The sequence below is a fragment of the Vigna umbellata genome, chromosome 1 (genome assembly GCF_029865625.1).
Source record: "Vigna umbellata cultivar VRB3 chromosome 1, Vumbellata_1.0, whole genome shotgun sequence".
Taxonomy (NCBI): domain Eukaryota; kingdom Viridiplantae; phylum Streptophyta; class Magnoliopsida; order Fabales; family Fabaceae; genus Vigna; species Vigna umbellata.
The window spans coordinates 56,520,015-56,592,103 of record NC_142165.1 but is presented as its reverse complement, the minus strand read 5'-3'; the positions used below and the strand labels follow the sequence as shown (position 1 = coordinate 56,592,103).

Here is a 72,089-nt window from a genome sequence, read left to right as displayed (position 1 = left end):
TGTAACGCTGAATTCCTTTCCAGTTATCAACATCATAGGCTGTATAATGTTTGCAACAAGCAGCAACCTTGAGCCTGTTGGGGTCCCCACCATCAGTTTGTTGAAGACCTTTGACATACCCTGCTGCATATTTGCTTGTGAGCACAGGGTCTTCCCCTGGTGTTTCCAGGCCTCTTCCCCATCTTGGATCTCTGAATATGTTTATGTTTGGTGACCAATATGTCAAACCAGCCAACCCTACATTGTTCATTGCTCTGGCTTCGGTTGAAACCACCTGCAATCAAATAGCCATTTACTTCATACTTGAGAGACTTTTTTGTACTACAGTGCTTCATATTTTCAAACATCATCAACTCTACGTTTTTAGTTCAACTTTAAAGTACCATCTGAAATTGAGTGCGTGTTTCATTTTAAAACTTTGTCACCGATAATCACTTTAAATAAAGAACTCTCTTTTATATAAATTCGTTTCAGAACCTCATAATTCTGCAGATTCCCTCTAAGAACTCATCTGCATTTTCGTTTGATTTTGTTATTATTCAGTCACAAAAACTTGTATCCTAAGTATTTCCAGCCAGAAGCATTAAACAACAACGCCCTCAACTATCCCACCTGCTGTTCTTAGCCAAAAATCAATAGTTTCAACCTCATTGTGTAAGAGAATAAAAGGGCTACTACAAGGCTAATTTTGTTTTTTCTGTTTAGAGAAAGATGTAATTCTTTAAAGTGCTTTTGGTAAAATCCAATTCAATAGGAGAATACGACAAAAAATTTAATGAAAATCACATGACTTTTGTCCGTATTTGTTTTCTAAAATGATTTAGGACATTGAAAATGCTGTTTGACACTTAGTGAAAAAGATAAAAATAAGTAAACATGGTAAGTGATACGATGTAATCAGAAAACAGAGATAAAGAGAAGTGAAGGTTGTGCTAATTAAGTGTTTGAAAACATTGGATGTTACTTTTCTATTGTGCCTTCATTGAATCAATATCAAACTGCATTGTGAATGCAATGGCGAAATATTCAAATAGAATCAACAAGCATCGATGTACACGTTTACTAGAATCATCAAACCTGTAATATAAAAATTCCAACCAAACACTCTGAGAGAGAAAGAAAGAACTACTGACTCAAACCTCAAACAAACAGCATTTGCCAAACAGTGAAGAAGGGAAAGCTACAAGAGAAAAAAGTAGCAAGAGAAGCCTCACCCTTCCAATGGTTTCAAACAAGGAAGTGTTGAAAGAAGCTGCTGTGAGAATAGGCATGGGAAAACTGGTTGCACCAGGAATCACGTTGGAGAAGCGCGTCCCTGGACCAACGTTGGACACTCCATGAAGTGCTTCTGACCACCATTCATACTTGGGAATCCCAAGCCTACTCACATCCACTGCAGCATTCACCAGGTTCCCTATTTTCTCTTGCAATGTCAACCTCCCCACAAGGTCTGCCACCCTCTCTTTCACCCCCAAAGACTTGTCACAGAACGCATACCCCCCCAAAGCAGGGTTCTTCTCAACATCACAAGCAAAGATAGCAGATGTCTGCCCCCAAACACCACCGCAACTCAACAACAACAACAACGTTGTCACAAAGAAACACAGCAAAACAAATACTTTGTTTCCAGCACAGGCCATTGTTGTGGTCTTGAAGAAAGAGTGTGTCTTACTTTAACAATCTTTGTTGCTATAAATGAATGTGGTTGGATATAGTATTGTGTTGTGTCTAGTATACTACCATATCATATACATGAATCATTCATGCATGCTATTATAAAAATGTTGTTGTATTTTAGTGGCCCGTGATGTGGAAGAAGGAGTGACCTATTAAATGGGGTTGCTTTTTGGCAGAGACAAAAACAATGAACCAAGGAATCTCCTCAGCAAGACATGGAGCTGAAACTAGTCCGTGAAAAACCTTTTTCTACCTTTCAGAGGTAGCGGGTGTTCTTTGTTTGGAAGCTCCACTTGCATCCTACATATAACATGGGAAATCCCACCGAATCTCCACACAGTATTCCTCAGTTTAATCTTAACAAAACCTTACACAGATAAGGGATTAGAGCAAATAACTCTTTGTAAAAGTTAAGGATGAAAAGTTAACACACTTTTTGTGGCAAGAAACTGTCATTTATTTATGGCTGTCCATCTTCTTTGAATATACAAAATTATTATGAACAATAAATTTCTCCATTTCATTGTTTAATGTAACAGACTACTTTATAGTTCAAATGAAAATGATTGGTTAAATTAAATCACTGATCTGGAGTGATATTATACCAGTTGATCCTGATGGAGATAGTAGTACCTTACTTTAGAGTATGTTAGGATAAAAAAGGAATTTTGAGAGTTTTTGAATTGATTAAAGAACTCTATACTCTTGTATCTCTATCACTTGATGGCTGTCATTCATGTAATTGATACAAACAAGTATAATAATAATAATAAATAACTTGTATTTTAGACTTTAGAATATTAAAATTATGTTTTCATTTCATATTTATATTTTAAGTGGCACTCATATAGGGCTTGTTTGCTTCAAGTTGAGGTAATCAGGTCAACTTTTTTATTACTTATCATAATGTTTTAATATAATTAATTATTTTTATATAATTATTATATATATTATTAACATTTTATTAATATTTATATTTCTATTGCAATACAATAAATAAGTAAAAAGAAATAAAGAAAAGTAACTAATTTAAATTTTCTATAGCGGGATTACTTATTTTAATTTATTTGATTCTGCATATTAAATTATTTTAGTTTGCCATTCTCAAATATACTCTTTTTCTACTAAATTTTATAATACTTTTTATTGCAAATTGAAATTCATTTTTGCTCTTTTTAAAAATTATCTTCTTATACCAAATTATTTTACAAAATTATAAAACTAACGGAAATCAAATAATGGTCAAAATTACTTCAGCACAGACTTATACTTACTGGAACTATATTGTTTAATGAAAAACTGGTAACATGTATTTTAATATTTTGAAAAATGAATTATATTTTATGTTTAATATAAGCTTATTTACTATTGTTTTAAATATACTAATTTTAAAAAAAAATTATTTAATCCTCAAAACATAAACCTTAATTTTGAAGAAGAAGAAAAAAACATCAAAGGAAAAAAGATCATATCTTCACATGTTGATGTTTTGTGGGAATGTAATTTGCTTTCCTTTTATCGAAACTTGGAACAGTACGTGAGCAGTGTTACAGTTGAAATGGTGTTTCACGTGAGGAACTATGACGGCTAATAAAATAATGTTATGATTTAAATTTGATCTCAGCAACATTAACATATTTCTTTTTTGAAAATCTGTATATAATTAGTCAAAATCTCTATTATATTCTCTCAGAAACTCAATCTGTGACATAATACATGAAAGGCTGAGCCAAGTTGGCAAAAGTGTCTATTGGAAACAGCTTCTCTCTGTGTCACCCAACTGTGATGAAAAAAAATGAATCTTGTGATTTTCTGCAGCTCATGAGCTATCACACATCCCAATTCCAACCACCCATAATTCTTTACCTTTTTATTCAAATTACAGGATTTAAGGTTGTCATTCTCGACTATTCAAATTGCACAAAATAGAAAAAAAAAACTATAATAATAAGTCAAAATGATATCATTTTTAATATGAAAAATAATTATTAAAATTATGATGAAATATAGGAGTTTTATTTTATTTTATATTTTCTTTGTGGTGGGGAATGGAAGATTGATAACTATCTCTCTCCAAGACAAAGGAACATTGATAGATACACTGAAATTATAAGTTTTATTTATTTTTCTCTCTTACAAATGATTTTAGAACAAACAACACTTCCTATGCATTGATGATTATAACTTAACTTTTTATTAGTACATGACTTTCCTTACTATTCTTTTCTCACTTTATGCTGTGTGTCACTAATGGATCTATTACATAAAAAAAATATAGAGGAAAATATGAAGCAATATCATAAATAACATTATCTCAAGGGACAATGGACAAACCTCAAAAAGCATATATATAAAGTACTTGTATTATATGACCTATAATGTATGAGCATAAATAAACTTCACACGTGACACTTTTGTTTTTTTCCTTTTATTTCTTTGGTAACAGGCTGTCTTCAATTTTTTGTTCAACAATGTCTGCTTCTCAAAGTGTACATTAATCTCATTTTGATTTGGATTCAACTCTAAAACATCTTCAACTTCAAAAGAGTTATTGAATTAAGAGTGACTAAAGTGTTTCTTTTTAATTTAGTTCTTCTTCGGCTATACTTCACAGTATTATAATTAAAAGTACTCACTATGATTGAAAAAAAGACAACCCTTTTGACAAGGTTACAAAATTGTTCACACGTGGATTAATTTCCATTTGAATGTGAACTTCAAAAAGAGACACATTTCATCCTAATTTTATTTACATTTTTTTGGTTTCTAAACTTTGATTTATGTCATTCTAGTTTTACTTTTTTTTTAAATTTTAATTACTAATAGTGTTTATAACTTTTAATCATTCAAATTTAGAGTTTTCCTACAAAAATTTCATATTAGGTATGATAAGTTGAATTATACAAACCAACAAATGACATGTATACAATATAAAATATTCAAATACAAATTGTAAAATGTAACACTTTATTTTATTTTATTTTTATATTTTTCTTTATAGGAAGAAATTATATATAAATATGGGGAGTAAAGACCAAATATAAATAATTAAATTAGAACTTAAATTGTCCATAAATTAGAGTAGGTATAGTAGACACTCAATTAAACATTATCTATTTAGTGGTGTGAGCATATTGAATAATCCCGCTATTGTCTCAAATTGGTTCTTTTTTTCACAAAACATAAGACTAATCATTTGATATTTTATTTTAGAAAATGAAAAATAAGAAAAATGAGAAGAGGAATAGAGTGAAAAGGTAGTTGTTTGGAATATGACATAAATTGAAGGAGAGAAATAAATAAAAAAAATATTAGAGAAAATAAAAAATTATATGTAACTTTTTAATTCAATGAAAAAAAATATCTTTAGTTTTTACATGGTCTAGTACACCTTTTAAAAACTCTTCAAATTTTTTTAACAAAAACTTCTTATTCTTCAAATCAAGATATTCAAGAACCACGTCTTTTCAAGATTAAGAGGAGATGTGCTTATAAAAGACACTCTCACAAGTTACTCGAGTGTGTCAGATATCAGTTAATAGTGTAATAATGAACTTAAACTACTATTTAGAGAGTAATTATGTGTTCGTGGGCCTTGACCTATATGGGCATGGGTGAGCCCAGTGGCTCATTTACCACGCCATTTGTTTAATCCATATTCTGTTAAGTTACAAAGTAATATGTCATTAGCTTTGCTAGTCCAAAAGGTAGTCAAATAGAGTGACTTATGGCTGGGTAGTGGTGGTCATATAGGCCAACTTATGGCTGAGTAGAAGTAGTCAAACATTGTCTTTACAGGGCTAGCTTGTGATCGGGTAGAAGCAGCCAAACAAACCGACTTGTGACTGGGTAGAAGAAGTTAGACATTGTTCTTATAGGGTTGGCTTCTGGTCGGGTAGAAATAGTTAAACAAGTCGGCTTATAGCCGAGTAGAAGCAGTTATACATTATTCTTTCAAGGTCGGCTTGTGTCCAAGTAGATAACCATTAGCTTCGACAAGCGGCACATGATACTAGTATGAGGCACGCAGTCCTTGACAACCGACACCTAGTTATTAGTAGACAACATTCAGTCTTGGTTGGCAACACATTGCCTTAACAAGTAAAACATGACACTCTTAACAAGTAGACCAACTTGTGGCTGGGTAGAAGAAGTCAGACATTGTTATTATAAGGTTGGCTTATGATCGGGTAGAAGCAGTTAGACAAGTCAGCTTGTAGCCGAATAGAAGCAGACATACATTGTTCTTTCAAGGTCGGCTTGTGCTCAGGCAGATCACCATTAGTTTCGACAAAGACACATGATACTAGTAGGAGTCATGTAGTCCTCAACAATTGACACCTAGCTATCAATAGAAGATATTCAGTCTTGGTTGTCAACACATTGTCCTTAGCAAGTAGAACATGACACTCAATGGGCAACACATAACCTTTGGCAGGTAGTACTTGGTCTTCGACATGCGACACTTGACCCTTAGTAGGCAACACTTAACCTTTGACAGGTAACACTCGACCCTCAGTAGGCAATCCTTAATATCGACAAGTAGCACTTGATCCTCGACATGCGACACATAAGATATGCTTTGCGTTAAGTTATCTTAAAAAGAGATCAATGTTGATAAGATCGAAGGATACCGACACCTTTACAATATATTTTTTATAATATTTTATATTTAATTTTTGTGAAACTAATGTTCTTACGTAAATAAGTGTATAATCGATTATATATATCATAATTGATTATTCTTATGGAAAACAAAAAGTGAAAGAATATATAAATAAAAATGACATATTTGAGAAATCATCTTCTCTGGTAAATTTTCTCACCATTTTTCTGTTTAAGTGAAAAGGATAATTTAAAGGGTTGAATTTTTCACAAATTTTTCTTTTGTCGTAGGAGAGACAATGTACCCTTCCCTTTCTTAACAATTTAGTGGAAATATAAAATTATTTTTCTTCCTCTCCAAAGTGATCAAACGAGGAAAGTTAAACAATTATTTAGATTTATATTGTTTGATGACTTTAATTTTTATACATGGAAAACATCAATTATTACACTACCAATCAAATTAATCATAAATTAATGACATAATTTTTTAAAGATAAATTTTTTCAAAATAAACTTTTCATCATTGTTAATTTTAATTAACTAAAAATATAAAAAAAAAATTTTGATCATATTTTAACATAGAGAAAAACTTAGGTATTAGAGAGTTATATATATATATATATATATATATATATATATATATATATATATATATATAGGTTTGCTAACTTTTAATTGATATGTTTTAGCAATGTGTACAGTTTTAGTAGACAAAAATACCCTCCTATATTATGGATTCTAAGTTTTAAGGTCAAGGGTATTTGAATAATTTTCATTCTCAAAACTAAAAAAAAGAAACAAACAAGAAACCCACAAACCCTTACTGACTTCTGTCATTCCTCTCAACCCTCTCTTTCATCTCTCTCACTGTAACATTTTCTCTGTCATCCCTATTGTAGCTCCAACTGAAAAAAATAAGAAACATTGGCCTAATCTTAATCCACCTTCCTCACTTATTCAATTTGTTTCTCTCTCAACTCCATACTCTCTCTCACCCACAAAATTCCAATTGAAGTGAAATCTTTCGGATAAATCAATGCAATTAGGAGGATTCGATGAAAGGACATCAATTCAAATCCTGGATTTTCGAATTAAGAGAGATATTGAGAGAAATCAAGAATTATCGCTATTTCTTAGATTCATGAATAAGTTTGGGCAACAATATCATAAAAAATACTTAAAAAAAACTAAAATAGTAGCAATTTGAAACGAAATATAGTTCCAGATCGATGTATTCTTTTTGTACTATCTTTTCTGTAATGTATTCCATTAAATAGGAACGAAATCTTTCATCATTTTTTGAATTCTTCTTTTTTTACCTTAGTTGTTTTTATCTTTTTCTTAGATTCGAATCCGAAAAAGGTTATAAGTTAATTAAAAGCAACTCACGCTACCATAATTTGTTGTTCTTGATATATTCGTTCATTTGTTTTCCACTTTAATAATAAAATAATTTTGATTATTTTGTTATTAAAGTGGAAACAAATGAACAAACATAGTAAAAGTAAAAAATTGCGGTGTTGCGAGTTGTTGTGTGTGGGTAAGAGAGAGTATGGAGATGAGAAAGAAACAAATTGGATAAGTGAGGAAGGTGAATTAGGGTTAGACAAATGTTTATGATTTTTTTTAGTTTTGGCTATAGGGATAACAGAGAAAAGGTTGGAGTGAGAGAGATGAAAGAAAAAAGATTGAGAGGAATGAGGGAGGTGAGTAAGGATGTGAGGGTTTCTTTTTTCTTTTTTTTTTAGTTTTGAGAATGAAAATTATTCAAATACCCTTGACCTTAAAACTTAGAATCGATAATATATAAAGATATTTTTGTGTACTAAAACCTGATACACATTACTAAAATATACTAACTAAAAAAACATACGCAAGTTAACAAATCCCATATATAAATATATATATTATTTTCCTTTAATTAAGCTAATTAGAAATTATTTTTTTATGATTAAGCTAATTATTTTTCTAGAATTAGGTAATTGAGTTTCTAATTTCTTGTGTAATGATGTTGTGCATAATTAGATACTTATTTTAGGTCATATGGTTTGTGTATTTATATATTTTTAATGAATAAGAAGATGTACATTCAAACTATTATATGTTTTTACGGATGACAAATAAATCTGTTTTGGTGGGTAGTGCAAGAACCTGTCTTTGTTTTCGATAGAGAATCAATCTATTGACTAAGTACAAGTATGAGTATATGAGGATGAGATGTGTATATACATATCTGTCTTGTTCATGTCCCTATACTTTTATATATATATATATATATATATATATATATATATATATATATATATATATATATATATATATATATATATAAAAGTATAACATAGTTTCTATTTTTTTCTTGTTATTGTTTAGTTTGTCATGAAATTCATTCATATCTCCAAGATACTTTTCTTCTTAAGACAATCTTTATGTAATTATGTTCAAATACTGCATGTATATTAAATATTTTTTCTATTTCATATTTGAATATTTCTACTTTTTTAAATACTTTTTTATTGTGTATTTTTTTCACATATGAGAATGTTTAACTCTCAATTTAAGTGTTCAAGAGAATAAAATTTTCATTTACAAAGTAATATAAAAAACTTATTTTCTTATTATTAATTTTTGTTTCATTAGAAGAACTTTTTGTTTAGGTAAAACAACTTTTTTATCTCTTAAGGACTAGGTTGATATTTGAAAAGTTTTATTAGATCTCTAATGTATTTTTTATCTTACCATATCATTAATTATTGGTTTGTTTTTCTTTATGCGATTTTCTTGAATGGTCTATCAAATTGTTTCTAAGACACATTTGATATTTTTATTTGTTGTTTAATTTTATGATGTAAAATACTATTTTGATATTTTTTATATAATTATTTTTATTTTCTAACTCGTTATGTAATTTTATCACTATAATTATATAAATAAATTTTATTAATATAATATAATAATTTAATGTAATTGTCATAACTCGTTTTTATCACTATTCAAAACATATTGAAGTTTGAAGTATCTATGTTAGAATTCAATAATTATTATTTTAATTTTTTTTGTGCAGTTTTGATTAAGTAATGTATTATAATTTTTAGTGCATAAGAAAATATATTTCATAAGAATTTAAAATTAAAGTAAAGAGACATTTAAAATGTTTTTTAATTTGAATATTTGTTTACGTTTTATATTTTTAAAAGATATTTTTAAATTATATCAGCTAGGTTTCATTTACGTTTTCAAATTTAATAAACATTTTTATTCTTATAAAATTTTATTTGGTACTCTAATTTGAAATTATACCAGTATAATTGTTTTCTAAACCTTTGATATTAAAGAAACATGAATACTTTATTTTTTATATTAAATATTTGATAATATTACTTTTCATTTGCCGTTTTTTATTATTTTATAAAAATTAATTAATTGATATTGAAATAGTAAGAAAACATATATGAGTACGAGTACGAGTATATACCCATTATCCGGTGTGATAGGGATGGCACAAAAATTTGATACTTCTTGGGTTTGAGTATGGGGAATTGGATAATATTTTTCTTTAGGAATGAGTGTGAGATAGTGAAACTCGTCTCATCTTGTATTCTTCCCTATGTGTTCTTACATGGCATCAAGAGTCTCTATTTGATCCATACCTCACATCTTTGCGTTTGATGTCATATTCTTCCTCCCAATCATCATCGTGCCTTTCATCTCTACCAACAACCTACTTTTGCATCCCCACTTCCCTTTCTTCTTCAACTTGCATGTTGCCCTTCCTTTTTTAATAATTGTGAGTCACTGTTGACGTTGTCCCTTTGTTCCAACATGCACCTATGCCCCATCATTGAAGCCATGAATTAAACCAACTCTAACCTTGACTCCTCACTAGTCACCATGGTTCATCCTCCAAAATCCTCCAAAGGTAAACCTAAATTTTACCCAACATTCATGGTCACTAATATACAAAATAACGTCTCTTTTATGTTGGACATGGAGAAGGACCAATATGCTATATGGGCTGAACTTTTTGAAACTCATGCTCGGGTTACCAGAGTTCTTCATCATCCCTTAACTTGGGAAGGAATGTCCAACTCCAATCAATGCTGATTGATAGCCCTTTGGCAAGTGTACCAAAATCGTCTCAAGTAATAAAGTGAATAAGTAAAAGTATCGTCTTCCAAGAAAATTTGAGTCACGTTATCTAATCAGATTTGTTTATCAAGATCAATTTAGTGATAACAATTGATTTGATATGTGGAAAATTACATGAAAATAACGAACGTAAAATTTAAGATTGTAAATTTAAATGAAAGTTTAATTGGAATTTGGATTCATAACTCACATTACAGTAACAATCTGAACCATATATATATATATATATATATATATATATATATATATATATATATATATATATATATATATATATTCTATATTCAAGCATTCACATCAATGTATCTTGATTTAATTTCTTAAATCAACAAGTTCTAAAGATATCTATTAAATAATTAATTCCTTAAGTAATTCAACATATACTTTGCATTAAAATCTAATGTTAAGAATGACCATAAGATCATAAACTATTCCTAGCATCGTTACTTTTGGTTGCTTTTCTTACATCAAGTTCAAATATACTTCCCAGTACAAAAGAACGTTTAAATCAAATCATACTTCAGTATAACCATGAGTAAGTCAAGAAAAGCACATAAATACAGATATATATTGAACATGAGAATTACATTAATGAAGAGTCATTACAACAAATTCCAATGACTAAGAAATCTAGTCACTCCTAGTCATCTAGAACATACTCTCTTGCGTAAAATGATGTCTGGAAGCCTTGAAGTCGTCTCCTAATGTTTCTTCAGTATTTTTTTGTGTTGTGTTCTATTAGAAGATGACTCTTTCTTTCTGTCTCGACTTTAAACACCAACTTCATTTAATTCATTCGCTCAGCGCATAGTGATGGTGCGCTGAGCGAGAAGTCTTCTTTTGGCTGAGCGATTGATGACACGCGCTTAGCGAAATAGGACTGACAACACTCCAAATAATGGAGATTTTCCTGTACAATTGTTTACACAACTTTCTACTTCCTATTACAACTTTTCAATGAGGAAGCACATGAATAATTACAACTTTGAGCTCATTTATAAGTATGAAAACAAATATTTTTCACACTTATCACTAATCACGAAAATGGATGACTCTTGATTCCATTATCCTTTTATGAATCTACTTTACCCTTTCTTTTGATCTCTTTGCCACTGTCATGGAGAAAATCTCCATGATTATGGATACCTGGAATTGTTTAACTGCCATTGTTTAGGACAACCAAAATTCTCATGTTGTTAATCTTAAGCAAGATTTTCCTTTCACTCACATGGATGGCTTTTCGAATGTTTTTGCATACCGTTAACGAGTCAAACAAACATCTTATCTGTTGGCGAATGTTGGTGCTTCTTTCAATAGGCATCATTTGGTACTACAACTAGTCTAGTTTTTCTGAGCTAGGAATTGCAAAAAGGGCCAAGTCCAACGGTTTAGCGCACCAACCTAGCCACAAAAGGCATACTAAGACAACATTTTCAATCTGGGAGTCCAAACCAACCCAACTTGCCAAGCTTGACAGGGCAATCTCGCGAGTCAAGGGCAATCCCACTAACCTGGCTTCATTAAAAAAAATGAATCAACGCCACTACACTTTATATTAACACAATTTGACAACCTGACTATGGGCTGATATAGCTCGACCAAGGTTTGATGCAGCTTGACCAAGGTCTGATGTAGCTTAACCAAGGTTTGATACAACTCGCCTAAGGTCTAATATAGTTCGATCAAGATTTGAGACTGCTTGAACGACAAACCTTTTTAACCCATAATTAGCCCAACAACACGTTATAGCCTGTTTCATGTAGACAACAACAAATATCTATATGTTTTCATATGATATTAGACTTTTGATGACAGAATAAAAAACAAGTGGTGTAGCCCACCAAACCTATATCTTACTACATTGATTAAACTTATTTTTTCTTATTTTTTTAATCTTGAGTTAGTTAATTTTATTTTATTGTGGTCTGCTTTAGGATCATGAAACTTTTAGAACTCCGTAATCCTAATCGAGGTTTTAACCCCTTTCATATTTCTTCTTAAACAACAAAACATATTTAAAATGCTCAAACGTTTCAGGAAAAAAAAATATAGCTTTATCTTCATTTTCAAGTTTTATTTTAACATTCTGAATATCATTTGAAATTGAATAAAGTGTCTTAGTTTCTCCATCATCATTCTTGAATTTGGAAGATTGGAGAAAATATAGAATCCGTTTGTAAGATAATGATAGTGCATTGTGTTTTGTAGTATACATTAAAGGAAATAGTTGATCACGGGCGCAATTCATGTGTATAATTGTGAAGGCTTGTGAATATGGTGTCAGTCATAGTTGGCATTCAACAATAGAAAGGTTTCTTGAGTTCATTCAATTTCAAGTTTCTTCCTCTTTCTTCACTTCAATCATTAATTGCTTCTTCCTTTTTACTCAAAATCACTTATTTACAATTTATTACAATATTTGATCTGATGTGAACGTTCTCATTCTTACTCGTTGTCCTCCTTACTTATATCTACATTATTTTTAAATATTACTATAACTATCAAATAACTTTTTTTAAAAGTGTAATTTTTAATCATGTATATGAAAAATATGTTATTATACATGATACAATTTATGTTAATGATTTCCACGTCTAACATAACTTTTTCTTTTGTGTTTACTAAATTTGCCAATAGCTCAATTTCTGATCATATGTGAATATTTGATGGGAAATTTCACCGTTTCTCAAACTTCCGTTGCGTTCGCAAGTTATCGTTGCCCCACATCGATTATGAAGCTGGCTGGTACCGTGCAAATGTCAAAAAGCGAAAATCATTTCCCTTTTTCTTTTTTGGCTATATAAGACAAGGAGGTATGGAAAATAAACAAGAAATTTTGCTATGTGGTGAAGATACATTCCAAATAAAAAGATAGACAAGATAGGTAATTAATCGTAATAATAACTTAATTTTTTATAAAATAAATGAATAAAAATCACTGGATCCATACCTAAGTAAATTTTAAGTTAAGTTGGTGCAAAATCAAATTTAGTTGAAAATAGCAAAGTCCACACACATTATGGTTAAACAAACGAACCCATTGGATTTCAAGAGTCCTATTTTTATGTCATTTGCTTCCTGCACCCCATAATTACTACATGCATCTTAATGTTAATAACGTTAATAGCTAAAAGGACTTATATACTCTCTTTTGTTGCACCACGTCATGTTGCTATTATAGCTAAAGGAGATTAATCAGCAATGACAAATAATGATATTTCAATTAAGCCCCTTGAGAAAAAGTGAGGAAAAATGTAAAAGAGGATGCACTATAAAAAGTTAAAGTTGTTGGGTTACAATTGATGAAGACAGCTAAGTCCCACCATCATTTCATTAATCAAAAACCAATATTTCCTATGATTTTTGGGATGTTAATGCTACATAACCCAATCAATCAAATAATTGAAAGAGATAAAGTAGGCTGGTAGGCCAAAATCAAAATAAAGTGAATAACTTTTGTAAAATAAATGAATTAAAAGAAAAATGATTTTATTTATTTATTGATTTTTTTTTGTTTTTAATATAATTTTTTAATTATTTCTTCTTCTTCTTCTTCTTATAATAATAAAATAAAAATGTTCCATAATGAATTATAATCACAAAAAGAAAATTTTAATAGTTTTATTTTAGTGATATATAGATTATAAAACTTTTATAATTAATCCTAGGATTGTTTCCAAATACTTTCATTTTATTAAAGAATTAAAATAATTGATTGTGTTAATAGTCGACCATTCTCCCACATTTCTTCTTTGTTTTGCAACCAAGTTTTCTACATTTTCGTTTTCCTTTCATATTAAAATTCTTTAATTTTTCACATTTTCTTCCCTTTCATACTAAACAACCCTTCCAAACGGACCCTAAAAGCAAGTAATAACAACAAATGACTTGCTTTCTAAAGATTCAAATCATTGTAGTTAATCTTCCTATGCATCATGTTTCACGCAATATTTGGAATGAAAGCACATAAAATGAGAAGTTCAAAGAGGAATTATGTAGGTTTAGGGTGAATACATAAAATTGTAATAAATCACAATAGGGACGGAAAATAAAATAAGCTATGCCTCCTAAAACCATTTATAGTTCTACTTGCCTCAATAAAATTCTTCGAAAATATTTAAAAAAGAAAAATAAATAGTCTTTTTTTAAATTAGTATACTTGCAAATAAAAAAATTAATATAAAACAATTTCTTAATATTAGTTAATTTTAATTAATAAGAAACTGTTTTTATTATTTATGAATGTTTATTAAAAAAAAAGGCTATTTGAGATGTAAGTTTAAAGATAACAAAAATTAAGATAAGGAAATAGATTTTATAGTACTTCAATCTTTATTTAAGTAGTAAAAACTATCCCTAACTTAACTATAATTGTCATCTTCTATTTATTTAGTTAAGTGTGAAAGAGTAATATTAATAATTTGACTTGTTCTTTTGGAAAAGGAGAATGAGTTGTAAATATCCATGAAATGATGAATAACCAAGGGATAACAATAACATGTAACTCCTTGAGAGCAAGGCTCTAAAGCATACCAAATTTCTAGGACTGGTGACATATTTCATCAAAGAGTTGTCAATCTTTTCAAAGGATTGATCAATAGTATGTAGCTCAAAGCGCTTAAGAGACCATGCTTCTTACTCCAAAATGCATTCTATAAGTTCCTCAATGTAGCTAGGCTAGGATGTATTTTCCTTGTTATCATAAACAGATTTTAGTAGAAGAGAAAAAAGTTCTATTTCTGAAGAGTTCTACGTTGAACATAGTCTAATAAATTGAATGGAAATTACTGATTTAAATTTAGATCCATTTTAATTATTACGCAAACCTTTGTTTTTAAATCTATCAAATCTTATCATTGCAAACTCAAATAGGTCACCAGTCACTTGTTTATCCAACCAAATTCTTGTAAATACGACGATCTTGTTGTATTACCATTAAACCAATGCACTTCTTGAAAAGGTTAGATCCGTACTGGATTGTGGACATATGTGTACGAATCCGAACATACTCTAAATTTGGGTATATCAGAGGAGGGTAGGTAAAATTTCTTCCTCTCTCTATTTTTTTTTTTTAAATTTTGTTACTGTTAATGTAGTTAGCAAACTTATATTATGGAACAATCCCGAAAAGTGATCCCCAAACAAGAAGAAATAAGGAAAATAAAACAACATAATTAGTCAAGAGATTAAACAATTATTAAGCCAAAGAAAAGCAAAAAGCTAAACTTGGAAAAATGAAAAAGCAAGACTTGGGGCTGAGTACGTGTATGAATGATAAGAAGTTAAAGTATGCAGATGGTGGTGGGGACAATCGTCGGTTAATTATTATTGTTTCTATGTTGTGATAGGTACTGCTCTAAGTTGACTGGTAATGCAATGAAGATCTTATGGTCAATGAGATCTATCTGCTTATGAACTTGAAGAGGAATATTCATATTCATGCGCATGTGCATGTGCATGTACATGATTGAAGAGGATGAGTAACAAGGAGCGAGTTCCATCTTTAATATGCTTCTATATTCTGTTTTGGACATTTTTGGTTCATCACATGGTGCTCAGGGTTTCTGGAAATGCAGAAGGTGACGTTTTGTACTTACTTGGTGCTTCAATTGATTGTTTTTGTTTGTTTTCTTGTTTCTGTTCTTTTATGAGTTGTTGACTTTTCAGCTCTGTTGGTTTGGCTCATATGTTTGAATGAGTTAAAACTAGACATGGAGTTAGTATTAGGCTTTTGTTCATTACTCGGCATAACAGAGTATGCAATATAATAACACAAACTATGAAATTAAATAGAACTCAAAATTTAGAGGATAAATTGAAACCTACTTAGAGGACAAAAAATACTGACTTTTTCCTTTTAAATTTTGCCATGGTGTGTTGGTGCATAGCTCGGGCTTTTTGAAGGTTGTAAACTGAAAATGTTTCGGTGTTATGCTTGGGGAGTTATTGATGAACATGGGCTTCATTTTTTTACTTTCTGTATTTCGCACAATTTCATTGAAAGCAGCACAATACCTGTTTGATTTTTTACTCCTGTCAATTTAATATATTCAGTACATTTGTAATGGCACTCAAATATTACTTCTATGACAGGTGATGCCCTTACAGTATTCAAGAACAAAGTGATAGATCCTACTGGTGCTCTTAGTAATTGGAATCCTAATATTTTAACTCCTTGCACATGGTTTCATGTTGTTTGCAACGGTGAAAATAGCGTAATCCGTTTGTAAGATATCTGCTATTTTTACTTGTGCCTTTATGAAAGATTTTGCATAAAGTGAAAAATGTTGTTTGGCCAGGGATCTTGGAAATGCAGAACTTTCCGGTCAACTTGTTCCAGAGCTTGGCCAGCTCCCAAATTTGGCATATCTGTAAGTTATGCCTCCTTTGCTGAACAGATTTTGCATGACACTACTTTTTTTATTGACATTTCATCAGCTATTTCTTGTAATTCTTGAATGTTGGTTGAAACTAGTATTATTAGGCAAGGTTATTCTAAAAGTAAATGCTGTAACTGTCTCTCAGAAAACTACCTGTAGTGCCATTTTCTGTTATTCACTGAACTCGTTACTCTGCCAAAATCTAATATTTTCCTTTTACATGACAGGGAACTTCATAACAATAATATAACTGGGGAGATCCCAAATGTGCTTGGAAATTTGACAAACTTGCTGAGTTTGGATCTTTACTCGAACAACATTACTGGCCAAATTCCAGAAGAATTAGGCAATCTTAAAAAACTACAATCCCTGTATGACCTGTTTTCCTTTTCTCATATCTTAATCAGCAAAACTTATTCAATTGAATTTCATTTTTGTTTCTTCTTTTTTAGCATTCATAAAATGGTGGCACATTATGCATCCACAATACCATTTCAGTTCCACATATCTTGTATTATGCTTTGAGCTATTGCCCCAAGAGAAGTATCATCCTACTTAATCACATGAAATACATGCTTGTATAACATTATGGCACACGCCCACTGCACTTGCTACTTAATCATTGTTTTTGTTCAATAGTTTATTATCTGCTAACCAAATGGCTCTACTCCCTGAACTAGGCGCCTCAACAAAAACAGCTTGTCAGGAAAGATTCCTATGGGTTTGACCAATATTAGTACACTGATGGTTCTGTGAGTTTAACTATATGTCTGGATACATTGCTATGTTAGTGTTGTGTTATTTTGTCTAAAACCTGACACCATGATCATTGTTGAATCTAGTGACTTATCGTACAACAACTTAACAGGGACTGTCCCAGCCAATGGTTCATTTTCACGTTTTACTCCCATCAGGTTGGTACAAATAAGAATTTTGTTCTGATGAGCTCATTGGGAGAACCAAGCACCAACACTTGCCAATAGCCATATGTTATAAAATCAGAAAAACATAAAAGGTTGTAAAACTAGAGAGAAAAAACAAAAAACAGAAAAGAGAGTTTTTCTTGTGATGATATAGTATGGAAGAAGGTAGACAGAGAGTCTTCTACAATATTTTGAGTGTAATAGCTTATATGTTACAAAAGGTTCTCTCTAATTAATAAGAGAAATGTTAATCTGCATAAAATTAAATATTACCACTCATTCTTACCTAACCACTAATTATACAATCAGCTTTCCCACAAAACAATATTTATAAGTAATATCAACCTGTGAGATAAGTTAACAAACAGGAAAAAATAAGATGTTAGAGTATCTAGGAAAGTATCATTTTCTTCGTCATAATACTGTTCGAGTGGCATTATAAATCTTACATCACAATTTATTAACCCGTCAGTCCGTTTTTACAGTTTTAGCAATAATACTTACTTGGTGCAAGCCATTCCAATTTCACCACCCGCCACACAGAAACAAAATCCTTCAGGTTTGTTATTATTTACTTTATTGTTGGTAATGAATTTAAATTTTCAAAGAATATAGCTCTTAAAGTACTAGGCTTTAGATTATTGTCTTACAAGTAAAAAGTTAAAAGCAAATAAACTTTGCTTTAAAATTGTAATACTGGAGCAGCAATCAAACTCTACACGACTTGGCCAACTAGAATTTGGTCCATGTAATTTAAACCACTAATATAATCAAAAACTCATAAAAGGTGTCATCCAACTGCAAATTAATTCTGTCTGAAAGGTTCAGTTTTGGCGGCATTTACATTTGTTTCTTTTACAAGCTGGATTCACTCCGTTATATATTCCATATACTAGCAACATTTCCTTCGCCCTTAGAAATGGAGGTATTGATAATAATGGATGGGTTGCACGGTTTTTTTCCAAATGCTTGTTATGCAATTTTGCATGATTTCCGTGACTGAACTTTTTTATACAAATTTTAAATTTACAGAAAAGGACAGGTTGATTGCTATGAACAATGATCTTTGGCGATGTGGATACCTAAATAAGAACATCTTCTGCATGCTTAAATGTATAGTTTCTTAAGGTGAATGTGTGACCTAATTCTGAGTCAACAAGGGAGAAGACTACAGTTTTTAGGGACGTATATCCTAGAAAAAAGAAAAGAGGGGGAAGGGGAATAGTTTCTTTGACTTGGTGATGCATGTTGTTAGCATTCTGTTGGGAGAAAAGGGAAATACTTAGTGATAGAGGAGGGTGGAATGAGAGGAGAGGATGAGAGAGGAGTTTCCAATTTTGTACTTAGTTCCTTTTGTTTGAAGAACACCACTATATTTTTCAGTCATTTGGGATTCTACTTATGCTTTTCTGTCTGGTATCTTAACATTATGTGACCCTTTGTCAAATACAAGGGAGTAAATAATAATGTAAAGCTTTTTTTTTTTTTTTTTTCTATTCCATTAATGCAAAGCAAAGTTTTGGAATTGAAATAAAGTTTTCCGTTTAATTCTGTTAATCCTTGTAGGTAATAGTTTCAGATCTATTGGAGTCATTGCTGGAGGAGTTGCTGTAGGCGCTGCACTGTTGTTTGCAGCTCCAGTAATTGCATTTGTTTACTGCAAAAGAAGGAAGCCACCAGATTATTTCTTTGACGTTGCAGGTTGGTGGATTAGCACGAAAAGATGGTATACACACTGATTTATTTATGATAATCACATCTAATTTTTGTGTCTTCCACCGGCAGCTGAGGAGGACCCTGAAGTTAACTTTGGTCAACTTAAAAGGTTTTCACTGCATGAACTGCTAGTTGCAACAGATGGTTTTAATAACAAAAACATTATTGGTAAAGGTGGATTTGGCAAGGTTTATAAAGGACGCTTAACAAGTGGTGATCTAGTTGCAGTAAAAAGACTTAACCAAGAACGTATCCGGAGTGAGGAGAAACAATTTCAAACAGAAGTGGAAATGATCAGCTTGGCTGTGCATCGAAATTTGCTTCGCCTGATTGGTTTTTGTATGACAACTACTGAAAGATTGCTTGTGTATCCTTTCATGGTTAATGGAAGTGTAGATTCATGTTTACGAGGTACCTCTATTAGGCTACTCTGTCGAGGAAGATTAATGTGATATGCTGCTTTTATTGCTAATTTACCTCAACTTGTTTCTCTAGTAAAACACCTTTCATCTTACATGTCCTTTTCGGGTAGTTATGCAAGCCTTAATTTGTTTCTGTTACTTTTTGTAAAATAAAAATTGTGTATGTCAGACATGTGTTATATCTAGCAGGAGCACATTCACACAACAGTTTAGATGAGTTTTTTAAATTTGATCCTTTGTCAGTACCTTTTTTTCTTTTCACAAAATTATCCAATTTTGTTTGACCACATCATTTGATGCGGTTGAAAGAGAATACAAATAAACTCTGCAGCTAAATAGTGCAAAAGCAATTGAAATTTCTTGTAGTTAAATTTCAGTAGGCTTTTTTTTTTCCTTCAAATAGTAATGTTTTATGTATGTTGATTTTATTTTGTAGATCGACCAGAATCACAACCACCACTTCAATGGCCAGTTCGGAAGCGTATTGCTCTGGGAGCAGCTAAGGGGCTTGCATATCTGCATGATCATTGTGACCCGAAGATTATTCATCGTGATATCAAAGCTGCTAATATATTATTGGATGAGGACTTTGAAGCGGTTGTTGGAGATTTTGGTTTAGCAAAGCTTATGGATTACAGAAATACTCATGTTACTACTGCTGTACGTGGGACACTTGGCCATATACCACCAGAGTATCTTTCAACTGGAAAGTCTTCAGAGAAGACTGATGTTTTTGGATATGGCGTGATGCTTCTTGAGATAATAACTGGACAGAGGGCTTTCAATTTAGCCCGACTTGCCATTAGTGATGAGGTTATGTTGCTCGAATGGGTAGGTATTATTATGTTCACTTAAGACATGCTATTAGTACTAGATCAATTAGCAGCCACATGTATTTTTCTAAGTGTTGAAGATTTCACATCCATCAGATAAGACAGATATATAATATAGAAGTGCAAACTTACAAACCGATTTCGTAAGATTTAGTTAACCTTAAAAGTCATATTGTTGAAGGAAATATTTTGGCACTAAACAGTTAATTCCTAGTTGTTGTTTTAATTGTTGCCATACATTTCTACTTGAAGTTTAGAAACCTCTTTTGTTCCCTATTCTATTTTTGTGTTTTCATATAACTAACTACCCTTTGGAAATACCATACAAAATTGAGTTGGTTGTTATTTCTGTCCTAGATTCTAGAATCTCATCTTTCTGGTTATTGTGTAGTTTATTGTTGTTGCATGAAGTATGTGCTGATGTTAGCACCAATGACCAATGGATTCTATTGGCAAATACATGACATTATTTTAATCCCAGGTGAAAGCACTTCTGAAGGAGCAGAAGTTAGAGACACTGGTGGATAAAGATTTACAGGGAGATTATGATGAGGGGGAACTAGAGAAGTTAATTCAAATAGCTTTGCTGTGCACACAAAGTTCCCCTTTGGATAGACCAAAGATGTCTGAGGTGGTGAGAATGCTAGAAGGGCAAGGTTTGGAAGAAAAGTGGGACCAATGGGGGAAGAAAGAGGATATGATCCAAAAAAATTACAACCCCTTCAATCTCTACGATGGTTACGACTCAATTTCAAATATTCCACCAGATGAACTGTCTGGTCCTAGATGATCTTTGAAGAAACAAATAGTTACTCAAAGCTCCAAAATGCTGGCTTAGTGCACCGTATATAATTATTGTGCAATGCAGTGGTGAATTGTAGTTCGTGTCTAAATATTCCTTAGCTTTGATCATTGTTACTTCACTGCATGTTCACTGAGCGTTCCTCCTACATTTTGAAAAGGTTCTTCACCTGACATTAGTCATTGTGGGTTGTAGAATATAGTCATGCTTGTTGTTTACTCCGAGCAAGTTAGTGCAAATAGTTTGTTTGTAAGTATTGTGGAGGGAGAATAATCACTATAGAAGAAGGAAGACAAAGAGTCTACTACAATATTCTAAGTACAGTAGCTTAAATGTTATAAAAGGTTTCTTTCTAATAATATGAGATGTAAACTTACATAAAGTTAAATGCTACCACTAATTCTCATCTAATCACTAATCATACACCTAACTTTCCCCCAAAACAATATTTATAATTTATCATACAGCTAACATTCGTAGATAACATCCTATTACCCTTACTACAAATAGAGTTACCAGATAAAATCCTTCAAAAATCACTCCTACTTAATGGTGCCAACATTTCCTATAAATATAATTCCTAGGTAATTAATTTTTTCTACCGTACTATCCACTTACATACAAATATACATTTGTAGTTAATATTTGTACATAAAATTGATTTTCCCTATACATTTTAATCGTACGTAATTAAATCAACATTAGCAGTCTCTTTTAGTTACATTATTGTTACTTATATTTTTTAAAATCATTAATTATTATTTAATATTTAAAATTTAATTACTAAATATTATTTAAAAATTTAAAGTTGACTAATATTTTTTTTTAAATTTAATTTTAGAATTCTATCCATTCAAATAAATAATTTTAAATAAAATTTTGCATTACATTATTTAAACAAGAAATTCAAATTTAAGATACTTCAATTACTCTATACAAATATGTTATTAAAAAATAAAAAAAATAATTATAAGTAATTCAAATATACCTATTTCAAATTTTTAGAATTATTGAATTAGGGAGAGTGTCTTCTAATTTAAAATTAAAATTCATCAAAAAATATATTTTTACTCTCCACTCTTGGGCCATATAGGTTGCATTGAAAGGATAATTTCACCTCATCAACCTAAAAAGTAGAAGTCAAAATAATAATAATAATAATAATTATTATTATTATAATACTAATTAATAATAATAATAATAATAATAATAATAATAATAATAATACAGTAAGAGACTGAAAGTCAAAGTAAATTAGCTTATAAGTGTATAAACAATAGCTTACATTGACTCCATGTATGACAACAGATAAGTAAACCCAGACAAACAAAATGTCGCAATTAATTATGCAGAAACATCTTCGTATGCACAGGGCATTGTCGTCGTGGGGACCGTCCTAAGTCTCCAAGGGCGCGTTTTTGACCCTTTCCTCATACTTCTCTATTCAAACTTCTAACACATGCAAATTCTTCTAAAGGTTGGATTTTTATAATTATTATAATATACAAGTAAGATTTAAAACTTGCCTTTGAAATCAATGACCAATAAACCTACTTCCTAATACTATATGAAACTTACTTTCTCATCACAATTTTCTTGAAATCAAGAATAGAAACAAGTGACAGAAGAATAACAAAATGAAGAAATATCTGGGCCAGAAAATGCAACATTCATAGACTTGCCTCTCCTGTCTTTTCTCCATATCCCAATTTAGTGTTGGTGTAACTGAGTTGACTGAGATTTCTTTTGGTCAATTTGCTTATGGGCTTGAAGGGTATAACGGATATCACCTAGTCCTTGAGAGGGGCTCTGTATGAGGGATATTCAAGTGCATGTGCATGAGTGAAGAGAAGGGGCAACATGAAGCAAGTGATTTCATCTTTCAGGTGTTTGTTTCTTCTTTGTGCATTTTTAGTGCTTGACTTCATGGTCAAGGTTTCTGGCAACCAAGAAGGTGGGTTTTTACTTTTTTCTTTTTTACTGTTTCTGTTCTTGTTGTTGCCTTTCAGCTTTATTGTTTCTGGCTCATATATTAGATTGAGTAATAGAAATGGAGGAGTTAGCATGCAATGTGAAAACAACAATTAGGGGAATAAACTGAAACATAGTTAAGGACGAAATAGAAAGCAATCTTTATTTTGGAGGAGAAATTTCGGTCTTAAATATTTGTATAGTGTGTTGGTGCTCTATATGACTAAAATGTTCTTGAGGAACTTGGACTTATCTCTTTACTTCCTGTATTTCTCAAAATTTCTTTAGAAACACCTGTTTGATTTTTCTACTCCTGTTTATTTAATATATGAAGTGTGTTTAATTGAACTTGAATATTACTTCTATGACAGGTGATGCCCTGTCTGCATTGAGGGGCAATATGAATGATCCCAATAATGTTCTTCAAAGTTGGGATTCTACCCTTGTCAATCCTTGCACATGGTTTCATGTTACATGCAATAATGACAATAGCGTGATCCGTGTGTAAGATATTTATGTTATTTTTACTTGTAGTTTTGTGAAATTTATCATAGGTCCTAAAATTATTTGGTTCGTAACAGAGTGCTCATACAGTGAAAAACCACTTTTCTTTTGTTGGGTAGTGATCTTGGAAATGCAAATCTTTCGGGTGAGCTTGTTGCACAGCTTGGTCAACTCCCAAATTTGCAATACTTGTAAGTTAAGAAAGGGATACGATATTGATGGCTGAATCAGATGTGATTAAGCAAGATTATTCTAAAAGTCAATATGATAACTATCATTCAGAAAATTCCTGACGATCTTTATATACTTGTTACATTATGTTAATGATATGTTTTGAAATGAAAGAAGTGGGTGCAACTATGAAAATTTTTGGTTTTAAGACTCACAGAGGCAGTCAAGCATGAAGATTATTCTTATCACAAAAGTAATATGCTGAAAATTTTCTTGAAAGTTGAAATGTTTCTACACTTTTTCCTGCACATTTTTAGCTTCAGACCTTTCCCACAAATGACGGAAGTGAATTATGTATGATATTCCTTATACTAGAGTAGTCGACAACCTTAAGTATGTTATAGAATTTACTAAACCTAATTTAGCTTCTGTTACATGGAGTAAACATACATAAGATTAGAGATAGAGCTAATAATAAAAACTTGGTGTGCACTGATTCAGATTATGGTGTTCATCTTGATTAAAGGTCTCTTTCTTGGATATCTTTATTGTTTGTAGCTGTGCTATCAGTTAGAAAGCAATACATCAATCAATTGCTGTATTATCTATAGCTAAAGTAGAACATCTTTCATCTATAGATGATGTAAAAGGTTACTATTTGACTTCAAGATTTGGTTAGTCAACTTGGACTAACACAAGATGTTCTTGTTATTTGCGGTAGTCAAAATGCCTATTCACTTAACTTAGAATACTCATTATCCCAAGACCAAATACATTGACGTAAAAGATCTATTTGAGATTTAGTTGTTGTTGGTAAAGTTGTGGTGCAAACATTTGTTCGATAATGCAGCGGATATATTTACTAAGCATGTCTTGAATGCCAATTTTCAATGTTTATTGGAGTTGGTTAGTCTTTACTTCACTTGACATGGTAATGAGCAAGTAGACAAATTGGAGTGAGGGTGGGAGTTCAAATTCTTCTACTCTTTAATGCCATTGATATTAACGGTTATGATTTGATTTCCATTTAAACCATAATGTATATGAATATCTTTTAGTTAGTTATTCACAGGATTTTTGTCTGCCCAAATCTGAATATCTTTCTTTTGACAGGGAACTTTATAGTAATAATATAACTGGGAAAATCCCAATTGAGCTTGGGGGTTTGACAAACTTGGTGAGCTTGGATCTTTACTCGAACAAAATTACTGGTCAAATTCCAGTCGAATTAGCCAACCTTAAAAAACTACGTTTCCTGTATGAAATTCTTTCCTTGATCTCATATCTTTAATCTGCAGAGCTTATGTAGATCAGTTTCAATGCTGTTTCTTCTTTTTTAGCATTCATAAGATTTATATTCCTACATATTCCTCAATCACATTTGAGTTCCAACAAATCTTCTTGCTACAGAGAAGAATGACTCTGCACAATCACATGACATAGATGCTTATACAAGTTACAAACAAGCTATTACGTGACATAAGCACACACTCACTACACTTTCTACTTAATGATTGTTTTTGTTGTCTTGTTTTGTTACTCTTCTGTTATTAGTTTATTATCTTGAAAACTAAATGGCTCTGCTCCCTGAATCAGGCGTCTCAACAATAACAGCTTGTCAGGAAAAATTCCTATGCCTCTGACCAATGTCGATAAACTGCAAGTGCTGTGAGTTTTACTCCTATGTCTTGATACATTGCAATCCTATTTTGCGTAACCTGACACATGATTATTGAATCTAGTGATTTATCGAACAACAACTTAACAGGAGATGTCCCAACCAATGGTTCTTTTTCATATTTTACTCCCATCAGGTTGGTACAATTTAACTTTGTTTCCATAAGCACACTGAAAGAATCACACTACAACGGTTAGCCAACAGCCAGTTTGGTTCAGTAGAATCCTATCATTTTTTATGCAACACATTACTATTACTATTACCATTAGTTTACTATATTTATATATACTAATAATATTATCTGGGATGAGATATCAAAATTTTATTCACCTATTTCTTTGTCATTACAGTTTTAGGAGTAACCCCCTATTGAATAATATAGACACTCAATCTCCACCAGCTGCTGCACCACCAGCAAATTCTTCAGGTTTGTTTGTATCTGTTTTCTGCTTGGTAATGAATTTAATTTTTTAAAGAATAACCTGACATAAAAATATAAGGTGAAAAAATATAACTCTTAAAAATGCCCTCTGAATTATTTTGGTGGTATTCACTTACGTTTCTTTAACATGATGCATCCATTCCATTCCAACTTCAAATATTTCCATCACCCTTTTTACAATTGAAAGGTAGGTCCGTGGTATTTTCACAAATGCTTATTCTGTAAATGATTTTTGGCTTCGAATCTTTTTAATCTGACAAGTTCTAAGCCAACTATATAAGGGATGGACATCACTCTTTACCCAAAACCTTAAGACAATGGGTTAATGGGTTTTTTACCTTTATATACTGCTCTCCTTTCTCATATCTATCCAATATGGAACTTGGACTCACACTTGGATTCCCAACACTTTGATGGTGTAAATACCGTAAACATAACCTCTGCATGCTTAAGGTACATGTGCTGATGATCTTATCGCTGAATCAGAAGAGGCAGAAGCCTGAAGTGCGGAGGGTGTACTCTAGATAGAAGAAAAGTTGGGTTAATAATAATGTTGAACTTTTTCCTGTGCTATTGAACGGGAAGAAAAGTTTTTGAACTGAGTAGTAGTTTCCCATTTAATCCTGTTAATCCATGTAGGTAAGAATAACCGTGTTATTGGAATCATTGCTGGAGCAGTTGCTGTGGGTGCTGCACTGTTGTTTGCAGCTCCTGTGATTACATTTGTTTATTGTAAAAGAAGGAAACCACATGACTTTTTCTTTGATGTTGCAGGTTCGTTGATTAAAAGTTACTTAGTGATCAAAGCTGCACGTGATAGCCATAAATGACTGATTTTTTTTTTTTGTCCTTCACTGGCAGCTGAGGAGGATCCTGAAGTTCATCTTGGTCAGCTTAGAAGGTTTTCATTGCGCGAACTGCAAGTTGCAACAGATAGCTTTAACAACAAAAACATTCTTGGTAGAGGTGGATTTGGCAAGGTTTATAAAGGACGCTTAACAAATGGAGATCTTGTAGCAGTAAAAAGACTTAAAGAGGAACGAACCCAGGGTGGGGAGATGCAATTTCAAACGGAAGTGGAAATGATCAGCATGGCTGTGCATCGAAATCTGCTTCGCCTGCATGGTTTTTGCATGACAACTACTGAACGTTTGCTTGTGTACCCTTTCATGGTTAATGGAAGTGTAGCTTCATGTTTACGAGGTATCCTTACCAGTCTACTTTATCAGAGAGGATTAATGTGATATGAAAAGAACCTTTTCATTTACCCAAATCTGTTTCTCAAGTTCAAAAAGAAAAAACCCAGTATTTTTTGGTTGCTATGCAAACTTTTTCACTTCAAATCTTTTGCAATATTTCTTACTTATTCTTTGTGAAATAAAAATTATGTATGTCTGATATGTTATATCAGAAGCTTACGTTTGATCCTAACTGAATTTTGTTCACACATTCATCCAATTTTGCTTGACTACATCATTTAATCTTGGTCAAAATAGAGAATCCAAATCATTTAATCTTGGTCAAAATAGAGAATCCAAATCATCTCTTTTGCTAAATAGCAGAAAATCTGCTAGAATTTCTTGTTAAATTTCTATATGCTTTCAAATTAAAAATGCTTTTATGCATATATATTGTATTTATGTAGATCGTCCGGAAGCACAACCACCACTTGAATGGTCAAAACGGAAGGGTATTGCTCTAGGAGCTGCAAGGGGCCTTGCTTATTTGCATGATCATTGTGATCCAAAGATTATTCATCGTGATGTGAAAGCTGCAAATATATTGTTGGATGAGGACTTTGAAGCAGTTGTTGGAGATTTTGGTTTAGCAAAGCTAATGAATTACAAAGATACTCATGTTACTACTGCGGTACGTGGTACTATTGGCCACATTGCTCCTGAGTACCTCTCAACTGGAAAGTCTTCAGAGAAGACTGATGTTTTTGGATATGGTGTGATGCTTCTTGAACTAATAACTGGACAGAGGGCTTTTGATTTAGCACGTCTTGCCAATGATGATGATGTCATGTTGCTCGATTGGGTAGGTATTATGTTTGCAAAAAACTATGGTATTAGTACTTCTTGTTCCACTGTCAGTCATGTGTTTTTTTTTTCCAAAAAATTTATTAGTTGAAGGTGAACTAATAGAAGGAAATATATCTGCACTAAATATTCTTGTTTCAGCACAGGATGAGGAGTTCTCGTTTATTCTTCTATATATTGGTTGAAATTTTGAAACCTCTCTTTGTGCTTCTTCTGGTTTTTGTGTTGTTGTAAAACTACCTTTGCTTTGAAACAAAATAAAGAATTGTTATGTATTCCTTTTTCTGTTTCAATTTCTAGAACCTCATCTTCCTCGTTGCTGTTTAGTTTGTGGTTGTTGCATTAGCTATGCACTGAAATTAACACCAATCGTTAATGGTTTTTGTTGGAAAATGACATTATTTTTTTATCTCAGGTAAAAGGACTATTGAAAGAAAAGAGGTTGAAGACACTGGTGGATGCAGATTTGGATGGAAAATATGAGGAGGAGGAAGTAGAAGAGTTGATCCAAGTGGCCTTGCTATGCACACAAAGCTCCTCTTTCGAAAGACCAAAGATGTCTGAGGTGGTGAGAATGCTAGAGGGTGAAGGTTTGGCAGAAAAATGGGAAAAATGGTGGCAAAAAGAGGATATAATCCAACAAAATTTTGACCCCTCCAGTCTCCACCATGCTTACTGGCCATTATTAAACTCATCCTCAAATATTCCCCCAGATGAACTGTCAGGACCTAGATGATTCTTGGATACAGAGAAACTTGTAAACAATGAAAGAAGCTTACATCAAAGGAAGAGACAAAGCAGCAAAATGTTGGCTAAATGCACCAAATAATTATTGTATCATCCAGTGGTGAAGAGTGCATAAGAAGCCCTTTGATGGTATTAGAATAAACTAAAAATAAGCTTAGAATAGACTTTATTAAAAGGTTGCTTTTTTAGTTATACCTATTTGTAGCAGGGTCTAGGTTGTTTTCTACTATTCTCTCTCTCATTGTGTCTCACTTTATTCTACAGATTTTTTAACAAGCTCTCTAAATATACTTTTTTCATGAGTAAATAAGTCATTTAATATAATAATTCAAATGCTTCTTATTATAAATACCAATTTATTTTTTTCCCTTTTTTTTCCTTAAAATTCCTCATCTTATAACCTTAATGGATATAAAGTTGTTTCTAACTGGTGAAATTTCTCTCTCCTTCGATAAACTTCAAATTGGTTTTCGTTCTTGCTTTTCCCTTCAATTGTATTTACAGAGTTATTAAAGTACTCGGTAACGTGTATTTGTTTTCGTTAAAAAAGGTGAATAGTAAAAACCTAGTCCAATAGATAACAATAAATGAAACTATCAACCACATTAACCGCTAGCATAAGGGGTGTGTTCATTTTGTAGTGTTTGTTTGAATGATGTTCTTGCTCCGTGTAGTTCTAAGTTTTTGTTTTATTGGTTACACATCTTATGAATCATCTGTAAAGGAAATCATTTACAACTTTGAAATTTCACCCAACCTACTGGCTTGTAAGCAATCATGCCAACCAACAGAGATACACTCAGAAATTATAACCACAAGAGGACTGTAAACTACACCTACCCAAAAAAAGATTCAAATTTTAAGGGATTGACAGTTGACTAGTTCAGCAGATCTACCACTCCTAGTTGCAAGAACCTTCCAAAATTCTCCTTGACTTTGTGCAGAAGATTCAGCATCTTCAGTGATTGAGTTATCTGGTGAAGAGATTATTGATTGGGAGAAAGCTGACTCAGCATGTTCATGTTGCATGTCAGCCTGCAACACTGTAATATTGTGATTAGCATCTTTAGTAATTATATGAAGTTTTCCAAGTAAACCAGCCAAGAGATAAGGAGATTCTGAATCGGTGAAATCATGAATAGGAACATCTACTGCTGCAACTTTCCAAGTATCATCTTCATAATCATATACCTTGATCTTTGCACTGTCAAGAGAATTTGAAGGATCGAGTGCGTATAGATCATCATTGACAGTAACACTCAATTTTGTTCCAGCTTGCCTTGCAGGCCAGCCTTCACCCATGCCGATTGGCATTTCAAGCCATGAATTTATATTTGGATCATATACTTCACCCCCAACATCAACAAAAAATGGCCAGCAATACAAACTCTGAGGCACAAATAACCTTCCCCTGTATGAAGCCATTCCTGTGGCAATAGGCTTGAGTAAGTCAGCCAAAAATGCAGTTGGCAACACTTGAGCTCTAGCAAAAGGCATGCTAGGTAATTGGGACCACATGCCTGTATGAGGGTCATACATTTCTGCAGATTGTAGAGGGCTTAGTCCACCACGACCCCTTGTAACCCCACCAACGACATAGAGCTTATTATTTAATATACCTGTCTTGGAATAGGCTCTACCAACTGACATTGAACTAGCCTCGGCCCAGGAGTTTTTAATGGGATCATACTGCCAAACAGATTTCATTGCTGAAGCTCTTGAAAATCCTCCTAATGCATAGATGCAACCATCAACGGCTCCTATTGAGCAACCACAAAATGGCATCCAGTCCAGGGCATCTCTCCTCCCCAGCCAGCTCATAATGACATCAACAATTCTAATACTTGAACCCATCATGCTCCACATCCGAAGGGGAAAGGAAATTAAACCTTTCTTTGTTTCATCTTCAAACCCTACTTTAGGCATTGGTGGCAACCTTTGCCATCTTCTAGAAAGAGGGTCCAAGGCATACCATAAAAGCTTATCATCCTTCACTTTTGTCAAAATGTAGAGCCACTCCTCCATAGTTCCAAGGCCTTTTCTCACACTAAATAGCTCAGAGCTCACAAGGGTTGCCTTCCAAGCACGGCAAACTAACTTCAGATTCAAATAATAAATTCGAGGAACTCTAGCTAGTATCTGTATTGTTATCTCATCAGGAAGGAGAGGAATCAGTCTTTCATTATCCTCACAAGAGTTTGATGACAACCTCCGTCTCTTGCACGATTCACCTTGCAAAACCTCATAGGAGTAATTCCATCTAGTCTTGGAATTGTTCAGATTCAGTATATTTCCCATTAAAACCACTTCAAATTCAAACCAAAACCAAGCAAGCAAACCAAACTTGCAAGATTAATCTGTTTCACACAATCATCATCATAAATAATCTGTCAGTACATGCCAAGAAAATGCGTTGATGAATTGAAATAATTGCTTTATCTCAATGAGCATAAGCATTTTACCCAAGCACTTCCATAGGTAATCAATCAAAAGGCAAAGAGAACACTAGAAGATGCATGCATAAGTTCTGAATATATAAGAAATTATAGAGAATGTCTAAACTATATTATTTGTCTATCCTTTATAAGTTCTAAATATATAAGATGCATGCCAAAGTTCGGAATAAATAAGAGATTATAGAGTTACACAAATAAAGATGAGTATTAACAAATGCTTTAACTTAACAAGCGTGTTTGTTGTGTGCAGGATATAAAAGACTAAGATTTTCGGAAAGAAAAAGGAACTATATTGGCTGTTTGTATTTACTCAAGAAAATCAAGGACTAAAGTCTCCATACTTAATCCAATGAAGACAACTGGCAAGGGCTTCAGAGAAAGTGTAAACAGGGGTCCGTTTGAACATACTTTCCCATAACACTTCTAGAAGAGAAAAATAAGAAAAAAATAAATGATTTTCTGCATGAGCTAAAATTAACTTCTGTACAAATTAATCTATAGAAATTTCCTCATAAAACTTCTCTAAATTTTTATTTTTAACTTATGCATGAGCTAATTGTAACTAATGAAGAAGCTCATCTTTTTCTTCTCATTTTTCATTGGAAGACGAGCTCATTACAAAAGTTGTCCAAACGGACACTAAATCCAATAATATAAATAAAGAGGAACCATTGTATTATTCACTTGGGGCCAACATGATATCAATATCAATTGGACAGAAACTATATCTATTGCCTTGAATCCCCCACTACAAGAGAACTTCACTGAAGAAGTGGAACTAAAACACGTAGAGAAAGACACCTCCTCTTCTTCATGCCACAAGCCAACCCTCACAACACCCAAGTGATTGCTCACCCCCCATCTCCTCACTTATATTCATTTCCCTGTCAATGAAGACCCTTTGTGCTTGAAGGTTTTCCATGGCTGTTTTCTACTGCTTGAAGGTCCTTTGTGCCTCCCCTACCAACTTAAAAACTGTTCTTTGAGAGTTGGATTAGATGCTTGGCAATTGCCCAAAAATTCTTGAATAAAAGCATTGTAGTAACCAAATTAATCCAGAAGTCTCCTTAAATTTCTGATATCATAACTACTCCACCAAGCATCGATACCACTCTGTCTGGGACTTACCTTATAATACCTATGTCCCTTCTATAGCACCACCCATAAGAGTTGACATTTCAGCGACTTTCACTCTGACACTTCACTCAACTTCCTCTTTGGTCAGACCCTCCCCAAAGGTAGCCCTTTTCAGGACACCAACATCCAAAATCTGATACCAATTGATAACCACCCAAACATTTGGGAAGCTCATCATCAAAAGCTAGCTATTACTGGAGGAGAACCAAACATATAAATACTCCACCAAGCATCCCACACTACTAGATGTAGGACTTGAGCACCTCATAATACGTAAGTACCAATCAAACCTGTTCTGCTAATTCTTATGGCACTAATCTCATGCGGGTATGACTGGTTACTTTCAAAGCAGTTGGTTCCCCCTTTTGATATTGTTCTCAGTATATGTCCTAGAATTTTGTTCACCTCCCACTTAACATGGATTTGTTGAGAAAAAGCCCAATTTTCTATGTCAAACTCCATGTCGTATGACCCAAGTTTTGTGATCTTCCACCTTCCACACTAACACCATGAATGCAATCAACACTCTTGCACCCATCATTTTAACTTCCTCTTTCTACCCATTAATAAACACCCTTCTCGCGTTTGACATCTTGCTCACAAGGATTCTTTGATGAATATAACAAATTTTTCAAACAAAACTTGTCAAATAGTCAACCAATTCATCACGGCCACCATTGGTTCCTCCATTGTAACCGATTTAAAGCCCCCCTTTCAAACATGCCACCGTTGTGTCAACCTTCCTCCATTGTAACCAAATTTAAAGCCCTCCCTTCCAAACATGCCCCCATTATGTCAACCTTCATTGCATCTAACAAGTAAATTATTTCAAATTAACACCCTATTCATACCTCAACTCACTTCACTTGATCCTACCTTCTTTGTTTTCCTCGATCACCAAGCCCTAGCCCCATGTTTTAACTATCCTCAATGTTCTCTTCTCCTTCCATTTCCCCTCTTCAACTTCTAAGCATAGTTTCTACTCAATTTGTCATTTTCCTCATCGTCCCCTCCATTTGCCAACCAATAGCTTCTCGAACTAATTGGTTGCATCCCATCTAGTCAACACTGATGTTCAACACTCTTGAGTCTGCTCTCCATTTGTGTCTGTTAAGAAGTGGACATTAAGTCTAACCCAACCCCACAAAACCGGCTTGTAAGGTTAGGTTTGCACCCACTTATATATTATAAATTGACCTTATCTCTAGTCGATGTGGGACTTCCAACCGCCCCCCTTATGCCGAGGTATAGACATCATCTCGAGCATGAGACTAGACATTAATGGGTGGTCCGACAACAACCTGATAGCGGGTGGAACAACATGCCTAACAAACAACAAATATCGCTAGGATAGGCTCTAACCATAGCTCTAATACCATGTTAAGAAGTGGACTTTAAGTCTAACTCAATCCCACAAAACCAACTTGTAAGGTGAGGTTTGCACCCACTTATATATTATAAATTGGTCTTATCTCTAGTCGATGTGGGACTTTCAACAGTGTCATCAACATAAAGAGACCCTTGAGATAAGTGTTGTTAAACTTGAGATTCTACCTAGAATTGAGAGGGTGGTGAAAACTTCTAACTTGGAGTTTGTGATTTGTACAGTAAGACCATTCCCAAAATGAATATATATATATATATATATATATATGTGTGTGTGTGTGTGTGTGTGTGTGTGTGTGTGTGTGTGAATAAAACATACCAGAGAAAAGAAAACAACCTCTAAAGAAACTTAAACTGAAAAAACTACAAGTCCTAAGATCTAAATGACAAAACAAAAAGCTCAATAAGTTCATAAGTCAGATACAAAGTAGGGTGCAGAGATGCAGGGTGAGAGGAGGCAGGAGTTATTCACAGTTTGCGCTTTGTAGAGCCAAAGAAGGGGAGGTAGCGGCAGCGCAGGTTACAGCGCAGGTTACAGCACAGAACGGAAGCTATGCAGGGTAGAGGTGGGGTGGTCAAGGTTGGAAGCAGCAAAAAGAACTGAGGGTTGCAGAGCTGAGACACAGAGGAGATGGAGTCGTATAGGAGAAAAGGGAATTAGCGTTTTTTAAAACCAAGTCAAAGAAGATTACCCGAAAGTACGAGAGACTCATCAGCAAAGGGACAACTTAACTTGTAGGAGCTTACAATCCAGCAATTTAATTCATGATATAAACAACAATGTCCTGAATCAGGAGCTAGAATACCGAGCGGATAGGAACGGTTTTTTAAAGAATTGATGAAGAAAACTCAGGATAAGCTCTTGTTACAAGAGAATTCCACTACTGATGTGTAACTGAGAAACAAAAGAAATGTAATCATAGGAGGAAACCTTCTATACTCTATGGCGTGAGCCACCCCACACTACCCCAGTGATTATCAACCTTCCCTGGCAAGAAAGCTCAAGAACATCCCGCCCAAAGAAAGAAAACGATGAAGATAGAAACACATAATTTACAATAACAAGAAAGTGAAGTGAATATATTCCTAGCAAGTTATCAGCAATGCCATTCTATTTCAAAAACAAAAACCGCCAAACAGCGTGTAATTTTAAAATCAAAGGCTCAAATTAAAAACATACATTCAGACAAATTCAACATACAAAAGAACACCAACATTGTACCAGAAATAGGAACTCCATTAAGTCCACAGCAGAAATTGATGTTACAGATTAAATCATAGACATAAAAGGGAAAATTAAGAAAGAGAAAAGGAAAGAAGCACTCACATCACACCACACAGAAACCACAGAAAAACAACCATTTTTGTGCACAAGAATTTACACACCAAGACACAAGACATTCACCCTCCATAAGAGAAATAAGAACTGAAACAACTCACGGACATGAATGCAATGCCCACATTTATACCCTTAAAAACAAAATGCATATATTTTAAAAACGGACCCAGAAGTCAATTGAATAACCCACATGGAACCACTTAAACTGATGATAAAATTCTTAATTTTATTAAGCCCAAGTTCGGGGTTGCAGAATGTACACACCTTCCAAACTACCAGGCATAGCTCTGACACGTACTGGCTCACAGAGACAGATACTTGTTTAATCAAGCAATCATTCATTGTTACATTAAAATAAAGGGGCCCAAACTGTACGGTTATAATCTAAATTCAGCACTCCAGAGGTAAATAATTGAAGAAAGTAAAACAAGTAAAGTTAAAGGATAGCAAACACAGTATCATTGGATAAACATAACCACAAAATTTCCCCAACCCCAAAAAAAGGAAACCCAAGCCCTGATGCAATAATACCAGAAATTGATCCCCACAAGCAATCGCAGCAATAATACCCACTGTTGATGCATCATCAACACCAGAAATCGGTTCCACGAAATTTCCTAACTGATTCTGCAAAAGATTAACGAAGCAAAAGAAGAAGAAAACGAAGAGTTAGCTATGAAAGTAACACGCCAAAAACCAAGGGCAAAAATTACTATATAAAAATAATAATCACAACATAAGAAAAGGATGCTGATTAAACTTCAATGGATTACACCACTTCATAAATTATTATGGCTATTTAATAATTAATTAACTAGCGAAAACATATTGTATGTCCTCGTTTTTATATGTAAAAATATATATTATAACTTAAAAAATATATAAATAATTATATAGAGATACGAAATATAAGAGTTATAGAGTTATTTTAAATTGGAGAATTATATAGTTATTTTTTATTAAAGAAATGAAATGGTTATGTATTTTATTAAATAGTAAAATTATTTTAAATTAACAAAAAATGTGTAGGTTTCTTATTAAAATAATAATTTTATTTATGAATAACTTTTATAAGTAATTTCTATGGAAAATAATTTAAAGATTCGTAGTCATTAAATTTATTGTTATTATTATTATTATTAAAATAATAAAAAAGTAAAATAAAATTTGATTATGAAATGTGAATAGAGTGTGTCAACGTGAAAATAAATAAAAAATTTAAATGAGTTAGATTAGAGTCTTAGACTCGTGTGTGTGTATATATATATATATATTTTTGTCCAGAATTTTAAATAGGTTTATTTTTATTTTTCGGCGTCTCAATTGAATTCTTGTTTTTGTAAAATTGAAGCAATTAGAGAATTGCTGTCAAATTGGACAAACGACTGTTTAGGTTTGGGTTACGTGGCATAGTTAGTGTATTGTTTTAAATGACGTGGGTTTATAAATGATTGTGACGTGTATTTTGTAATTTCTAAATTAAAAATTGAGAGCAAATTGGGAAAAAGAAATTAAAGCCTTTCTCTACAATTGAGGAATGTGAAATTAGGGTTATTGAGAGGAAAAAAACCAGTGATTTTGTTGAATTGTGAAATTAGAGTTCATGGTTGAAAAACACTGGATTTCGAAAGGAATCACCAAACACTATGTAAAATAGATTTCTTTGCCCTCTGTCAATAGTATCTTCCCATTTCTCTCCATTTCTCTCTTTAAATTTTCATCTATAAATCGCAGCTTTTAATTGGTAATGGTTTTTACTTTGTTCTCTTTGGTTTTTGAAATTTTCTTTTCACTTTCCCATTAATTTCTCACTTTGCCCTTTTTTATGTTTGCTTCTGTGAAGAGATTTTTTCTATAAAGAGATTTCTTCTTATACGTTGTGTCGTGGGTTTAGTGCTTCACTTGTTCGTAGTTGTATCGTAGATTTCAATGTCGGCTTTCACGGTGTCCACAAACCCAGGGGCATGTCAGAGGTTGGTGCTCGCTGTCGAGAGAAAAACCACCACCAACATAGAGCTCCTTGCCAACGACATCGCCTCCTCCTCCGTAGTCGCGACTTCCCACGAAGGTGCCATGGGTGCTGGGCACGACCTTAGCCACCACAAACCCTAATACGAAGCTCCATGGGCGTCGGACACTCGTTTTTGTTCAATTTGATATTGGTGTTTGTTTTTTGATGTGGTTGGATGTGCAGCCACTGTGATTGGAACTCGATTCTTGAAAGTGTGGTGAGTGGTGTGCCCTTGGTGGCTTGGCCACTCTTCACTGAGCAGAAGATGAATGTCATTTTTGTCAGTGAAGGCATGAAAGTGGCAGTGAGAGTGGCAATTGGTGAGAATGGGTGTGGAAAGAGGAGAAATTGCGAGGGTTGTGAAGATGGTGATGAAAGGTGATGAAGGGAAGGAGTTACTTCACCGAATGAAGCATCTGAAGGCAGTCGCTGCCACAGCTCTGAGGGACGGTGGCTCTTCATCAACCCAAAATTCTGAATTGGCACTTCATTTCAATTGCAGGACTGCACTAAATTTTATTTGTATTGTCCACTTTGCCCTTAATTAAATTTGATTTCCCCTCTTTGCACTCTAATTTTTAATATAAAATACATTTTACACAAGTTTTTGTTTTTAATGACACGTCATTTAAAACAATATCCTTAGCATGTCACGTAACGCCATTTTAAACGCCATTTATCTAATTTGAGGGAAGGCCTCTAATGACTTAAATTTTACAAAAACAAAAACCCAATTGAGAAGCTGAAAAAAAAAAGAAGACCTATTTGAGATTCTAAACAAAAATAGAGACCTACCAAAACATTAAACCTATATATTATGATTTGAAGAACCGAATCACTTGAATTTTTAAAATCAAAGTCTAGAATTCAAATTAAATCGATCAGATTTTCATTTTTTAATCTAGACTAAATCAAGTTGTAAAAAAAAAATATTATAAATCAATTATGCGAACCAATTCAAAATTTTCCTTTTAAATTCGTCAAGTTATTAGACTAATTTGGACTCCCACACCTTTGTTAGAAAACAAGTATATTTTGTATAATTTACTTTGTAAAAAATTGAAATTATGTTGTTGTATGTAAAATAATAGTCTAAGTTGAAGTAAAGATAAAATATTTACAAGATATAAAGGTTTAGGGTAAAATATAAAGTTTATTCTTTATTTTCCATAATCATAATATAATTCTTAGAATGGTATAGTTCATGCGTTTATACACAGAAAAAGCAAGGTATCGTGCCATTTCACTACATGGTCTCAAGCACCGTGAAAGCCATCTTCATTTAAACGGTTAACTTTCATGACTTTTCTTTATCTCTTAAACTTAAAAGTTAGGTTGATTTTATATGTAATAAAGATTCAATTTTTTTTCAATTTATTTTTTATTTAATATAGTCTTTTATCTTATACCAACGTTAATATTCTCTTGAAGCATTCAATAGTCTCATCGATTATGAGTCTTTTAAGATAGTTTAAATATTTCTTTATTATTTCATGTGAGATGCTTTTTAAGAACAAAATAGTAAGAAATCATATCTTTCGAAGAAAATAATATCTAAGATGTATGATGATATGTAGGGATGGAAAAAATCCACGTTCCTGGGGATAAAATCTGACATGGATAATTGGTACCTACAAATATTTATTATCTGCGAGTTATGAGTAGCGGATATTTTAATACAAGCTTATAAATGAGTCGGGTGTGGGTATTATACTATCAATCTATGGATATCCGTTACTCGCAAAAAATAAAAAGAATAATTTAATTTAATTTTTAAAAATAATAATTTATATTTTATTAGATTAAATTTAATTAAAATTAAATTTAATTTATATTTTATTTTATTTATATTAAATTTTATATATTATTTTGTAATTTTATTTAAAAATGTATAAAATATATATTTTTTAATATTTGCGGGCTTTAAAATATCCGCGGATTTTTTTGAAATGGATACTCGCACGGGTAGCGGTAGGTTGCGGGTGGAATTTTCATTTATAGATAGGAATTATCCATACCCGACCCGACCCGTTGTCATCCCTAGTGATAGTGTTGTCAAAATGGATTGTAACCCGCGAGCCAACCCGGCTCACCATGGGTTTGAGCCGGGTTAGGTTTGAAAAAAAATGTAATTTTTTTATGCGGGCTAGTTTTCAACCTAGCTCACTTAGAACCTGGCTCACCGGGTTGAACCCGTGGTGAGCTGATAACAGTTGAAAAGCTGTTATTTTTATACTTAAAATTGACTTCAATTACAACCTTTATGACTTAGAAATTAGCTTGAACTCATGATTTAGTTGAATTATTCGAAATAACAAAGTTGGACAGGTTTTATGCTTGATTTCCTTGTTTTTACAGGTTTTTAGATGAAATTGATGAAAGAAGTGAAAAGGGATAAAGATGGAATCAAAAAAGGACACATAAAGTCCAAAAGAAGAGAAACCGCAAATTACTGATGAGCGACACTCGCAAATTACCGCTGAGTGGCACCCGCAAAGAACCGTTGGCACCGTTGAGGGGAAAAATGGCAATGAGGGAAAGAATTGACACACGCTACCACCGCTGAGCGACACTTTTATGGGCTTGGGCCTAATTTTCTGTATTTTTTAGAATAATATATAAGCTTTAAGACGTCCTAGGGTTTGTATCTTTGGCTGGGACGAAGCAGAAACACACTTTTCACCCCTTGGGGGTAGAATTGGAGATGGTGACGACTCTCCTCTTCTCTTTCTCGGGTTTTTCTATCTCTTCCATTCTTTCATTCCATTGTTCATCTAGCTCTTCCATGATTATGGAAAACTAAACTTATTTTGTTGTTGGGAAATCAATGTAAATCCTTAGAAACTCTTTTGTATGAAATTTGTTCTTCAAGATCATTTTTATGATACATGCTTTCTTTCATTAATAGTTAGTGTTTTTCCTCTTTGCTCAAAGCATGCATTGTTTAACTCATTCGATGTCATGATTATTGGTTTTGTCGATATGGACACATACGAGGAAATCTACACCTGAGGAATCTCTCACAAAAGTATATTACCAACCTAGACATAGGAGTATGATAGTTGGTTGCCTTTTAGCTTCTGTGCTTCATAATTAATTATTAGGAATGCTATATGAACTCATAATTAAGGATAGACTTTCTTCGCCGAGACATCGGGTTTAAAGTAATTTAGAAAGTGGCATTAACATTAATGAAAAGAATGATGAATTCCTAAATACAAGAGAGTGGATAGGATGAAATTGATAAACCCCAACAACATATTCATCCATATATTTCAATTCACGTGTTTTGTTTCTTCTTGCCTATTGATCATCACATGCATACATATTTACTTTTCAGTCTTTTGCATTTGAAACTTACAACAATTTGTTCACAAGTCTTAATTAATCAATAAATCACATAATTGTTTAGGTCGTGAGTCCTTTGGGAGAACGATACTTGGTCTTACCAGGTTTATTACTTGATACGATTCGGTTACACTTGCCGAAGGTTAACAAGTTTGACTCCATTTTCGGGGATTGAAGATTTGTTGATCAAGTTTTTGGCGCCGTTGCCGAGGACTCGTGGTTTAACTAGTGTATTTGTGTGATTTTTGATTATTTTTGACTTGTTGTGAATTATGTTTTCTACTTTTATTTTGTGTTTTTATTTTTCGGTTTTTATTTTGTGTTTTTATTTTTCTGTTTTTATTTTGTGTTTTTATTTTTCGGTTATTATTTTATTTTATTTTCTGTTTTTATTTTTCGGTTTTTATTTCCTATCTTCTTATCTTTTCAATCATATCTTTTGATTATTTCTTTTTCTGTTTTTATTTTGTGTTTTTATTTTTCGGTTTTTATTTCCTATCTTCTTATCTTTTCAATTATATCTTTTGATTATTTCTTCTCTTTGCTATCCTTTTGTGCTAACAAAATTTTTCTAGGGTTTTGTTTCCTTGTGTATGCAGGGTAATATTCGGACTAGAAGCAAAAAGATTTCTGAACCTCTTCTTGAAGGCCTGGACGAAAATAGAAGGAGGAGGAGAATTCGAAATTCACGAGAACTATTCCCTTCTCTTAAGACACTCTTACAACCTTCACCACCAAGGTCTTACCATAGCATTGAAAATATGACAGAGGAGAATAATGGTAGACGGACTCTTGCAAATTACACCACTTTTGTTGGCCCTCAACATTTTAACAGTACAGCAAGGCCGAGGGTCAACGCTACAAACATGGAGGTGAAACCAACATTGTTACAGTTGGTAAAAAACAATCAGTTTAATGGGCTATCACATGAAAGCCCGTATGAACATCTCACCACCTTCAATGAAATCTGTAACACCGTGAAGATAAATGGAGTGCCAGATGAAGCAATCAAGCTTAGTTTGTTTCCTTTCTCATTGGGAGACAATGCTAAGCTATGGTTAAATTCTTTTCCAGAAGGTAGTTTTACAGAATGGAAAGTTGTGGTTGCAAAGTTTTTGAACATATACTTCCCACAATCTAAAGTCAACAAAGGGAAGCAAGAGATCTCTTCTTTCAGACAAGGCATGGAGGAGACATTAGGTCAAGCATGGGACAGGTACAAAAGCTTTTTGAGAAAGACTCTCATGCACAGTTTTGATGAAGCAACAATAGTTCTACTTTTCCTTGGAGGTCTTAGTCACAAACCAAGTTGATGTTAGATGCCTCAGTTGGAGGTAATATTAAATGTAAGACTCCAGAGGAAGCAACAGAATTGATAGAGAACATGGTTGCTAATGACAATGAAATGCATAGTGAAAGATGAGCCTCTGTTCAACCGAAAGGGGTTCTACAATTGCAGTCAAATGATGTCTTGCTTGCTCAAAATAAGATTATAACTCAACAGTTGAAGAATCTAACAAAGACACTTGCTCAATTACCGAAGGAATTAAAAACTGTTGCTCAAGTTCAACAACAGATGTGTGAACTATGTGGTGGTGACCATATTAATGGTCAATATGCTTTTCCAGGGGAGGCCCAAGAAGATGTAAATTTCATGAACAATCAATTTCCATACCGCCAAGGTAATTTCAACCAAGGATGAAAATCTCACCCAAGCATGGGTCAAGGTCAGGGACAATCTGGACAAGCTGGGCAATCAGGACAATTTAATAAGCCATAACAACAACCGTCATTATGGCAACATATGTCTACACTCACTGAAAAACATACAAAGTTGGAAGAAGCTCTTAACCAGTTTATGCAGGTAACCATCTCCAATCATAACAGCACTCAAGCAACCCTTAGAAGTTTGGAGATGCAAATCGGACAATTAACTAAGAAGTTGGAAGAAAGGCCTGATCAGAGTTTTGGGGATAATACTGAGGTTAACCCTAGAGAAGAGTGTAAAGTTTTAGTGAGTGTAGATGTTGAAAAAGTTGAGTTAGAGAGAGTAAAGGAAAAAGAAGAGAGAGTGGAGAAAAAAGAGGTGGTTGAGAGAGAAGAGAGAAACAAAATTTGTGTGAAGATTGAGAAAGTGAGTAGAAAAAGAAAAAAAAGAGAGTGAGAGAAAAGAAAATTTGTGTGAATCTTAAGAAAGTTAGAGAAAAGAAAAAGAGGATGAGAGAAAAAAAGAAAGAATCATATGAAAAATCTCGTCCTCATTCAAAGAAGTATCATAGGAAAGAGAAGAAATTTAAGTGCTTCATGGAAATCTTCAAGAAATTGGAGAATAAAGTTCCTATGATTGAGACATTGCAACAGGTTCCTGGTTTGATCAAATTTCTGAAGAAGTTTAGTAGAAAGAAGATGGAACTTGAGCTTTATTGGGTCAAGCTAATGACATGAAAAGAGCGCTTTTCTGGGAGGCACCCCAGTAATTTAAGAACATTATTTTAATTTTTGATATTGGTTGTAATTTTTGGACATTACTTTTATGATTGAAACTTTTTGGGTTAGCATCTACTGATAGATGCTAGGTGGTTAAGTATCTACTAAAGGATACAAGGTTTATTAACAGGTTTGTTAAACCTACTGATGGGTGTTAGTAAGGTAAAATTGCACCTACTGATAGGTGTTGGTGGATTTTGGGTCAGGCTCGTGACGTTAAACAAGCGCTACCTGGGAGGCAACCCAGTTGATTTACTATATTTTATTTGTTTGTTTTGATTCTGCTTTAGTTGCATCTGAAGATAATGAAGAGGAGGAAGATACAAATGACAACACAGGCTGATGAGGAGTTGAGATAACATTTACTGATGGATGCTATCAGCACTAGAGCAGGATCTTTTCTATCCAGTGTTTTAAATTGTGAACTTATTTACTTTTGTTTTTAGAATAGGATTGATGTACTCAATTTGAAACTTTCTCTGTTGTGATGGTTTGCTTGTGACTATTGTGTGATAAGTAATGCTTGATGTGTTTTGATCTTGATTGATGTTGAGAATGTGCACATTATATGCTTATACAGGTGGTTCACAAGCCTTGTGAATAAATGCAAGATGTTATGATTGTGATTATGAAGCTAAGCAGGATGTATATGTGGAATGTGAATTAGCTTATATGTGAGATTTTGAGCTTCAGAGTTGTTGTGATTGAATGTTGTTACTTTGAAAGCATGAATGACTTTGCCCAAGTTTGCTACGATCGAATCATTTGCTTGTTTGCATCATATGATCAAGGCCATTTATTGGAAACCCTTTTTGTTAGCCAAATGCATGAATTTAGCCCAATTAAAGAGAACACAATGTGTTCTATCCTTTGAACCCTTAGCCATGAACATAACTTGAAAACCCTTTTGAAAAAACTTTACCTTGAGTTAAGATGAAAATATTATGTGGTATTGATAAATGTTCAAGTTTAGGGTTGTTGGAAAATAGAAAGGGAAAATAAAAAGCATTGAGCCAAAAGTTAAGCATGTGAAAAGCAAAAGAAAAAGAAAAGAAAATCTCAATGCAAAAGAAAGTTGGGAATAATCAAGAATGGTTGTGTTTAAATGATTCTCTTAACTCTAAGGGTTTTGTGATCCAGAAAAACCAATTGTTATTGTTAGCCCAACCACATTATAAGCCATTGAAAAGTCCTTGTGATGATGTTTGCTTGTAAGTGTTTTTGATTATGGTTAAATGAAAGGCAAAGTTGATTCATGTGACATTGTAATAGTAGAGTGAATGAGTGAATATCTCCTATACACTTGTGTGTTTGAGTGAAACACTTTATCTAGTGAGGATAGATTCCATGAACACATAAGAACATCTTTGCTTAGTTGATTGATCATTCATGATAATAGCATTTGTTGGATATTATGTGATTGAGTAAACACTAAAAGCATGTGCACCTCTTGATTGAAGTCTTGGTGATGAGCTAAATTGAGTATTTACTTGTCTTGAAAGAAGGATTTTTAAATGTAGTGAACCATTGTATGGATTGGTGGAAAATTGAGTTACATCTTATTTGCTTGAGGACAAGCAAAGTTCTAAGTTTGGGGTTGTGATAACAGTTGAAAAAATGTTATTTTTATACTTAAAATTGACTTCAATTACAACCTTTATGACTTAGAAATTAGCTTGAACTAATGATTTTGTTGAATTATTGGAAATAACAGAGTTGGACAGGTTTTATGCTTGATTTCCTTGTTTTTGTAGGTTTTCAGATGAAATTGATGAAAGAAGTAAAAGGGATAAAGATGGAATTAGAAAAGGACACAGAAAGTGCAAAAGAAGAGAAACTGCAAATTATCGCTGAGCGACACTTGCAAGTTACCGCTGAGCGGCACCCGCAAAGAATCGTTGGCACCGTTGAGGGGGAAAATGGCGCTGAGAGGAAGAATTGACACACGCTACCACTGCTGAGCGGCACTTTTATGGGCTTGGGCCTAATTTTCTGTATTTTTTAGAATAGTATATAAGCTTTAGGACGTCCTAGGGTTTGTATCTTTTGCTGGGACGAAGCAGAAACACACTTTTCACCCCTTGGGGGTAGAATTGGAGATGGTGACGACTCTCCTCTTCTCTTTCTCGGGTTTTTCTATCTCTTCCATTCTTTCATTTCATTGTTCATCTAGTTCTTCCATGATGATGGAGAACTAAACTTATTTTGTTGTTGGGGAATCAATGTAAATCCTTAGAAACTCTCTTGTATGGAATTTGTTCTTCAAGATCATTTTTATGATACATGCTTTCTTTCATTAATAGTTAGGGTTTTTCCTCTTTGCTCAAAGCATGCATTGTTTAACTCATTCGATGTAATGATTATTGGATTTGTCGGTATAGACACATACGGGGAAATCTAGATCTGGGGAAGCTCTCCCAAAAGTATATTGTCAACCTAGACATAGGAGTATGATAGTTGGTTGCCTTTAAGCTTCTATGCTTCAGAATTAATTATTAGGGATGCTAGGAATTGTATGAACTCATAATTAAGGATAAGCTTTCTTTGCCGAGACATCGGGTTTAAAGTAATTTAGAAAGTGGCATTAACATTAATGAAAATAATGATGAATTCCTAAATACAAGATAGTGGATAGGATGAAATTGATAAACCCCAACAACATATTCATCCATATATTTCAATTAACGTGTTTTGTTTCTTCTTGGCCATTGATCATCACATGCATATATATTTACTTTTAAGTCATTTTGCATTTGAAACTTACAACAATTTGTTCACAAGTCTTATTTAATCAATAAATCACATAATTGTCTAGGCCGTGAGTTCTTTGCGAGAACGATACTTGGTCTTAGCAGGTTTATTACTTCATACGATTCGGTTACACTTGTCAAGGGTTAACAAGTTTTTGACTCCGTTTTCGAGGATTGAAGATTTGTTCATCATGAGCCAGGTTGGCTCACCAACCCACCTAATTTAATTTAATTATTTATTATTTTGTGTTTCAATATCATTAGTTAGCATTTTTTTTATTATATTGTAGATGGTGATAAAGAAGAAAATGTTTCAAAAGAGAAAAATATTATAGATTTATCTATTCAAGACTCTAATATTATAAATGGACAAGTGATACAAAAATTATCAATATTAAAAACTTATTTTTTCGCTTTTTATACATGTTTTGGGATTATGCTTGGATTGTATGATACTTTTATTTTTTTATTTTGAATTGTCTTTAGAGTTTAACCAAGGTTGTCAAACTCGAGAGTTTACGTAAACTCTTGAGAATTCAGTAAACTCGACTCGTAAACTTGTAAGAGTTTACTTTGCATGAAAAAAAAAATATAAATAACATCTTAATTCAAATAAAATAAGAAAATTATATAAATTCAAACACATAAGTTCATAGAAATATTGTAAAACATAAACTGAAATATCTAATCCTCTAATCCTCTAATAATGGCATCATCATCTCCATCATCATCCTCATCTAACTCTTCCTCTGATGAATGTTGTGCATCCTCATTATCCCCAAATGTTATGTTATCCAGATCAAGAGCATCTGGAGCAGGATCTGTTGTTGCTCCATCAACTGGACATTTTCACCATCATTTTCCCCTTCAACTTGCTTAATCTCAACAACATCATTTGTCTCTTCAGTTATCCATTCATCATCTGATTCAATGTCATCAAATGGAAGAGCTACAATTTTTCGAATTTGTCTACTTTTCAACTTGGAGTTATACATCACAAACTAAATCATTCATCTTTTTTTGATGCAAACGGTTCCTTCTCTTTGTATGAACCTAAAATGAAATATAATATTTTTAGTGAAGATATAAACACAAGAAAGAAATTTATAAATTAAAAATAATTTAAATTACCATTTCAAATGAGCTCCAATTACGCTCACATCCAGAAGAACTACAAGTCAAGCTTAGAATTCGAATAACAAATCTCTTCAACTCCAGAGTTCCATCACCAAAAATTTCCCACCATTCCCCAGTATTTAACTCTTTCCTACACTTATTTGCATCTTCCATTCCAAAAAGTCCTCTAGCATAATGAAATTCAACAATTTGTAAATTAATTTTTTTTCTTTCTGCCATATCTGGTATCAATCTTCTCATTCAAATATACAATCCTTCTTTCACCTCTCCACCATCTTCACATCTAAAGTTAGGTTCATAGTGGAAATGGGGGTTCAAATAATAGGCAGCTGCATGCGAAGGCCTATGAAGTTGATTATCCTATCGAGCATCAATTATTCTCCAAACCTCTTCATAACTACATCAATTATGCTATATCAGAAATAATTTCACACATAAGTAATTAAACATTGAATGAGTAAAAGTTTAAAAATTTACCTCTTTTTGATATTGTTAAAGTTAGACCTAATCTTCTCCTTTGCACAATCCATTTCTTCATAAATGAAACCCATTGCAGGTTTTACATCTAAGTCCATTAATCTTAAGACATCCATAAGAGGGGCAACAACTTTCAAGCATGTGGAGACATTCTTCCAAAACCGACTATTTAATACCACATGTTCTACTTTGCTCCCCTCTTATGAAGTTCCAAACTTGTTTATCTTCCATTCCTTAGAGCTAAACATGGTCAACAGTGATGTCTTCAATTCATGAAGACAAGCAAGAGTTAAATAAGTTGTGGCAAATCTAGTCACACCCGGTCTTATCAAGTCTCTACCTTTAGTGAACTTTTTCAACAAGGAAATCAACATTGATCTCCCATAAATGTAAGTTGTATTCTTTCTTCCCTTCTTTATGGTCAATTCATGGACCTTCAAATTCTTTTCAAAATCTTCAAATATCAAATCAATGCAATGGGTTGCACATGGAGTCCAATACAATTTTTCCCTTTTTTGCATCAACAACTCTCCGGCTACCTTGAAATTTGCAGCATTATCAGTGACAACTTAAACAACATTTTCTTGTCCAACAAACTCGACAACATCATCCAACATTTTGAAAACTTTATCAGCTGATTTTGAAATGTCTGAAGTGTCAAGTGAATAAAGAAAAATCGTCCCTTTAGGACTATTCACCAAGAAGTTGCAAATAGAACGTCTTTTTCTATCTGACCAACCATCAGACATAATTGTACATCCAGTTCTCTTCCACTCCTCCTTATATTCCTCAAGATTTGCATCTGTTTTCTTCACAGCTTGTTTCAAGAGCTTCTCTCTAATATCATGATAAATGGTGGTTTGTATCCAACTCCATACTTACCAATCATTTCACACATCTTTGCAAATGCTGGATTTCTAATTACATTAAAAGGAATTACACTGGTGTAAAAGAATTCAGCCACTTGAGTATCAACTTCTTCTTTGTATCCTTTTTTCATCTTTTGATTTATAGTTGCTTGGACTCCGCCCTTGCTAGTAGTAGTAACTTTTTCTTTTCCTTTCAAACCGAATACCTTGTGTCCTCCTTCAAGACTATCACTGTCTTCCTCATCTTCACCAATATTTATCTTTCCTTTCTTTGATGAAGCCTTCTTAGCTTCTGCAAATATTTTTATCATCAAATTTTTTATTTTATCCGAAACAGAAGCTCAAGGTTCAGAATCTTTCCTAGTTCCATCAAGATGATGCTTAAATCTAAATATGCCTCCACTTACAATCTTTTAGCAATAGTTGCATTTTACTTTTCTTCCATTACCATTAACATAAAATCCATGTTTCCATCCAATATCAGATCGATTTCCTGGAGCATTTTTACTTCTACTTTTAACGGATAAAGATGCACTTAGATTAGTTTCCATTGAATTTGATGTATTTCCAGCCATGGTGCTTTAAATTTTTTCACTAAAAGAATATGACAGAAGCAAACTCAGAAAGACATGACATGATACTTTAAATTTTTTCATTAAAAAATATGGCAGAAATATTGCAATCCAAAAGAAGTACAACGCATTTTGAAGTCTACCAAGCTCCCTTTGCTATTACATCTCTTAATTCCATCACCTATTTTGTTATGATCATCTATCTCTTTTCTTACATATTCTTATTCTTAGTTCTCCATTCTCTAATATTTTCTTTTAATCTTTTGAACTTTTTGTTAGAATAACTTTCTTTAAGATTTAAAATTGTTCTTGTTAGGCCAAGATGTACCCAAAAGCACACATGTCCACCTTGTCTTTTCACTTTTCAAGTCTAGATGTCCTCTTCTGATATGCATGGATGTCCTCAGTGGGGGAGTCTATAGAAATACTCTAACATTCAAGTCAATAGTTTAAAATTAAGAAGAATATAGTAATAAATTATTCTAGTAACATACCTCGTGATTAGTGACTATATAGTCCTGCATGAATCTTGTTTGTTGGGCCTAGGGTTCAAAGGCTTACCAATTTGTAGGCTTTCCTAATTTTCTTAATCATCCTTAATCTATATTTACTTAGTTATGATCTACCTTGTGTTAGCAAAAGAAGAAGATGGATATTTTTCTTCAATATAGAGTTTTGATGATGATGATTCATAGAGAAGTGTTGAAGATTTAAAGAATAATTGGATTTAAAAGATACAATGAAGACTTAAGAATTTAGTTGTTGAAGTCTTGTAATTTATGTATTATATTTAAATTAGTAGATCAAGAGTCAATAGGCAGATTCCAAGCAGCAGAGCCCTTAAGGAAAGTTCTTTTTCATATAAACCTCTAAAATAATCGATTATAAATATTAATAATCGATTATCATAATTAATTTTAGATTTTCAAAAAAGTCTCTAGAATAATTAATTATCATTTTGATAATAGATTATCATTGAAAGAAAATAATTGTTGAAATAATTTTTGGAATAATCGATTATCACTTATGATAATCGATTATAAGTGGCAACTACAAATAGACTCTTCAATTTTATGACCAGAAAACGGTTGAAAAACCGTTATTTTTATACTTAATTTTGATATTAAAGACAACCTTTATGACTTAGAAACTAGCTTGAAATCATGTTTTTGCTTAAATTTTGGAAATAAGAGAGTTGGATGGGTTTTATGCTTGGTTTTCCTTGTTTTGGCAGGAATTAAGATGAATTAGATGAAAGAAGTTGAAGTAGTAAGGAGCTAGACTCAGGAAAGGAAGTAAAAGTGCACAAAAGAAGAGTCGCATTCACCGCTGAGCGCCACTTTTACCGCTGAGCGGCAGTCTGAAGCACCGCAGTCACCGCTGAGGGCTAAAACTACAGCTGAGCGTCAATTTGAAGAGCCGCACTTACCGCTGAGCGCCATTTAATTGGGCTTGGGCCTATTTTCTGTAATTTTTAATAAACTATATAAGGGTTTAGTCGACCTAGGGTTGGTTTCTTTGGACATAAAGAGGCGAAATTCCACTCTTTTCACCCTTTGGAGGCGGATTTTGGATGCTAAAGCTCCGATCTTCAACTTTTAGGGTTCTATCTTTCATTCTTTCATTGTTTTTTATCTAGTTTCACCATGTCCATGGTGAACTAAACCTCCATTATTGTTGGGGAACCGATGTAATCCTTTGAAACTCTCATGTATTGAATTGATTCTTGATTTTATATGCTTTACTTCATTAATTGTTAGGGTTTTTCCTCTTTACTCTATGCATGCTTTGTGTAACTCATTCAATTGCATGATCATTGATGTTATCTATATGGACACATATAGGTAAATCTAGAACTGGGAAATTTTCCCGGAAGCAATATTACCTAAACATAGGAATAAGAGGATCGGTTGCCTTTAAGCTTATGTGCGAATGTAATGCATGAATAATTGCTAGGGAGACAAGACATTGTAAATTAGTGATTAGGAGTAGGCTTTCTTCACCGAGACATCGGGTTTAAGGTAAATTAGAAAGTGGCATTAGTATTAATGAAGAAAGATGAATTCATGAATACATGAGAGTGGATAGGATAAGTCGGAAACCCCAACAACATAATCATTCATATTTTACATCAATCACTTTTGCATCTTTTAATCCAATTGATCAAAACTTACATTCATGTTTATTTTCTGCAATTCAAACACAATGATTTTGTTTACAAGTCTAATTTAATCAAGAAATCGCATAACTGTTTAGGTCGTGAGTCCTTTGGGAAACGATACTTGGTCTTACCATTTTATTATTACTTGATACGATTTGGTACACTAGCCGATTGTTAACATGACCTAATTTTCAAATTAATGGTCTATATATAGTTTACCTAAACTTAATTTAAAAAGAACTTTTCACTCACAGATTTAAAAGTTGTGTGCTTGAGAAACTCTCAGTGTTTGTGAAAGGAGGCTTTGGAAAACCTAGTGTGGGTAGAGCAAGAACTTTCACTAAGTGTGTCTATGTGATTGAGTGTTGCTGTTGTTGGTAGGAAAGTTGTTCATCCTTTGTGAGTCAAAGGAAGTGTTGTTCATCTCTGTCTTCAAGAGAGGTGCTTTCTAACCTTAACTCAATTATCTCTTATTGTAACTTGTGGTTATTTCTTAGTGATTAGTTAATCTCTCTTCCTTTTGTTCATTGTGCTTCTTTGTTTCTTTGTTTCGTACGCGCAATAACCTTTCTCTTTTTCTAGCATGTAATTATATTGTTGTTACTCCTAACTCTCCTTTTAGTCATCATAGTGCGTTTTTGTTCTAGTATATAGGCAATGACTTCCTTCCAAGGGTCGTTGACATTTAATTTCCTTTTTTGTTACATGAGTTGTAAGCAATGGTTAATGAATCATAAATCACATTATTTATTTCCTTCTTATAATTTTTTATTATATATATATATATATATATATATATATATTATGAGATTTTAGCTTTATTTAATGAAAAATAAGATAATTGAAAATATAATTTATTTTAGACACTTACACATGTGGAATAGTGGGAATCACTTTTCATTGTTCGTTAGTTTCTTTTTTCTTTATTCATGTCCGTACGATTATTTTCACGTGTTTGATCAAACGACCATCACTTGACCAACCGAACAGTTAACATCTCATCATATTAACACCAACATTAATTATTTTAGAATAAGAGTAAAACAGAACTACCAGCAATTATGCTATAACTAGGTCATTGTTGATCCATCGAGTTAAGAGATTACCAACCGAAGGACTCTGATATCAAATCAATAAAGATTCGACTACTCAAGTATTAATGGTGTATTAAATGCAATCAACTATCTCCTTACCTCTTACCTATATTTATAGATTTTAGAATAAGTTTTTGATTAGTCATGACCTAATCACAGTCCAATTAGTAATAATCACATTTTTTTCTTAAGTTAATCAAAATTAATGCTAATTTTTCTTTAAGCTGACCATTTGGTTTATTTTCTTGTTGGTCATGAAGATAACTCGTGTATGGAATAGAAAACGCAGTTCATGATCAAACCATCATACGATACATTATTAAAAATAAAATGAAAAACTAATTTGTGTATACTAAAAAAAATCAAGGGTTAAATATGTTTTTTGTCCCTAAACTATCAAGCGAATTTGTTTTTAGTCCCTCTTTCAAACTAAGCTACATTTTGATATTTCTCCTTAAACAAACCATAATTTTTCTTCCTCCAAAACTAACGGCGTTAAAAATAAGCTAAGGTGGCTAACGGTGGTGTGTCACGTCATTTCTTTTTTCTGACACCAATTAATCTTTCTCATCTTCTCTCCCTCCCTCTCCCTCTCCCTCCGACTCTACCACAGCCACCTCAAACACCTCCGGCCCCACCTCCGACCGAAGGTTTTCGAGGTGGCGTCGGAGGTAGCTGTGGTAGAGTCGAAGGGAGAGGGAGGGAGAGGAGCTGAGAAAGATTAACTGGTGTCAGATAAAAAAAATGACGTGACACACCACCGTTAGCCACCTCGGCTTATTTTTAATGCCGTTAGTTTCAGATGATGAAAAATTATGATTTCCTTGAGGAGAATGATCAAAATGTAGCTTAATTTGAAAGAGGGACTAAAAATAAATTCGTTTGATAGTTTAGGGACTAAAAACATATTTAACCCAAAAATCAACATTATATATTATTATAATGGCAAATATATTGTTATAATGAAATAATATATGCTTGTACCATAATAATCTATTTACCGATTAAAAAATAGTATATATAATGTATCATAAGTCAATTCTGAATTGTTGGTAAGAAATACTTTTTATTGGATAGAATTTCTTTACATAATATATGTATAATGTTTAATAAAGATGATGGACACTCCACAAATTAGTTGCTCTACACTTTAGTCGTGTTTCTCTTGAATTAAAATAATTATATGCCTCTCTTGGCAAGGTAATATATAATAGTACTAGATAATATTAGAAATCAATTTCTCTAATTTATAAATTAAATATAATTTTTATATATAGCAGAGAATATTTTATATACTATAATTTTTAGTTTATAAAATGATATCTAATTTAGTGGTTAATTATTTTGGCTTCTAAAATGAATTGATGTTTAATAATTTTATTGTAGTTATGAGAAAATCTAGTTTCACAACCAAAATTATTATCTATAAAATGTTAAAATTAGTCAATAATTTAATTAGAGAGTAAATTAGAGTCTAATAGTTATAACTAGTTAAGACTTTGGTAGTTAATATTAGATACTAATTTAGTTTCTAATTTATAAACCAATTTAGTCACTAAATATATAAAAACTAATTTTGCAACCAATTACATATAAACTAATTTAGCAATCAATCATATTAAAATCAATATAGAAACCAATTTAGTATCTAAATATCTAGAAATTAGAGTTGTCAATTTGATTGATGACCTACGGGGTCAATCCTAACCTACCCTTGAAAAAGTCTCTCTTTTGGAGAACCGCAATTGAGGGGACCACAAAGAAGCCCTAACTCCTGAAGTTCACTCTCAAATGAGTTAGGGTCAGGGCTAAAATAGACTTGGTCAAATACTTTGATTAATTCTTAAAAACAATACATTTACCCTAGGTCATATATTGAGTTGGGTCGAAGGTCAAGACGAGCTCGCATAAGCCACAAGTAGTGACAAGCCGTTTCAAATGAAAATTTGAGATGGGCTCTCTCGACCTAAATGTCAAGAATGGTCAATTTGGATCAAGGTTGAGATAAGTTGGTCATTCTCAAAGGTCAAAACCAGGTCGAAGGACAAGACGGGCCAACCTCTCATGATGGTTGAGACGTGTATGCTTGGGTCGAAGGTCAAGATAAGCCTATTCTAGCCAAAGGTCAAGACATGTCGACTTGAGTTGACAGTCGAAACGAGTTGGCCCAAAACAAAGGTTGAGACGAACTGCCAAAATTCGATCGAATTCAACCAAATTCTGACCAGGGTGGACTCAGTTGAATTTTAGTAGGGGCTACTCATTTGAATTTGGCCCGGGCGGACTCGGCAAAGTTCGACTTGGATCGGCTTGGCGAAAATTTGGCTAGGGCTGTCTCAACCAAATTTGGCTTGGGCCGACTCGGCCAAATCTGACTGATTTTCGGCTAAGGCCATCTTGGTCGAATTTAATTGAATTTAGATTAGGACTGACTCGACTAAAATTCATTTAGGGTGGACTTGGCCGAAATTTGTTCACGGCTGACTCGACCTAAATTCGTTTGGTGTAGACTCTATTAGGTTAGCCTCGATCAAAATTCAATTGAATTCGGCATATTTTGCCCCGAACGATTTAGGTTGGATTAGCCTTGGCCAAAATTAGGCTAAGTTGGCCAACCGAATTTCGACAAAGTTAGCCTTGGCCAAAATTTGGTCGAATTCGGCAAAGCCTTCTCTAGCCTAAATTTGGTTGAGTCGACTCAATCAAAGTTCTGCTGAATGTCGAGACCAGCTGAATCAGGTCAATGGTCGAAATGGGTCTGGTCCAGATTAAAGATTGAAACGGGTGACCTAGATTGAAAATTGACTCGAGTTAACATAAACTAAAATTTGAAATAAGTGAACCTAAACAGAAAGTTTAATAATATGTTTAAAAGAATATTTTTTTTCAAAGTTTAAAATGAAAGTCCATATGTTTATTCTAATCCAAGAGACTTTTGTGAGCATTTTCACCTTTTTTTTGTGAGTTCTTTTAATATAAAAGTTTCTCACTTTGTGAATTGTTTTGTTTTGACTCCCATCAATCAGGGGTAAGTTATGTGAGTAGAACTTGACAACTCTAATAAAAATAAAAGAATATTAGTATATTGCTCTCTTAATTATAATAATTTGTTTTAAAATATTTTATACTTCCTTATTATCTTTTATATTTTATATTTGCTTTTCAATTTAACTTCAATAATTTAAAAAAAATTATGAATGAATAAAATTTACTCTTTACTATAATTTAAATTATTTATTACAAATTTAAAATATAAAGATTGATTTCGCCTTTAGTTCTTCCATAACCTAACCATTAAATCTTTTATCAAGAGTAGCGCAAGCTCAACGAACCTAGTTCCTACCCCTCAGGAATAAAAAAGAAGAAAACGAATCATAATTTCTCTCAAAACGCCTTCAACATTTGCTTTAAACACAATTATTATCAAGCTGTCAACAAACATTAAAAAATATTAGAGATTCAAATTTAAAGTTAGAAATGTAATTTTCATTATCCAGTTGTATAAAATATCAATTTAATTCAAATCATGTGAATATTTTAAACTTACTAAGTATCTGTTAATGTCTTCAACTATTATTCTAAATGTCTTGTAGGTCAATAATAACTTCAAAAAGGAGATGAGACTTGGTTTTGGATTATATCGAGGAAGAAGAAATCGGGTAGTGATATGTGAAGAAAAAGAATTTGTGAAATTTCTATTGCAACCCAACACCTTCTTACTTCACCCCCTCTTTTATTTAGTTTTCTGCTACAGTGTAAAATAAAAGCCCAAACCTAAAAGCTCAAATGTGGTCTCAGTAATGTATTCTACAAGGCTTTTTCTTGCTGTACTCCACTATTACTAACCGCACCCTCAAATTAATAAAAAACAAAAACTAAAATATCTTTTCTTACTTCCATTTTCCACTGTAATGTTTGAGAGGAAGAAGAAAAAGAGAAAGAATGTGTTCTGATTTTTTCTTTGAAAGAACAACAACAACAATGCTCTCTTTGAATACTTCATTATAATTCACGTTAAAGGGTTAGTTGGGGTGGTGAAGATGATGATAGGGAAAGAGGAATGAAGTTAAATGATTCAGTAACGTGGATATATGTGTTAACGTGTAGCCACAGGTAGAACACTATTTGTCAGGTAACTATATATAATAGATAATTATATATAATAAATTTCATGACAATTATAACATATATTACTCTTACAAGTATTCAAAGACAAAATATATAAAGAATTTGATTGAACTAGTGGATATAAATTAATAATCAAATAAGCGAAATACGTAAGATGACAATAATTGATGTAATAATAAAATATAATTAATTTATTTTATACACTTATTATTCATAATATATTTATCAACTTTGATTAATTTGTCTAATATTTCTCTTAAGACGTTTTAACCATTAATAATTATCATTATCGCTATGTCTTGATATCATGCTGTCCGAAGGAATACAGGCTGAGATCATTTCAAGTCGGGATGACCTATATGATTTCGGATATATATAATACAAATTTGGTGTTATTTTTTTACTAAATACGGTTGATTGCTTGGAAATGTATATTTGTTTCTTCAAGTTAATTAGCATTTGAATGTTAATAAATATATAAAAAGTTTCAAAGGAATTTTATTGATTTATATTTGTTCGTTTAAAATAGTTTCACACGTAGTCATTAATGCAATTTAATGCTTATATTGATTAAATTATAATTTGATGAAAATACATATAGGATTTAAATTATATTTTAGTAATAGCAATATATCTGAAATAAATAAAAAATGTAAAAAATGAAAGTTACTTTTAAGAACTTTAAGTTAATTAAAATCTAGAACTAAATTGAAACTTTCATACACTTTAAATAACTAAATTTTTTACCTTATTCTCATTTGTGCAAGTAGATTTATTTTTTTAACCAAAAAATATCAATATTTTATACAATCCAATAATATATATATATATATATATATATATATATATATATATAACGTTTCAAATTAAAAATAATAAATGACTGAGATAAAAGTTTTAATTAAAATTAAATTATTTGTCTTTATAATCGTTGTCTGTTACTCTACAAACATCGGCAGACTTGTTTTTATTCTTAGGTGACGACAGCTGAACAAAATTAATAATATTACCGTTAAACCATTACTATAAAGTTAATATTTTTCAATTATGCAACAATTCATAATCGAATCCCTTTACACAGTTAGTTCATTCCAACTGGTAAAATTCAATTTTGAATTTCTTCATCTCTTTGAAGGTTATCTGTGGTCTTTCCACCAAAACTATATTTCTCTAGAGACAAATTTTCATCAAAATAAAGGGTATAATATATTTGTAGTTTTCTCAAGCTAATCAAGTTCTTAAGTGAAGAAATAGTTAGTGCAGGTGAGTAACTGAAGAAATAGTTAAACGTTGAAATCAATATCCATTATTATAACTTTTGAAAAGCAGTTTGATAATGTAGTCAAAGTGTTGTTTTTTCTGGCAAAGTAAACACAAAAGCCCATGTTCATTATGTTTTTGTCTAGTTTTTACCATAGTGAATCAACTTGCATCTGTTTGATGTCTTTTTTCTTCATAGCAAAAGAAGGTTATTGTCAATTTCTTGGCATTAATCAATGATAAGGACATGTTTTTGGACCCTTGTACGTCCTATGTATATGCATAATAGATAAATTGCCAAAATTGTTTCTACACACACAGTAACCTATTGTTAGCTAATGACAGCATGTGTGTCACTGTCTTTCTTCTGTTCTTTCCAACTCACAAAGCCAGCATTAGCATTGCAATAGTATAATAGTTGCACACCACACCCCATTTTTCTGTTGCCTTCAAAGCTTTCACAGATTCTTCTACTCTTCATATCACTGTTGTAGTAAACTTGTGATGAGCCTGAAAAGCAGTGACTGGAAAATGAGAAGAGGTTTCATGTGCCACTCTCAAGCTTCAACAGCTGTGTGCATGAGCACTCGTGACCCTCGATCTGTGGTTCTGCCAAAGAGGCTTGAAAGAACTGTGTTTCTTGATGATACAAGGCTGATCAACTATGCCAAGTACTCCAAACTCGTTGAGCCTCCAAGGTCTAATCCAGTTCCAAAGATCAAGCTTAGAGTGCAAGATCAAGATCAAGCCAAAAATCAACCAAAGGACCTTCTGAAAACACAGACAGATAATAACGTCTTTCAGGTTAGCTACTTTTCTCCTCAACTTGGTGAGATGCAAATGTCATTTTCTCATATGTTGCACTGCTTCATGTTTTCTGTCTTCACAAAACCATTTTATCAGGGAAATGCAGTAAATATCATATAGTAGTTCAAAGTTTTAAATTTAAGTTAATATTGAAGCAATCAAAGAATACCTTCTTTGTGGGACAAAACTACATATCTGATGATGAACAAAGCAATCAAAATTATATATGTCAAAAGTATAAAACAAGGACCACAAAGAAGCTATATATGAATAGAGGGTAAAGTTTGGATTGTAGAGTGATGTGATTCATAAATGTTGGTGTCGATGGCTTTTCAGCTACAGTGGCTATGGGGTCAACACAATTCACTGGAGTCTGATCCATTTTTTTTTCCTTGAATTGATTATTTGTTATATTAAGTGAAATGTAGGAATACAGCAACCAATAGTGTAAGGTGGATTCAGCAAGGAAACAAATTATCTCCATCATTTGTCCTCCTTATATTTGTCATTTGCAGAGGTTTCAAGATGTCTCACATGCATATTACTTGACCGAGTCCCATGCATGTTCCAAAGACAAAGCAGAATGATTATGTCCTTTTTATGCAAATGGGAATTTTATTACGCAACAATACACATGAATATTGATGGTATTATCAGAGGCCACGTCGTTATGTTTTGTCCCTTCTACATAAAATAACACTCGTATATAAAAAGTATATATTTTTCCTTTCTAGTTTTCCAACGAGGAAGGTTTGTGTCCTAGACCCATATGGTCACACTCACCAATAAATTTTGAACGGAATAATGGAATCTCATATTCAAATCTCTTTATGATTGTATGTGACATACGTTAACACAATGTTATACACTTCACGTGTACTCAATCATATTTGAAATTTTATCATCGAGGTGTTAAATGCAGGTGGTTGTGATGCGGGTTGCAATTCATTGTCAAGGATGTGCTGTAAAGGTGAAAAAACATCTGTCTAAGATGGAAGGTATTCACCTGTACTAGTTATATTATAAACCCTTGTTCATAGGGTAAAAAGAAGGAAAGAAACTCTAGTAAACGATACATTCAACATCAAATATATAGGAATGTATCATATAAGCTCTAAGAACACTAGATGTTGTAACATTTTTTTAAAGGGTACTAATGTTTTTCAACCTTCAATTTCAGGAGTTACATCATTCAGTATAGATTTAGAGTCGAAGAGGGTGACAGTGATGGGGCACATTTCACCGGTGGCAGTTCTTGAGAGTATTTCAAAGGTGAAAAGGGCAGAGTTATGGACTGCTTGTTGAAGCATTTCATAGTACCTTAAAGGGAAGCATAGAACATGCAGAGCTTGGGTCAAAAAGCTAGAAAATTTCCTTAGTGATCTCATTTGTTAACAACTTTTTACGGTGGTGGACCTGGTGGTCCTCAACACAATAAAATTAGGGAATGTGGAGTGGGTAGAACTCTGCTCAAGTGACTTGGTTCTGGTGGTGATGTTCAATGACCATTTAATGGTATCTACCCATTCCACCTTGCAGTTTCTTTTTCTTTTATGGCATTCTAATTATAGTGGCAATGCTTAAAACCATTGTGGGAAAAAGCTGTTTCACTTCTTCTCTTTGAACTTTCTTTCTGTCAAATTAGACTACTATATTTTACAATTTCCAATTTCCATAAAAGAATACCAGAGTAAGATGACAAAATAAAGGTGTCAGTCTCATTATGCAATGTCTCGGTTGTTTAAATTGTCTTATGTCGAATACAATAATCACTTCTGCTCATACGGTTAAATAGACTTGTCATAATAATTCATCCGGTTACGCAGACTTGTCATAGTTATTCACCAAGGACAACTTTGTTAAATTTTAGTATTAAATATATAGTCACTGGCATGCAGCAAAGGTTTATGCAGCATGGCAATTGATCTGCACATACCTTTTATTAATTTAGTTTTTGACAGAGACCCTTTTTGGATCTTGTGAAGTAGTGTTTTCCTAGTACCAAGGATGCCACCAATGGGCCCATATGATACATGAAGTCTAGTGTTATACTCAAAAAGTCACTAATGAGTTTCCTCTTAGTTTTTTGGACTTGTCAACAAACTAAGAGTGTAGATTATTAACTTGGTTGAATTGAGCCTGTTGAATAATCCATTTGATATGTTCGGTTAATTTAGTTTTGAAAGTCTGTCAACAAGCATCTCTATAAATATTTCGGCACAAATAATAAGAAAGAGCTTCTTATCTTTTTCTCTTAAAAGTGCTCAGCAGTAATTTCTCAAAAACAGGCCAATTGTGGCTTACACCATGCTGCATCAACCATTTGTTATGGCTTTATTATATGAAAACACGTTGCAGGGGTTATAATAGGCCTCAATTTCTCCAAGTTAACATCCTCTAGGGTCTTCGGTATTAGAGTGATTAGACTTTCATTCAGCTCAACAATGATAGATGGTTCTTGAATGCCTCTTTTATATCACTCTCCACATGGAAGGCTCCACAATACTCCACTGGCTCTGCTAAAAATAGCAGTATTTTTTTTAAGAATATTCCCCTGACTTTGTACCAAAGTGATTAGCATTAAGCTTGAGTTGGGTTAAAAGCATGGAATGCAAAGGAAATAGTTTAGTGGATATGCAGAGCAATTTGTGAATAAACCCATTTAAATATGAAATTATTCTGGTGATTAAATATAAACTAACGCAAAAAAAGGGTTAATAGAAGTTTATGCTTTTCACCTGGTTTAAACAAAGAGCAATGATATCATGACACACTTTTACATTCATTTAACACATTCATTTAACACATTCATTTAACACATTCATTTAACACATTCATTTAACACAAAGTATAAGGGTAAAATAGTCATTAAAGTGTAAATTTTTTTATTTTTTCGAGAAAGAAAAAAGAAAAAAATAAATAGGGATAGTGTCAAATAAACGTAAAAAAATATAGGTGTGTCAATCATTTTTCTTCAAGCAAAATCAACTAGAACTATGGCAATTTGCATGACTGCTCTCCTTACTTATGTAAGTGAACTTTACTTTATACGTACCCGTCTGTATCGGTATATATCAGAGTTAAGAGGAAATCGATCAATTTTGATCGAAATCAACTACTCATTTAGTTAATCTAAACAGGCAAATCATCTGATTTAACAAAATTGAACTGTGATTAGATCCATTCTAATTAGAAACTCATGAATACATTTAAAAGAATAGTGGTTAGGACTTTTAGACATATTTATTATAATATTAGTTGCTTGACCCATTAAATCCGAACTAATTTAAGCATTGAAATATCTATTCAGAGTAGGAATATCAGTTGGAATATCCGAACAAAAAGAAAGAAAGCTGAAGAGAGAAGAATTGTTTTAAGTGTACACTCAGCCCGTACATGCCGAAACATGAACTAAATGAATTTTGTACTTCTTACATGCCTTATTACAGAACATTACAAGAAATTGAACTTATATCAGATAGAAGTGATTGGCTTCGTAGAGAATAGAGAATTATAGAAAAATTGAACAAGTTTTTCTCTTTTTGTTTGCATACTATATAGTAAAGTATTTTTTGTAATCATCTAATATGATGTTGAAGTCTTATAAAGTTAATTCAGCTACCAACAGCATAAAATTTAACCGTAAGCACTTGGTAAGTGTATCAAAAGGAATTCATCATACCGAAGTATTATCTATTATATGTATCAGAATGATTACATGAAAGAATCAATGCCTAAAACTAGAATAACTACATATGACTCAGGAAAATCAATGTCTGTCTTTCATGTTTTGTGTTCTCATTCTGGTAGCTGATGATCCTCCCTTTTGTCCCATTCGTCTACGAGACCTTGTCTTCACCTCAATCACTTCCTCCTGAAACTTACTTCCCCATCTCTCAAAATCACTACAAACACTCACACTTCCCCATCTTTCATGATCACTACCAACACTCATGACTTGGCTTCTCAGACCCAATTCACTGTCGTACTGTTCTCGAAGCCTTGGATTGGACAAGGTCTTGTAAGCTGCATTCACCTGCACAAACAGCCTCGTAGACTCCTCTTTCATGGTGGGATCGTGGCACACATCAGGGTGGTACCTTAGAGCCATAGATCTATAAGCCCTCTTAATCTCATCCATTGTTGCTCTTTCCGGACTCACAGACAGTACCTTGTACAAGTTTTCTTGGGTTGTGGCTCTGCATGAAACAGTACCAAACTTCACGGTGGAAACTCTTTGCTGTGGAAGGCCATGAGATTGAAAGGGCTTGTACATGTTTAGGCTTGAACTTGAACTTAAAGATAAAGCATCCATTGCTCTAGTTAATTTTATGTGCCAAGCTATTTTGATCTGTGAAGATGAATGTGGAAAATGGATACGGAACTCACTTGTATTTATATTTGTGATGGTTGAGAAGGAGCTTAGGTGATGCTATGAAGAAGCCTAGGTGCTGCTTTGAACACACGTGATAATAGCTACTTCATTATTTTATGTTGATTATTTGCGAACGTACGTTGAATATTCAAAGGAAAATAAAGTATTAGGTTACAAACATGACTTTTCTAAGGGAAGATAGGTATGATTGGTGTATAAAATATGAATAGAAAAAATGTGAAGAAACTGTAGCTAGCAACCATGTTTGACTGATGCAACCAATGTGCATGTTTATTTTTGAATCTGGCACAGTCGGCTGGTAGGGTCAAAAGGGTGTTTTTTTTTTATATAAATTAAGGTAGGTTTAAACCTGGTTTTCATATTTATTGGTCAATCTTAAGTGGGTCTTTGTATTTTTTTTTTCTCAATTGAGTTCATAAACTTGTAAATTATCTTAATTAGGTCCAAATATTCGAAAAATTGAGTCAATTAAGCTCTGTCCGTTAAGTTTTCACAAACGGCGTTAAAATTGGCTGACGTGGTGTACGCGGTGGAATTTTTTAACTTAATTAGCCGTGTTTGACGAGGCACAAAATGAATTAGTAATGTTAAGATTTTTTAGAATTAGAAATTTTTTAATAAAATAGGGCTAGAGAAAGGGAATTAGGGATTTTATCCGTAAGTTCCAGTAGAAGAACACATGAGAGAGAAGACGAAGCAGTAACCTCACTCAGCCATCGTTCTCTGCCATCATGCAAGCCCTAAACTTGCTTACCCTCCGCGTTTCTCCCTTGGACCCGCTTCGCACTCCCAACAATGCCACCAACAAAAGGGTCGCCGCTGCCAAACACATCTTCTTCGTCTCTGCCATGGTGGAGCCCAAGGTCTCTGCCCTGCAGCGCCAGAAGGACCCCAATCACGTCTTCTTCGTCTCCGCTTCGCATCCCTGTTCGGCAACGACGTCGAGGGTTATTACGAGAAGCTTTTATGCCCTTATTGTTGTCGCGGACTCTTCAAATTTCTGCTTTTGGAAGGGGTTGGTTCACCGGATTCGGATTCGTCTGATTCGCAGTCTCAATCGTTTGATAACGATCTTGTTGCTCTGGTTCCGAACCTTTGGACGAAATTTTGATTCTCTGGATTCGTTTATGGCGTCAGAGGGTACCCTTCTCTCAAGTTAAAGTCTCAGATTTGCAGATCTTGGTCCTCTTCTGAGTTTCAAGGTAAAAAGCTTCACTTTCATGTAAATAGAGGAATACCCAACAGGGTCAGTTCGCGGTTGAGAGCTTCAACTGGTGCTCAAATGACCCTTAGAATAGGGAATGTTCAGAAATGGTGGGAAAAAGGGGCTTTAACCCAACATGAAAGAGGTGACTTCTGCCCAAGACCTTGTAGAGTCACTGTTAAACGCGGGGGACAAGCTGGTGGTGGTTGATTTCTTCTCTCCTGGCTGTGGTGGCTGCAAAGCTCTTAATCCTAAGATATGTCAACTGACAGAGATGAATCCTGATGTTCAAATCCTTCAAGTGAATTATGAGGAGCACAAGCCCATGTGTTATAGCCTCAATGTCCATGTTCTCCCTTTTTTTGCGGTCGATTTTTGTGTGAAGATTTTCCATTCGGTTGCTCGTGAAGAATTCTTGAAGTGAAAGTGAAATCTCCTTGTTGTGGTGGTTCGATTTGTTCGATTTTAACCTTAGTAATCTCCTTGTTATTATTGATTATCGTCCTTGCCGGAAAGAGTGACATCATCGCCATTAATCGCTTCGATGCGTCCAAGTTTCCCACCCGCTTCGGCGGCCAGATACATGGCTTCAACAATCATCAATGTCACTGTTGGCGGAGGGCTCTTTCCGGTCGTGACAACCCTCTAATCCTATTTCATTAAAAATATCCTAATCCGAAGAAATTCTTAATTTGGACAATTAAATAATATAACATAACACGTCATATAACACTTAGAAATACTTAATAACAAATTAAATGACAAATTCCACGTAATATAAGACATATACATCAGCAGATTAAGTGTGCACTATGTCAGCCAATTTTAACGTCGTTGATGAAAACTTAATGGACAAGGCTTAATTGACTCAATTTTCAAATATTTGGATCCAATTGAGATAATTTACAAGTTTATGGACTCAATTGAGACCGAAAAAAAATGAAGACTCACTTGAAATTGACCAATAAATATGAGGACCAAACGAGAGTTTAGTATTATATCTTCATAGAGTGTACATTGTCAAGCTGGAATTTTCGTAGTAAACAACTTTACAGAGACAAATGTTTCGTATATGGGTGCAATCAGGGTCGAGTTTGAGTTTAATATTAGTTAATGTGATCGAATAAGTTAAAAATTTCTTACATCTTGTATGCAAAATTATTTATCTAATGGTGTCGTCAAATATTAGTTCAATTGATGTCACTAACATTACCCAATATTTTATCGAGAGAACCTGAAATATTTCCTCATAATTCATGCAATTTTGTAATTTTCGTCCTATTAGAAAACTATTTTCACTAATTTTATTTAAATTGTTTAATATCCAAAATAATAGTTAAATACTAGTATCAAAATAACTTTTTATATTATAAAAATTACACCAGTTAAATGAAATTGATGTGACAATATTAGAGTTTTATAAATTTGGAAACACTTAATTAGTGAATATATAATATTGATTAGAGAAGGAACTAATGAAGTATACCTATGTTATATTAATTATACTTTTCATTCAATATGTAAGATATTACATTACAAAGTGAAATATAATTATTGTGATTATGACAACACAAAAGGGGTGTTTTTTGAAAAATTGTTGTGGTGTCTATTTATGTCAAAATCTGAGTGTTTGTTTGCTAATGTTAATAATAGAATTAACCTTAAACGAGATGAGTATGAAAGGGAATGTGATAATTGTTACATCTTACAGAAAAATTAAAATTAATATAGTAAGAAAATAATTAAATAATAATACTAACACAAAAAATACATACAATATTACTTATATAACGCAGTCAAAAATAGAAAATGGTATTGAATATAATAATTTGTATTGATCATGTATTATTTAAATAGTAATATACAATCAAGATCTTATAATTATGATAATAAAAACAAATATCTTCTTAAATAGGATGTTGATCAATAGTACTTACTGTAATATTACACCATAAAAGAAAATTAATATTGTGAATACCAAAATCAAGAGTCATAAATGATAAGATATTTGACAAAATATTTGATTTGTCTAACTTTCCCTCTCAAAATTGAATTGACATAGCTAATCACACCACAAAATTGGTTTTTGAGCATTTGTAGTTTTAGTTCTGTTAGTAGATATTTAATCCAAGCTACTTCAACAACAAGATCAGTCAAGGCTTTGTATTCTGATTTTGTGCTTGATCGTGACACTACCTTTTGTTTTCTTGAATACTAGGAAACAAGAGTTTCTCCAAGAAACACACTGTCATACCATGGATTTTCTGTCATCAGTACTAGTTGCTCAATCTGCATCAGAATACCTCATTATGTTAAGATCATTTGAAGGTTTTATGTGCAAACATAGGTTCATTGTGCCTTGAGGATATCTTAGCATTCTTTTTATTTCTTGCTAGTGATCCATGGTAGGTGGCTCATGTATTGACTGAGTTTATTGACAATAAAAGTAATGTATGGCCTTGTGTTGGTCAAATATTTCAATGCACTTATGGCTTGCCTGTACAAAGTAGCATTGGTCATTGGTTCCCCTTCTATAGTGAATTGTCTACTAGTCACCATTGTGTTGGACAGGCAGAAACTGTCTCCATGTTGAACTTCTTCATAATATCTTTTATGTATTTAGTTTGTCGTAAGTACATTCCACTGTCATTCTTTTGTACTTTAATGCCAAGAAAGTAGTGTATATGTCCTAAGTCTTTCAATAAGAAAACAACATTAAGTTGATTGATGAATGTTTCTAAATATTGGCAGTTGCTTCCTGTTACAATAATATCATTAGCATAAATGAGAAGGAATGTGGTACGATTTGTACCTCTAAGAATGAATAGAGAAGACTCACTTTTGGTGTTTTGAAAACCCTAATTGAGAAGTGTGTCTCTTAGTTTATCAAACCAAAACCTTAGGTACACTTACACCAAACTTCTCAAAAGGAAAAAAAGTTGAAATTAAAGTAGAAACACACTAAACTACCACAATTAAGGAAAACAATAAATCTACATTATGCGGCCTAATGATAAATTAGAAGGAACTTTGGTTCCCCCTTACCCACCAACTATAAATTTTGCTTAATTAATTAAATGTCCAATGTTCTTGTTAGGACAAACCCCTAACAAGCCGAAAATACAAGTCCAAAGGAAAGCAACTAAAATTTACAATTTAAAGAAAATACACACAAATTTCTCTTTCTCACCAAGTGTATACTTTCTTGTCTTGTGTTTTAGACCAAGACTTCGAGCTTCCCTTCAAGGCCTCATTCACCTTTGGATGTTCCTCACTGTTTTGGGTTGTCCTCCCAATGATCCTTAATTTTTTTTTAACCATCCAAAGACCTACACCACAAGTTAACACCACTAAAGCCAAAAGGAGTTTAAGGAAAAAGAAAGAAAAGTTTTAAAATGAACAAAGGCTCTTCAAAAAGAGTTTTAATTTGACAAAACCATGAATGTTTAGAAGACAATCAAGCAATTAAGCAGTAAGAAAGAAATTTTAGCACAACAAAAGGAGTTACCTAAAGAAAGACACTAGAATAGATCACAAAAACAAAAAACTCCTAGAAAATCACAAGGTGCTTTTATCCTTTTGCAAGCTAGACCAAATGGTGCACTAAGGCAACCTTTTAAGATCATCATGGCTGCTAGAACAACAGCTAGGGATGTGAATTTCAGCTCTGAAATCAGCATCAAAGTGCTCACACAAAAGTTGGTTACATATAGTACATGCATGTGCTTTTACTTTTACTTTTTGCTTTTGCTTTTGTACTTTTTGTCTACTTTTCTTTTGTACCTTTTGTCTATCTTTTTTTTTAATTTTTAGCACAAACACACACCAAATCAGACCTCAAATCTAGAATGTTTCAACAAGTTTGATGATCATACAAGTTTATTGCACCAAAATAAAGACAACCTACTAGAATCAAGTATAGCATAAAACACAAAAAAGTGACATAATGAAAACCTAACTCTATGAACTTGTTCATGATCTAACAATAAGTATGAACTCAAATACATAACATAAAAGCACTTAAACGCACAAATATTGATCAGTTTTTGGAAATGACTTAAACATATATTTTTTATGATTTTTAAAGTTTCAACTAGAAAGTAGAGACATCAAAAGGACTAAACATGACTCTAGACAACGTGGAATGATTTGAAACTTAAAATGACTCAAACAAATATATATTGACCAAACAAAATAGTGGAGAAAGACTCAAAAACATAAAAATGCACACAAGAACACAAGAACATGAAAAACTAAGCCAAAAGACCGAATGACTCAAAGAACAACACAATGAGAGCCATGATGAACATGAAATATGAAATGGACAACAAGGCAAGACAAGCAAGGATAATATATAAACAACACGAAAACACAAAAATATAGATAGGGACCAAGAATCTTAGCTCTTGAAGAACCAAAGCTCTTGATACCAAATGATGGCAACCTCCTTGAGCTAGGTTGGGTCAAAGCTTAGGAGGAAGCAAGGAGATGGTCCCTATGATGGATATGGTTTCGGAAATGGGTGGGAAAAGGGTGATATGATGCGCAAATGATGGTGGTGTGGTGATAGGTTCACGAATTTTAGTGATATGATGAAGATGATGTGTATTTTGAAGGTTCAAGGAGTGGTTAGGCCAATTCCATGAGGTAGGTGTTAACACATTGACAAGTGTACCAAATCTTATCAAGTAATATAAAATGATAAGACCAAGTATCGTGTTCTAGAAGACTCACGGCACTAGATAGTCATGTAATACCTTAACTAATTAAGACTTAAGAACAATTTCATTGATTTAGAATGCAAAATGCAGAAAAAGTAAATATGAATGCAATTTGATCAATTGAGGCAAAATACAAAAGTGAATGGAAGATTTTGATAATATCAGATGAGTATGTTGTTGGGGTTTAGATTTCACCATCCTTACTCTCATCCATATAAGAATTCATCTTCTTCATTTAATTGTTAACGTCATTATCTAAATTACTTAAAACACGATCCCTCGGCGAAGAAAGTATATCCTTAATTATTAGACCACAATCCCTTGCATCCCTAATAATTAATTATGCATTACGAATAGAAGCTTAAGACAACCAAACCTCCTATCCCCATCCCTCGGCAATATTGCTTTTGGGAGAAATTCTCCAAATCGTGGTTTCTATGTATTTCCCAATAACAAAGAAGACCATAAAATCATGCCATGAATGATCAAAACATAACAAGCATAGAACAAAGGAGAAAATCCCTAACAATTAATGAAAGAAGCATATAATAATTCAGAACAAATTCAAATACATGAGAGTTTTGAGGTTACATCTTCCCCAACAACAAATGAGTTTAGTTCTCCATAATCATGGAGAAACTAGGTGTACAATGGAATGAAAGTGATAGAAAACCCTAGAAACTGAAGAGGAGAGCTCCCACATCCAATTCTGCCTCTAGAGAGTGGAAAAAAAGTGTGTTTTTGTGTCTTTGCTGCCCAAAGATACTCCCTCTAGGTTACATGAGAGTTTAGAGGTTACACCTTCCCCAACAATAAATGAGTTTAGTTCTCCATAATCATGGAGAAACTAGGTGTACAATGGAATGAAAGTGATAGAAAAACCCTAGAAATTGAAGATGAGAGCTCCCGCATCCAATTATGCCTCTAGAGAGTGGAAAAAAATGTGTTTATGTGTCTCTGCTGCCTAAAGACACTCCCTCTACGACGTCCAAGTCCTTATATACAGTTGAATTGGATCATGGGCCAACGTCACCAGCGCTGAGCGCCCCTACTTAGGGCGCCCAAGCGAGCTTTCGAGAGAAATGGAGCTCAACGCCTTAGGAAGGGCGCCCAGGCATGATATGGTTCTCGAGAACTGGCGCTCAGCATCCCTAAACTCTAAACTCTCTTATTCACACAAATAAGCTGAAATCATGAGTTTAAGCAAGCTTCTAAGTAAAAAAAAAGGTTGATTTAGTATAAAAATTGAATCACAGATAATGGTATTTTCAACCGGTATCAGTAGGTGACTAGAAGGGCATCTAGGGTTGTTCTAGTCTTGGTGAAGAAAGAATAAAGCTACAATTTGGCAGCATAACATTACTAATTTCCAAGATGAAATACAAGGGTGGAGACACCTTTCTTTATAGGCCAAGGGTGTCTCTTTCTAACCCTAAAAGCGTGATCTCCAACATTTGCTCTCATTAGCCAAAAATGAGGCCTTCTAACCTCTCCAATGATGGGAGGACATGTGGCCACTTCCAAAACACAATCATCTCCATTCCTAGAGTGTCATGTGGTCACTACTAAAAGCAAATCCTCTCCAATGGTGGAGGGACATGTGGTCACTACCAAAAAGAAATCATCTCCACTCCTAGGATGTCATGTGGCTGCCTTTTTAAAAGCAACATCTGCAATGAAAGCATGACACATTTCACACACTTTCACTTGGTTTGGATATCTATCTTAGAGAAAATTCTATGCTACTTAGACCTTAATACAAGCCTTAATCAAACTTACACTACATGATCGAATACAAGGCCTAAATAAACCTACATTACTCTTCAACCTTCATGATGACCTATGAGAAAGAGTTTGATTCACCTTGCATAGATGATTCTAGGTTATTCTTGAAAGTGCTCTGGCCATGGCTAGGGGTATTCCATCAGCAGCAATTGATGATGATGTTGAATCGTGATAACTATATTCATTAGAGTAGATGTATCGACGAATCTGAGGTTTTAAGTGACCTCTTTTGAACACATCCTAATGTAGTGAAATTGTTGAACACATTTAATATTGCTTTGTTGATGGATTCAACATACAAAACAAACAAATATTAACTTCCCTTGTTTGAAATTGATAGTATGACGTCTACAGAGTTGACCTTTTCAGCATCATTTTCATTCTCGTACATGGTCAAAATTTAGTTAATTGTTTACCGTGGGTGATCAACTTGATCTCTCCTTGATCCTACACAATAACATTTAATATAAAATTTATTGAAACTAAACAATAGCCATTAAAATTCAAGTTTTATACTTGCCTAGCCTTGTCATAAGGCATAAGAACCATGCACAACATAATGAGTCAATAATGAAGTATCATATGGACCTCCTCAAAATCCACCAACTTCTTCTTCTATTTGAGGAACATCCTCATGCACCTCCTCAACGTCATGTTGTCAACTAGATGCTTCTCAAATTGAATATATGGATGCTCCTCAAACTGAATATCAGCTTTAGCTTCTCCACACCTTCTACAAGCTAAAATAAGAAGTCTCATCCTCGCATCACCCCACGAGGAACTTTCTCCCTAATACGAAGATGCACTCCTGGTACGGGCTATATTTGTCCAAATTTTTTTTCATCTAATAATAAGAATACATGACAAAAGTTAATAAATTAAAATAATATAAAATTATAAAATCTTATTAAATTATTAAAAAAGCAAACAAAAATCATGTTAAAAATAAAAAAAGTACACAATTAAATCCGTTAAAGTCCAAAACGGATTTCAAAGTCTGTTTTTACCTTCAATGAATTTTGAAATTTGTTGAAACTCGAAACAAATTTTAAAATTTGTTGAAACTCAAAACAAACTTTGAAATTTGTTGAAGTTCGAAACGAATTTTAAAATCCATTTTGGCTTTCAGATTTCGAAATCTGTAAAAGCGCAAGACAATTCCAAGTTTTGTTTAACGTTTTCAACTCTTACGAACCTCCGATTAACTTATTCCCTCACAGATCTCGGTTCAAACAGAAAAGTCAATACTCTACGTTCATATATACACATACAACATATTCAATATGGATCAAAATACGGAAGAACCAAATGTGTGAAAACAATGGAGGATGAACCTTGGAGGACGAGCGACAAGCGCTATGGTGAAAGGATGATGAAAAACAATCACGAAGCTGAAGATTAAACGGAACAAATTGAAGAATGAATGAAGAAGAAGATTTGTGCATGTCGCGGAAGATGAAGGATGAACAAAGAAAAAGAAAGAGGTTTAACGACTTATT

The 72,089-nt window shown here is 33.1% G+C and overlaps 5 protein-coding genes and 2 pseudogenes across 12 annotated transcripts in view; 3 read left to right on the top strand and 4 right to left on the bottom strand.

Annotated features, from left to right (window-relative positions):
- Window positions 1-1,948, bottom strand: part of LOC124839393 (beta-xylosidase/alpha-L-arabinofuranosidase 2) — a 5,050-nt gene extending 3,102 nt beyond the window's left edge. The window contains exons 1-2 of the mRNA XM_047315207.2: window positions 1,215-1,948; window positions 1-274 (exon numbers count right to left, since the gene is read on the bottom strand). The exon at window positions 1-274 is cut by the window's left edge and continues 14 nt beyond it. Coding sequence (XP_047171163.2) covers window positions 1-274; window positions 1,215-1,640 — 700 coding nt within the window. The 5' untranslated portion in view covers window positions 1,641-1,948. The remainder of the gene's footprint in view (window positions 275-1,214) is intronic.
- Window positions 1,949-15,768: 13,820 nt separating this feature from the next.
- LOC124834630 (somatic embryogenesis receptor kinase 1-like) lies at window positions 15,769-21,903 on the top strand. 4 transcript variants are annotated; one of them, XM_047309363.2, is made up of 11 exons: window positions 15,769-16,013; window positions 16,528-16,660; window positions 16,734-16,805; window positions 17,042-17,185; window positions 17,495-17,566; window positions 17,657-17,728; window positions 18,223-18,296; window positions 19,304-19,438; window positions 19,523-19,864; window positions 20,312-20,706; window positions 21,190-21,903. In XM_047309363.2, exons 1-11 carry the CDS (start codon window positions 15,911-15,913, stop codon window positions 21,496-21,498), a joined length of 1,851 nt encoding a protein of 616 aa, XP_047165319.2. In that variant the 5' UTR covers window positions 15,769-15,910; the 3' UTR covers window positions 21,499-21,903. The 4 variants fall into 4 exon arrangements, with proteins under 4 accessions (XP_047165319.2, XP_047165320.2, XP_087960003.1 ...); XM_088103877.1 differs by having other exon boundaries at window positions 15,856-16,013; window positions 16,528-16,638; XM_088103876.1 differs by having other exon boundaries at window positions 15,856-16,013; window positions 16,528-16,649.
- A 1,139-nt stretch (window positions 21,904-23,042) lies between these two features.
- Window positions 23,043-29,304, top strand: LOC124834632 (BRASSINOSTEROID INSENSITIVE 1-associated receptor kinase 1-like). 2 transcript variants are annotated; one of them, XM_088103874.1, is made up of 11 exons: window positions 23,043-23,464; window positions 23,853-23,985; window positions 24,105-24,176; window positions 25,270-25,413; window positions 25,753-25,824; window positions 25,899-25,970; window positions 26,185-26,261; window positions 26,916-27,050; window positions 27,138-27,479; window positions 27,922-28,316; window positions 28,734-29,304. In XM_088103874.1, exons 1-11 carry the CDS (start codon window positions 23,371-23,373, stop codon window positions 29,052-29,054), a joined length of 1,857 nt encoding a protein of 618 aa, XP_087960000.1. In that variant the 5' UTR covers window positions 23,043-23,370; the 3' UTR covers window positions 29,055-29,304. The 2 variants fall into 2 exon arrangements, with proteins under 2 accessions (XP_087960000.1, XP_087960001.1); XM_088103875.1 differs by having other exon boundaries at window positions 23,044-23,396.
- Window positions 29,305-29,643: 339 nt separating this feature from the next.
- On the bottom strand, window positions 29,644-36,131 carry LOC148205843 (F-box/kelch-repeat protein At1g22040 pseudogene; annotated as a pseudogene). 3 transcript variants are annotated; one of them, XR_015783376.1, is made up of 2 exons: window positions 35,915-36,131; window positions 29,644-31,422 (listed from the first exon to the last, which is right to left on the bottom strand). The product of XR_015783376.1 is annotated as an F-box/kelch-repeat protein At1g22040 pseudogene, transcript variant X1 (transcript). The 3 variants fall into 3 exon arrangements; XR_015783378.1 differs by lacking the exon at window positions 35,915-36,131 and adding an exon at window positions 35,648-35,874; XR_015783377.1 differs by lacking the exon at window positions 35,915-36,131 and adding an exon at window positions 35,372-35,615.
- Window positions 36,132-46,663: 10,532 nt separating this feature from the next.
- On the bottom strand, window positions 46,664-49,037 carry LOC148205842 (uncharacterized; annotated as a pseudogene).
- An 8,923-nt stretch (window positions 49,038-57,960) lies between these two features.
- Window positions 57,961-60,105, top strand: LOC124819676 (uncharacterized). Its single transcript, XM_047291233.2, has 3 exons — window positions 57,961-58,481; window positions 59,407-59,482; window positions 59,665-60,105. Exons 1-3 carry the CDS (start codon window positions 58,182-58,184, stop codon window positions 59,787-59,789), a joined length of 501 nt encoding a protein of 166 aa, XP_047147189.1. The 5' UTR covers window positions 57,961-58,181; the 3' UTR covers window positions 59,790-60,105.
- A 2,033-nt stretch (window positions 60,106-62,138) lies between these two features.
- On the bottom strand, window positions 62,139-62,911 carry LOC148205841 (uncharacterized). The gene has a single exon (XM_088112205.1). It carries the CDS (start codon window positions 62,797-62,799, stop codon window positions 62,254-62,256), a length of 546 nt encoding a protein of 181 aa, XP_087968331.1. The 5' UTR covers window positions 62,800-62,911; the 3' UTR covers window positions 62,139-62,253.
- Between the last annotated feature and the right edge of the window lie 9,178 nt (window positions 62,912-72,089).

Coding starts and splice junctions, on each gene's coding strand:
- LOC124834630 (XM_047309363.2), top strand. CDS start 15,911: ATGAGTAACAAGGAGCGAGTTCCATCTTTAATATGCTTCTATATTCTG. Junction 16,806..17,041: donor CTCCCAAATTTGGCATATCT/GTAAGTTATGCC, acceptor TTTACATGACAG/GGAACTTCATAACAATAATA. Junction 19,865..20,311: donor TGTAGATTCATGTTTACGAG/GTACCTCTATTA, acceptor TTTATTTTGTAG/ATCGACCAGAATCACAACCA.
- LOC124819676 (XM_047291233.2), top strand. CDS start 58,182: ATGAGCCTGAAAAGCAGTGACTGGAAAATGAGAAGAGGTTTCATGTGC. Junction 58,482..59,406: donor CAGATAATAACGTCTTTCAG/GTTAGCTACTTT, acceptor TGTTAAATGCAG/GTGGTTGTGATGCGGGTTGC. Junction 59,483..59,664: donor ACATCTGTCTAAGATGGAAG/GTATTCACCTGT, acceptor CTTCAATTTCAG/GAGTTACATCATTCAGTATA.
- LOC124834632 (XM_088103874.1), top strand. CDS start 23,371: ATGAAGCAAGTGATTTCATCTTTCAGGTGTTTGTTTCTTCTTTGTGCA. Junction 25,825..25,898: donor GTCGATAAACTGCAAGTGCT/GTGAGTTTTACT, acceptor TATTGAATCTAG/TGATTTATCGAACAACAACT. Junction 27,480..27,921: donor TGTAGCTTCATGTTTACGAG/GTATCCTTACCA, acceptor GTATTTATGTAG/ATCGTCCGGAAGCACAACCA.
- LOC148205841 (XM_088112205.1), bottom strand. CDS start 62,799: ATGGATGCTTTATCTTTAAGTTCAAGTTCAAGCCTAAACATGTACAAG.